This window comes from Primulina tabacum, chromosome 17 (assembly GCF_025594145.1).
Source record: "Primulina tabacum isolate GXHZ01 chromosome 17, ASM2559414v2, whole genome shotgun sequence".
Taxonomy (NCBI): Eukaryota; Viridiplantae; Streptophyta; class Magnoliopsida; order Lamiales; family Gesneriaceae; genus Primulina; species Primulina tabacum.
In genome coordinates this window covers 26134193-26205983 of record NC_134566.1, presented here as the reverse complement: position 1 = coordinate 26205983, position 71791 = coordinate 26134193, and the positions used below count along the sequence as shown (strand labels likewise).

Sequence of the window (71791 nt, the reverse complement as noted above, 5' to 3'; positions counted from 1 at the left end):
AGTCAATTTTCTCTTTCTGTCGAGTTTGCATGTCTCCGTGTATAGCTTTTATGATTTAAGATGAGAGATGATTCTTCTGTATTTTGCTGAGAATATTTGTTCCTTCATTGTTCATAAAATCATCATTTTGTGGTTCCTCCTAGGATTTTGTCGAACTCTAACGTCGTGTTGTGCTAGGTGTTACAATATCGGGTACTAAACATACACTATCCAATGACATTGACAGATATAACAAATCATCTACAACATCCTCGATCGTCTTTCCTTTGATATCTTCAAAATCATCAAATATAATATTAATGGATTCCATAATCGTCCTAGTTCTTAAATTAAACATTCGATATGCACGACTATTTGTAGAGTATCCAAGTAACAAACAATTATCGCTCTTGGAATCAAACTTGGATAGCTGAGCCCTATCATTTAAAACATAGCATATGCATATAAAGACGTGAACCATTTCTCAAATATATGTGATTAAAAATATGGCGTGCACTATTTATATTCTCAGTCCAAAACCGTTTTGAGATATTCTTTGAATTCAGCATCACCCTAGCCATTTCTTTGAACTCAACATCACACTATTTATATCTCGAGTTTGCTTACCTTTTTGATAAGTTCCGCAAACATATGGTATCCTTGATGATAAATTGGACATACCTCATACAACATCATACTGAATAAGGTTCTTCAGTGTCTTGAAGTTTGTATGCCTCAACTTTTGATACCATAGATCAAGTTCACTCACTTTTGTATTTTCGCAGGTAAGTTCTTCTCCTAATTGATAGAAATTATCTGCATATCTTTTACCTGTCATGAAAAAAGTGTTAGCCTCATCAAAAACTTCACAAGTATTTTTATTAAACTTAACATGCAAGTCATCATCACACAATTGACTAATGATTATTATGTTTGAATTAAGTCCATCGACATGAAGAACATTAGAAACTTGGGGAGTCCTTCAACATTCATTGTTCTTTTTCCAACTATCACTCCTTTTGCACCATCTTCATAGGTCACTCTTCCACTCTTTTGTTCAACATAATTTGTGAGATATTCTATTGAACCTGTCATATGGCATGAGTTTCCACTATCAAAGTCTCAGAGACCTACAATGGTAGCTCTCAAAGAAGTACAAATAACATGACAATTAATTTTAGCCTTATCTTCACTGACGATCGTTTGTTAGAGGTGTTGCGGTAGGTGTAGTGGAACACTTTGTGCAACCTCCGATTGGCTTCCCAATATATGTAGTCTTGTCATAGCTTAAAACAAAATGATTTGATATGACCAGGTTTGTGTCAATAATGAAAAACAAAGTGGTGTTTCCTTTGCTTTGGCTTTTAAGCGGTGACTTGATTCTTTGGTAGGAAAACTTTGGCAGTAATAGCAATTGTATGTGTACTTGATGTGTTACTATTTTCTCTTACAAATACAGTTGGTTTTGAGGCTTAACCAACTTCAAACATACTTTTGTTGAAACCTAAACCAGCCTTACCATCATTTCCCATCATCAGTATAGAGTCAAGCTTGGTTGTGCTTGTGTTGAACTTAACAATAGTTTGAGTTGCTGTTTCAAGTTCGCCATTGATCTTGCACAATTCCAAATATTTCTTGCTAATAATTATTTCAAGTTTGGCCACTACACCCTTTAGCTCTGTATTTTTCTTTAGAGAGTTGTATTCAATTTAATTCTAATGATCGAATTAGCATACAACTATTCATATAATTTATGTACGTTTTCTAGGATGATTTCTCCATCACCACCTTCCAGATCTTCACGATCACTTGAATTTCCAGAAGTTGTAGCATTGAGACATACTAATTGAGTGATGTTCCAACCATCGTCTTTCTTCCAAAAGTACAGTTAGGGAAGTGTGACTTTCTTCTTGATTAAATTATTTCTATTCATCAGATTCCTCATCACTTAAGAAACATTCAGTCCTTTATTTTTGCTAATATTATCCGCATATTCATTCGCATAATTTCCTAAACGATTGCACCATCTACATTGCACAGAATCGAACTTTTTAGGATCATATTGATTCTTACCTTCATTTGTTTGCCAAAATTTTCCTTGGGCAGATGAGAACATTTGAGTTTTTTCAGGACGAGTTAGATTAGGAAATTTAGATTGTTGTCCAGCTTTTTTTGTCTATAATCTTTTTCAAATAATCTCCGAACTTTTTCGTGATTAAAGAGATGGAATCTTAATAGAGGTCCGACTCATTGACATCTTGTGACATATGAAGAAGATCGTTATAGGAGTCATTAAAAACTTGGAAAGCAATAGTCTTACATTTGTCTTTCTTTTGTAAATCTATGTCCATCTCGAATGTAGGAAGGCAACTGATCAAGTCATTTAGTGAGAGTTGAGTTGTATCTCGTGCTTCTTCAATTGCACATATCTTTATATTGAAAATCTCCGGAAGTGGTCTTAATACTTTACTAAACAATCTTTCATTTGAAATTTGATCACCAAGGCTGAACATTTCATTGGCTATCTCTCTCAAGCGACGATCATACACAGTGATTGTCTCAGTTTCTTCCATCTCTAATCTTCATGAAAACACTTGAAACAATTGACCAGACCATTCCACTAGAAAATAGGTGTAATGACAACAATAAATGGCGATACTCCAACAGTGAAGCAAGAAGACCCGACAAACCTGATATACAATCGAGTCTTAAGTTAAAATCAAAACCTACTGGACTGGATGGATTGTACATGTGGCGCCCCAAACCTCGCCACGTAATCATACAACATGTTACGTCATATGCATAAAAATTTTCTTTTCGACGACGTAATAATATAATTCATATACGACAAAATAATGCCATCACCACACTATCTACGTCAGTGTAGCAGAAACAGTACAATAAATACATACACAACAACTCAAATAAGACAATAAGCTATATTGTCTCTATCTACTATCAACTACAGGACTGTTTGACTAGACACACCTAGTCCTTCAACACTATCCTGTCTCACAGCATAGTCCTGTAACCTATCCAACAGAAACAGCCCCCAAAGGGTGAGCATATACAACAATCATCATTATAATACATAACAGTTATATTAACAACAACATAAGATATAACTGAAATGATAACAGAAATACTCCCTTTGCCGTTTCTGGACAATCAACCATCAACAACATCACACTGCAACAATAACATCGACGATACGTCGCACCCCAACTCCGACGACAGCAATATCGTCGAACGAACAACATCATCGACGATACGTCGCACCCCAACACCGGCGACAGCAATATCGTCGAACGAATAACATCAACGATACGTCGCACCCCAACTCCGGCGACAGCAATATCGTTGAACGAACAACATCAACGTGACAACATCAACGAGACGTCTCCCAACAACGATAGTCAATAATATCAACAATATAAACAACTACAAATATAATATCAAATCACCCAATTCCGATGATTTATCATCGTTCAACGCAATAGTATTCATCAATACTAAACAATAACAACATATGCTCGTACGTCAACACGTACCTGATAATCGAATATATATACAATCTGGCTATTTCTTTGATCCTGAGGCTTGTGATGTATCTAAATAATTCAACAATAATTATCAGATCATTGTCACCGTATCAACACAGTTATAACAGCCTCAATATATAACATCAAATAGCCCAACAACAATTAATTCAACAAAATATAAAACTCGATTATAAATTCGTATTGTTCAACAATTTAATAATCTGGTGTATTTAATTCACAATACTACCATCAAATACACCCTAATTAATTAACTTCAAATAATAGGCTATTTTACAACATCCGTCAAATTACGAAAACTTTATATCAACGTGTAGCCTATACTTCGTAGATTCCGAATATATAATCAGAATTAATAACAACTGACAAACAACTCTCCAATCTCAATCCAATGATTAAAAATCCTTAATTAAAACAAATTAGGAATAATTCAAAATAACACCACTATAATCTTCTCTACTTCGTTAAAATCATACACTACTCAAAAATCTTCAATTTCAGTATGATTTAACAATTTATCGGATTTATTCCAAAAATCGACGAATTTCAAACATCACCAAAAATATGAAATTTATACCTCAAATCGAAGACCTCGTGTCAACGATCCCAAAACTGAAGTCGGTTCGTCGATTGGATAAACCGATAAGTCGCACAATCGAAAAGAAAAATCGAAACTCTATTTCTCTTTCTCCCCTCACGTTTCAGTTCCTCTCTCTGTGAAATGAGATTCATCACCGTGCAAAATTTTCACATTTATCTTGTTTTTTTTTAAAATATTAATTAATATAATAATATAATATAATATAATATATAATATTTAACATTTTAACACCGGTATATCCCTTTGGACCAGTCAAACGATAAAAATTTCCAAAACTCAAAACATGAAACTTCTATATCTTTGAGTTTTCTACGTTATATCCAAATTTCAAATCATTTGGACTTCATATGACAAAAATATGTCATATTTCATTCTTTAAAAATCATTAATTATTTATTAATCTCATATTACTAAATCAACAACTTGTGATATTACTTCAGGCATTACATTTCTATCCCCTTTAAATGAATTTCGACCCCGAAATTAATCAACAACAGTAATAACATGCATAAATAAAAGATACTTCATACCATCAGAATAAGTAGGGGTAGAGCTCCCTCATATGCCGCTCTGTCTCCCAAGTGCCCTCTTCGACACCTCTATGTTCCCACTGAACCTTCACCATCGGTATAAGCTTACTACGAAGTTTTCGTTCAGATCGATCCAAAATACAAACTGGTCTCTCAACATAAGACACATCAGGATCTAACTGAACCTCAGAAATATCTAACACATGTGAAGGATCCGCTCATACTTCCGCAACATCGACACATGAAACACATCATGAATACCAGATAAAGATGGAGGTAGAGCCAATCGATAAGCCAAAGTGCCTATCCGCTGCAATATCTCATACGGGCCAACATACCTCGGTGCCAACTTTCCTTTCATGCCAAATCGCACTGTGCCATGAAAAGGAGAAACTTTAAAAAATACTCGATCGCCCTGCTGAAACTCTAAAGGTCTTCGTCTTTTATTGGCATAGACGACCTGTCTATCTTGAGCTGCTTTCAATCGTTGCTGTATCAACTTTACTTTCTGTTCCATCTCATGAATCATATCAGGACCGGTAACTGCAGCTCTATCAACATCATCCCAGTATAACGGAGATCTACAACGTCTCCCTTACAATGCCTCAAATGGAGCCATCTGAATACTACTCTGATAACTATTGTTATACGCAAACTCTACCAATGGAATAGATGACTTCCAAACAGATTTAAAATCCATAACATAAGCACGCAACATATCCTCCAGCGTCTGAATAGTACCCTCAGTCTGACCATCTGTCTGGGGATGATAAGCCGTACTCAATCTCAACTCTGTCCCCATCGCAGTCTGCAATCCTTCCCAAAAATGAGAAGTAAATCGAGGATCTCTATCAGAAATAATAGACACTGGAATCCCATGCAACCATCCAATCTCTCGTATATACAACTGTGCCATCGTCAAGTACGTACTACTCATGCTATAGGGTATAGCTGATAAACGACTCACATCCTCTGCAGTACAACTCACTTTACGGCTCAATGCATCAGCTGTAAGATTGGCTCGACCAGGATGATATTCAATCTCACAATCATAATCCTTCAGCAAATCTAACCATCGTCTCTGTCTCATATTCAACTCTGTCTGGGTAAACAAAAATCTCAAGCTCTTATGATCAGTATAAATCGTAAACGAGGTACCATATAAATAGTGTCGCCATATCTTCAAGGCAAAGATAATGGCTGCCAACTCCAAGTCATGCACATGGTACCTTGTTTCGTGTGGTTTCAGCTGTCTCGAGGCATATGCCACAACATGTCGATCCTGCATCAAAACACATCCTAAACCATGTAATGATGCATCAGTATAAACAACAAACCTCTCGTTTTCTGTAGGAAATGATAACACCGGTGCAGTCGTCAGTCGGTGCTTCAACTCCTGAAAACTCCTCTCACATGCTTCAGACCACTGAAATCGCACACCTTTCTGAGTCAATTGTGTCAAAGGCCTAGCAATCTTTGAAAATCCCTCGATAAATCAACGATAATAACCTGCTAAACCCAAGAAACTACGAATCTCAGGTACATATGTAGGTGCAGACCACTGTAACACGGCTTCGACCTTCGTTGGATCAACAGAAATCCCATCTCTCGATATAACATGACCCAAGAAGACCACTCGATCCAACCAAAACTCACACTTACTGAGTTTGGCATACAACTGTCTATCTCACAACACCTGTAACACTGAACGCAAGTGCCCTGCATGCTCAGCCTCACTCCTGGAATATATCAATATATCATCAATTAACACAATAACAAATCGATCGAGATAAGGTTGAAATACCATATTCATCAAACTCATGAACACAGCTTGAGCATTCGTCAACCCAAACGGCATAACCAAAAACTCGTAATGCCCATATCTGGTCCTGAATGCTGTCTTCTGGATATCCTCCTCTCTAACTCGTATCTGATGATATCCTGACCTCAAATCAATCTTCGAATATACCGAGGTTCCCTGCAACTGATCAAACAAATCATCAATAGGAGGGAGGGGATATTTATTCTTAATCGTTACCTTATTCAGCTGTCGATAGTCAATACAAAGCCAGCATCGTTCCATCTTTCTTTCTCACAAATAAGACTGGTGCACCCCAAGGCGATACACTAGGGCGAATGTATCCCTTGTCCAACAAGTCCTGCAACTGGGCTTTCAACTCTCTCAACTCTGCTGGTGCCATTCTGTAAGGAGTACGAGAAATAGGGGAAGTATCTGGCATCAACTCGATCCCAAACTCCACCTCACGGGCTGGTGGGAAGCCTGGAATCTCATCAGGAAATACATCGGCAAACTCAGCAACTATAGGTATCTCCTCTATTCCCACCTCCTTCTTCTTTTCTGTCACATCTACAGCATAAATAAGATAACCCTCATGCCCATGCTCCAATAACCGAGACATCCGGATGGCAGATACCAACGGAACACGGGGACGAGAACCCTTCCCATAAAATGTCCAACGCTCTTTCTCATCTGTATAAAAATATACCACCCGCTGATAACAATCAACAGTCGCACAATATCTCCTCGGCACATTAATTCCCATAATACAATCAAAATCAGTCATCTCTAGAATAATCATATCAGATCTCAGCTCATAGCCCTCATAAGAAATAATACCATCTGATATCATAGATACAACTGATATATCAACTCCAGAAGGTGTCGAAACAGAAAGAGGCATAGACAATGGAGACGAGCGCATATGATGCTCAACCACAAACCTCTTCGATATAAAAGTATGCGAGGCACCAGTATCAACAAGAATATAAGAAGGATAAGAACATAAATAACACTTACCCGCTATCATCTCCTCTCGTGCCTCCTCTGCCTGCTCTCGTGTCAAAGCATACACCTGTGCTTGAGGCGGACCAGCTCCCTGCATACGTGGCTGTCCTCCAGAAGGTCGTGGTGTAAACTGCTGAGGCTGTCGTCCTCCTCTCTCTGAGGATCTACCTCTAGCACTCCTAGGCTCTCGCTGTCCCTCACGACTAGGACACTGTCTCGCCAGATGACCAACACCGCCACACTCAAAACAGGTGATCTCGGTATGTGTACACTCTCTGATCAGATGAGGTCCCCCACAACGATAACATCTCACTGCTCTGGACTCTCCTCTCTGCCCCTGAACAGACTGAGAACTGCCTCCACGACTCTCAACACGTCGTGAATCAAATCGACGTTTCCCAGATGATGCTGAAGAAGAAGATGAACCCTTCTGATATTTAAAAGACTGTCCCTGAGGTCGCAATGACTCCCTAGTCGGCTCTGATAATCGTCCCCGAGCCCCATACTCCTGCATCACCAACTCAGCCATCTCAGCCCTCGTCACTGCATCCTCAAATGATACCGGGTTGTTTGATTGCACACGATCAAATAACTCTAACTTCAACCCTTTCAAAAAATGCCTCATCTTAGCATGAACATTCGTAGCAATATGTGGCACATATTTCAACAATACAGAATATCGAGTCTCATACTCAGCAACAGACATACTACCCTGTCTCAAATCCTCAAATTCTTTCTCTTTCTTTTGTCTGGCTGCTATAGAAAAATATTTATCAAGAAAACGAGACCGAAACACATCCCAATCAACAGTACGGCCCTGAGCTCTCAATCCGGCCTCAGTCGTCTGCCACCACAATAGTACATTCCGCGAAAGCTGAAATGTAGCCAATCGTAACCAAGCAGACCTAGCACACGGTGCAGTCACAAATATCTGCTCTATCCTCTCAATCCACTCCTCTGCTCGCTCACCGGTCTCAGAACTATCAAATCTCAGCGGAAGATAACTGCTGAACTGTGCCAAAGTCAATTCACCAGGCAATAAAGGCTGATCTGCTGGTGCCTGTCCCATAGGAGGAGGTGGCAATGGATTTATCTGTCCAAATCCACTGTAAACCTCGTCTGTTTCCTCGTGTGGATGTACATGTTCTCTAGCTGTCATCACTGGAAATCAAATTGTTAATCATAATATTTAAAAATTACAATCCAGTAATCATCATCACACCTTTCGTACGAAAGTACACGCAACTAAAGAACAATCAATCATATCGAGAAATCATCAATAACAAGTCAAATGCACAGACACACGCAGATAATATCGTCATCCAACTCCCTCATCACAAACCCAACTCCTAACCATCCCAGACATCTAACATATGCTCTGATACCACCAAATGTGGCGCCCCAAACCTCGCCACGTAATCATACAACATGTGACGTCATATGCATAAAAATTTTCTTTTCGACGACGTAATAATATAATGCATATACGACAAAATAATGTCATCACCACACTATCTACGTCAGTGTAGCAGAAACAGTACAATAAATACATACACAACAACTCAAATAAGACAATAAGCTATATTATCTCTATCTACTATCAACTACAGGACTGTTTGACTAGACACACCTAGTCCTTCACCACTATCCTGTCTCACGGCATAGTCCTGTAACATGTCCAACAGAAACAGCCCCCAAAGGGTGAGCCTATACAACAATCATCATCGTAATACATAACAGTTATATTAACAACAACATAAGATATAACTGAAATGATAACAGAAATACTCCCTTTGCCGTTTCTGGACAATCAACCATCAACAACCTCAACAACATCACACTGCAACAATAACATCGACGATACGTCGCACCCCAACTCCGACGACAGCAATATCGTCGAACGAACAACAACATCGACGATACGTCGCACCCCAACACCGGCGACAGCAATATCGTCGAACGAATAACATCAACGATACGTCGCACCCCAACTCCGGCGACAGCAATATCGTTGAACGAACAACATCAACGTGACAACATCAACGAGACGTCTCCCAACAACGATAGTCAACAATATCAACAATAATAAACAACAACAAATATAATATCAAATCACCCAATTCCGGTGATTTATCATCGTTCAACGCAATAGTATTCATCAATACTAAACAATAACAACATATGCTCGTACGTCAACACGTACCTGATAATCGAATATATATACAATCTGGCTATTTCTTTGATCCTGAGGCTTGTGATGTATCTAAATAATTCAACAATAATTATCAGATCATTGTCACCGTATCAACACAGTTATAACAGCCTCAATATATAACATCAAATAGCCCAACAACAATTAATTCAACAAAATATAAAACTCGATTATAAATTCGTATTGTTCAACAATTTAATAATCTGGTGTATTTAATTCACAATACTACCATCAAATACACCCTAATTAATTAACTTCAAATAATAGGCTATTTTACAACATCCGTCAAATTACGAAAACTTTATATCAACGTGTAGCCTATACTTCGTAGATTCCGAATATATAATCAGAATTAATAACAACTGACAAACAACTCTCCAATCTCAATCCAATGATTAAAAATCCTTAATTAAAACAAATTAGGAATAATTCAAAATAACACCACTATAATCTTCTCTACTTCGTTAAAATCATACACTACTCAAAAATCTTCAATTTCAGTATGATTTAACAATTTATCGGATTTATTCCAAAAATCGACGAATTTCAAACATCACCAAAAATATGAAATTTATACCTCAAATCGAAGACCTCGTGTCAACGATCCCAAAACTGAAGTCGGTTCGTCGATTGGATAAACCGATAAGTCGCACAATCGAAAAGAAAAATCGAAACTCTATTTCTCTTTCTCCCCTCACGTTTCAGTTCCTCTCTCTGTGAAATGAGATTCATCACCGTGCAAAATTTTCACATTTATCTTGTTTTTTTTTAAAATATTAATTAATATAATAATATAATATAATATAATATATAATATTTAACATTTTAACACCGGTATATCCCTTTGGACCAGTCAAACGATAAAAATTTCCAAAACTCAAAACATGAAACTTCTATATCTTTGAGTTTTCTACGTTATATCCAAATTTCAAATCATTTGGACTTCATATGACAAAAATATGTCATATTTCATTCTTAAAAATCATTAATTATTTAGTAATCTCATATTACTAAATCAACAACTTGTGATATTACTTCAGGCATTACAGTACAGAAGATGGAAGCCCTCGGTAGTTTTTAAATTGCCAAACCTGAAATACCGACTTGGAGAGAGGCTGAAACAGCACATTAAACAAATAATTGTACCATTAAATGAAAAAATCTTGTGGCCATGACGCATGAATCATAAACAAATTCTGCAGCCGTAGTGGTAACCAGTTTTTTGGAAATGATTCACATCAAACTTGACAAAAAAAATTTCATTACTAAGCTCCAGCCCCCAAACATGTAAAAAACTGAATTTGGGTGCCAACTTCTTTCACTAAACATCTTGGATACACTCAGTTGCCCAAAAGAGCCTGGTAGCAAGTTCGCACATCAAGATTAGGACCAGAAAAAAAGCACCAGACCACGCATCTTGGATATTACGCCTTCTTCACACTTTTAATGATATGATAAAGCTCCATTTTTGGCAAAAATACTATTTCACCATCGGTCTAAAAAAGAAGAATTTCAGGAGAGCAAAGACCTCCGGTATCAATGGCGTCCTGGTTGATAGGGCGAGCACGAGGTTTCACTAGAAAGGTACACAAATTTGCACCAGGGGTTTAGGAAATTTGTTGCACAAGCCCCAGAGAGAAAAAGTTCAGACCATAGTTGCAATGCACTGGAATTACAGAGATCTTTCCAAATCAAAATGCTTTCTGACCTTTTGATCACGAAGATCTTGTCAAGAACCTGCAAAAATTACGTAGTTCAGTCAAGTAGCATCTAGGGCAAGAATAAACAAAATAAAGTTATTGACCGAAGTAATACATATTTTAGCTGATCCCTTGAATCACGTTATAAATTGACATTTGACGAGAAGGCAAATAGTATTTGTATGTCCATTTCTGGCACCAAAAGCACTGCTCTAAAAACACGGTGTTACGTGACAAACTGAAGTATGTTTTAGAATTCCACAAGCGCCTGGCATAGTTTGCTAAAAGAAAAAGTTGAAAGAAAAGGATAGTTTAAATAACAAATAATCTCCAAAACCGTCATAGTAGATACAAATGGAGTACATACAGAAAAAGTAACGATCAATGAGAGAAATATGTAGAAATTTGGTGATTTCTTGCCTTTTTTTGGGTACAAAGTCGGAGACGATAATGTTAGGACTCCATTTCAAGGGTTGGAGTGAGTCATTTGAGAACATTTTGCGGAGGATTTCGCAGAATTTGAAAAAGGAACAACTTCGTACTGGACAATCCCACCAGCGCACAAAGAAATGTGGATAGAGAACCTCCATCCAGCAAAAATAAGCAGCATTGTAGCAATTTGGCAAGATTCAATAGAATACGCTTTCCAAAAATTAGGAGATTCCCATTCACATGGCACATCGAAAGAATATTCAACCAGTTGTCATATTCTCAAATTCCCTTGTTCTTCTATGACTAAATAGAAGTACTTTTGTGCTGCGGTGAAGATAAGAATCTAAATCATAACCCACAGATTTCATTTTGTCTAGAACTTCGAAAGAAAGCATTGCTTTATCCTTTGAACAGAGTACTTCAAGTAAATGGTCGCAGATGCGTGACATCAAAATATAATTTTTCTCCATGCTATAAAGAAAAATTTTAAGAGCTTGGTCTAGTTTTCCCTCACAACAGAGAACATGAATCACTTGACACAACCTGGGGCAGAAACAACAACCCCAAACTCCTCGAGAATTAAAAATGTACTATGAGCCTCCTCGATTCTGTTAGCCTGACATAATCCAATGAGCCAAATGTTATATGGTGCATAATCGAAATCAATCAATTTAATGTCCCTTTCAAGCAAGCGTCTTACAGCATTCTCATATTCTCCTTTCACAAAACATTCCTCAACCAATTTCAACGATTCATCTTCCCCTAAACTCCTCAAGTACTTCAACCAAAGACCATAAGCAACAGTAATCTTATTCCTCCTGGAGGACCAAGTCATGAGTGTCTTATACACAGAAAAAGACGGTACACATCCATTTTTATTCATTTGCTCAAAGATCTTAAACGCGTCTACTTCTCTATCCAAACTTTGAAGTCCATCTATGAGTGTGGCATATGTAATGGAATCTGGGGAAAGCCCCTTGAGTTGGAGCTCCTCGAAGAGCTTAAAAGCACCATTAATTTGCCCAGCTTTGCACATACCATTTATCAACGTATTGTATGTCTTGGTGAGTGGCACAGCCCCACTATCAATAAGCTGCATGAGAATCTTGTAAGCTTTAAGCATTAACCCAGAGTCAACCAACTTCTCCACCATCTTTTGTAGGCTTACACTATCAAGAACACGATCTGCACCTTGTGACAGCCGAAGAAACAATGATGGGTTTCTCCCAAGCTCTAATTTGTAATGCATAAGGCGAGCTTCCCCGAGTTTACTAGCCTTACATAGTCCATCAATCAATGCATTAAAAGTTACAACAGAGGGAAAGCAGCCAAGTTTTTCCATGTCATTAAAAATCTGTCGAGCCTCTCCAAGCAGCCCATTCCTGCACAAACCACAAATAAAAATAGTGTATGTGCAAGTATTAGGGAACTGATTTTGCTGGGAAATCTCTAGTTGGAGAGACCGAGCTTGATCCAAGAGCCCGACATCATAGAATCCTTTGATTAGCACGTTGTAACATCGAGTATCCGGCATGACCCCTTTTGCAATCATATTACTTAACAACTTAGTTGCATTCACCATCCTTCCAGCTTCACTTAACCCACGGATCATGATCGTGTACAACACCACGTCAGGGATTAAGTTCACCTCAAAATCCTTTGAAAACAACTCTTCAGCCATTCAAATCTGTTTAGTTCTTATCAAACCATCGATTAAACAACTAAACCCCTGAATCTCAACATGATAACCCTCATTTTTGAACGACTGCAAAAGCAAGAGGGCTTCATTAACCCGGCCAAACTTACAGAGCCCATGAAGCAAAGCATTGTAAGTAATAATATCAGGTCTGCATCCCTTACTTTTCATCAAATTAAGCATGCTAAGTGCATCATCTGTCCTCTTTACCTTGCACAAACCTGAAATAATAATTGTGTATGTAATCCTCTTAGGCAAGATTCATCTCCTAGTCATTTGGTCAAACATATTTAATGCATTTTCAGTCATCCCATTCTTGCACAAACCATCAATCAAAACATTAAAAGTATTCGTACCCATTTTACAATTTAACTTCACCATCTTATAATAAATCGCCAATGCCAAATTGATCACATTTTTTTGCACCAAAACATTTAAAATCACGTTATACGCAGCTAAATTGGGCTTACACTCATAATCTTTCATCTTCCCAAATGTTTCCACTACTTTTTCCGCATTCTTCAACCTCCAATATCCCAGAATCAACACAACAAAAGCATCCGCATAAACAGACGCCTTTTCATTCCTTAAACCATCAAGAACACTCCAATATAAATCAAATGAATCGTCACTCAAGAGCATCTCGACAATCAAATTATGTGAAACCCCACTACGGAACTCCTTTTTCCCAGCTGCCCAGGTGAAGAAGCGAAAGCAAATGCGAGGATCTTTCTTCAATTGCGCCTGTGATTGGAGAACTGAAACAATAATTTCGCAGTTCCAGAAAGGGAATAATTTGTTAAGGGACATTTCCATAGAATACATAGAATTGATGAGGGAGAGGACTTCATTGACAATGTTAACATTGTCCAGGGTATTGTCAGAAAGAAAAGTGAAGGTGGATAATTGAGTGAACTGATGAGGTTTGACTGAGGAAACATTGCGAGCTGGAGGAGTTTCTGCATAATTTAAGGCCCTTGGTTAGCCTCCTGCGATGATTGTCACAGAAAATCTATGGAATTAACCGATGAGTGTCAATGATTGTCACAGAAAACCTCCAGCAATTGGTTCTGGATTTGATGGGACTATCTTCGGAACTTAGAGGCTGCCCTGATTCACCACTGGATTTGCGTTTATTGAAGACAAGTTACTAACTTGCGTGGATATGAGTACGCATCCCATTTATCTTCGAAGCAATCTTGCGTCTCTCTGCAGGAACGTATCAGTCAATCAGCCTTACATATTGTGAAATTAATTTTTCAAAGTAAACCATTCATAAATTGTCAAATTGTTATGAAACAGTGAAAAGTGTAAAGACGAGAGAATGAATTGGAATATTTTATTCATCATTTGAGATCTCTATTTATAGAGCATATTTACAGAGTTTGAATAGTTGATAACATGATAGAAACAAATCTTATCTTAATAATCATCTACAATATTTTATCTATAACACTCCCCCTTAGATGATTATCGACTCAACAAATTATTTCTAAGAGATGTTGGATGCGTTTCAATTCCGTAAATTTTCAAATCCTTAAAAGATTTGAAGTTGTTGGAGTCAAAATGATTGATTACAAATCCTTCATCTCAAATCCCAAGTTCAAATCATCTTGCAAAATGCAAAAATTTTCAATCCAATCACAACTTACGTCGCATTTCCAGTAAATTATAACTTTCACAATAAAATCCCTCAACAACTTCACTCACCACACATTCTTCCACGCATTTCCTAAATGCCCAGTTTCTCTCAACCAAGACACCCTCTTCCGCCTCGAGCTGGCTTGATAAATCCAAGCCCGATGCTCTACAATACCGTGCTATTCTTGCACGGGACTTTATAGGGGATGGAATCCCATCAATGACAAAAACCTGGAAGTTTCATGCTGGACAATCCAGTAGGACAGGTCCACCATGACCATTTTGTTCCTCAGTAAATCGAAGCCCTCGAATCGGGCGTTTGAGCGAATCCCAGAAATTACTCCCGACTCCCATTGTATTTCTGGAGGGAAAGGACGGAAATTTGCTCCTATATTGAGCAGTATGAGATATGGGTGGCATAATTTGGATAAAATCGAAATAATTCATCGGACCGAAAAATTCGATTTAAATGGTTCGATTTTATCGGTTTTTAGGTCGGTTACGGTTTCAAAATTAAATAAATTCGATGTTTCGGTTCGGTTTACGGTTTTGATCCTCATAAAACCGAAATAACCGAACCGACCATATTATATTTAATTATAAGGGCTTTTTGTATGATTGGGAAATATCTTTGTTAGTTTCAGTAAGTTTACATATATTTAAGTTATGTTTCAAGATTGTGATTCATAATCACTATTGTGATGAATTTAATGTCATTTTTGTTTTTAGTTTTGCAAGACAGGATATTGGAGTTTGATAATTGGAAGTTCAAATGGTTTTTGAAGCTCATATTGTTAAATGTATTGATATTTTAGATGCAAAATCTATGTGCATTTTGGAGTTTGAGAATTGGAATTTAACGACTGTGTATCTTTTTATTGAAGATGCTATATTTTGAAATTGTATTTCAAATTGTTACTGAAGCTTAGATTGTTAATTCATAAGTGTATTGTAATTATATATGTTATACTCATCTACTGTCATTGTTTTTTTTATATGTTTTGCATCCATCAAGCATCAAGTGATGTATAATTTTATTTCTTAACAAAATATCATAAAACAGTATATAACCGACCATATAAACCGAACCTTATTACAAAAAATCGGACCGAACCGTAATAAAATGGTTTGGTTTTGGACCATATATATTTAAAATCGAAAACCGAAAAATCGAACTATTGTAGAGAAAAATCGGATCGAGCCGACCGACGCCCACCCCTATTCAGAGAGCTGTTGATCGAAGTGAATTTTAGGATTTTTCTTGTTTCCATTTATTCTATGAAGGAGACGAGCACTATGCCATGAATCTTCACTACTTTCTGGGCCTTAAAACAAAATGGACTCCTGCAAAGCCCAAACACAATCAGCTTTGGGCTCTTCAACCCATTTCTATTTACCTCGACTGTTTTTCTTTCAGAGCTAGAAGCTATTTGTTACAATGAAATCTCAAGTTTAACAGCTCTTTCTAAATTTAGAATCTTCATATCAAATAGATCATAAGTCATTGACGAGTTCTTTAGTTTATTAAATTCTTGTTTAGATCAGAGTTCTAGAAAGAACAAAAAATGGATTTAAGCTTGAAGAAAAATATTTGATTTTAGCAAAAGTGTAGAAAAAGAGGTCAAATTAAAGTTGACCATATTAAGCATGATTAAGCATGGAGTAGGTCTTTTGTGAGACGGTTTCACAGATCTTTATCTGTGAAACAGGTCAACCCTACTGATATTCACAATAAAAAGTAATACTCTTAGTATAAAAAGTAATACTTTTTCATGGACGACCCAAATAGGAGATCCGTCTCACGAAATTGATCCGTGAGACCGTCTAACAAGAGTTTTTGTGTTAAAGGATGATTATATGTGAACTTTTAAAACAAAATTTAAGTTTGGATTATTTTTTAGTTTTAAGTTAACTTTTATATCTGTTGGTGAAATTATTTAAAATTTTCAATATTAAATAATAGATACCTGAAGGTACTTTAATGGTTACTTTTAATGGTAAAATATTTATAATATTTATAAATTTATTCTTATATTTTATATGTTTATGTGTTCCTTATTGTTTTACTTGATATAACTAAATTATAGTAAAAACTAAAACTGTTTTTCATGTCTGATCTTGTACTAAATTCGTAAAATTTGATTTTTTTCCTTCGCACTTGTTAGGACCTTGATTTAAATAAAGTTATAAAAAATAAAATAAAATAAAATAAAAATTTTTATGCTGCACGTAACTTGTGGGAACAATACATGTACTTTTTATCCAACGTATGGTTGTATAAATCCGACTCCACAATCTTGCCGAGTGGTCTATGGTTTTGCCAAAATGCTCTTTATATGAATTCTTTGAAATACCAAGTATTAATTGAATCCAAGTCGATGCAAATATATTATAAAGAAAATAAAAATTGATAAGAAAATTCGAAGTTTTTTATTTCAATAATATTTTTAAGAATTTCATATCTAACAATTATATATATTCATAAAGATAGGAATGATAAAATCAAGTAGGTTTCCATATAATTAAAAAAACACAAAAAGTCTTGTGAGATCGTCTCATTGGTTAATTTTATGAGACGGATCTCCGACTCAATTCAACTCATGAAAAATATTATTTTTTATGTCAAAAATATTATATTTTTCTTGTATATATAAACTGAGTCGATCAGTGAGACCGTGAGCAACATGAAGAAGAATAAGCTCTTGATGCCTTTGTATTCGTCTAATGTATTCACTAAACAAAAAACGAAAAGAACCCTTTAAATCAAAATTCCAAAATCAACGAAGAGTAGTATATATTTGTAAAGTGGGAAATTTTAGCGATAAATTTTTAGCAAAATGGAATTCATGTGATTTGAAGGCATTTGAAGGAATTTGGCGATTAAAATGCCTTCAAATGACAAATCTTATATTAAGTTCAAAACACCCGTCGACTCAAAACACATATGGAACCAATTAATTAATCTATAATGTGAGGCCATCTTCCATATTTTTAACCAATTTTTCTGACGATAATGTACCGATCATAACTCCAAAGAAAAAAATATTAAAATAATACAAAAATTTCAGTGGAACTGTCTCACATGTCAATATTATGAGATAAATCTCCGACCTAACCTAACTCGTGAAAAAATATTTACTTTTTATGTCAAAAGTATTATTTTTCATGAATCGTATCAACTCGTCTCATAGATATACATTCATGATATCGTCTCATAAAAGACCTACGTTTCAAAATATTTAAAAGATGTGATGCATAACTAAAAAAAGATACGGAGCATATTTTATTTTTTAGAAAAATGTTTCAAAGTAAGTTTGCATCATCTCATTACTCATACACGTTACTTTGACTTTTTTTGTTCGGAAAGTAGTTTGTATAGTTGAATCTTAAAAAGTAGATTTCGTCCTAAACTTAATATTCTATGTATTTTGACTCTCTGTTTTATGCATGCAAAAGATCAATTTTAGTCATGTATATATTGATTTGTGACATATTTAGTGTTATATGTTTCGTTAAATCAAATATAGTCTTGTAACTGTATTTTTTTAAATAATAATTTTAGTTTTTTTCTTCAAAACCAAGTAACTATATGGTTAATATCATTATTAAAATGTATAATTATGTTATCAAACACACATGCATATTTCAAAAATATTTTTTAACCACGTACATATAAAAATTTAATGATAATATTGGTCATTTAATAACATTATTTTTGAAATAATGACTAAAATTTATTAAAAAACAGTGCTATAATTAATATAACTAAACATGTATAATTAAGAATATAAGATATCAATACATACAGAACTTTGCCTAACTCTTGTTTCCCAAGTGGTGTGTTCAAAGGGTTGAAATCAGGTGGCTTTTAAAAAAGGCATCATGGGCTTGTACTTGATGGAGTAATATGTGTACCTAACTGTCTCCTCTGTCGCCATTTTTGAAAAAAGCATAATGGACCATTTCCCCTATTTCGATTTTTTATAAAAAAAAAAACATATAGAGAGTAAGAAGATATTAAAGCAAACGAATATTTACCATTTTATTAAAAAATACATATAAAATATCATATATTATCTCCGTGAAAATTAATTTTTTTAATTATTCTTTTTATTAAAATAACATATAAAGAGTAAGAAGATATTACAAGATCAGGGGCGTAAACCAGGGAAAATATCATTTATTATCTTCTGTGGAAATTAAAAAAAAAACATAAAACATCATATAAAAAATAAATTATCAAATACAACCATGTGTTTTTAAAATTTAAGCAAAAAGATCCTCCCTTTTTTGTTTATTCTTAATAATTTAAGCAAACATATAATGTTACTACTAAATAAAAATTAAATTATTTCTTTTCGTATCATTTACTAGATTAATTTTAACAAAACGAAGAATAATAATAAATAATTAAAAATAATTTTTTTGAATTTTTTATTGAGTTAATTTAAAAATAAATAATATTTTTATTTGTTGATGATTCAGTTTTTAGAATAAAATTTGGAAAGGAGCGTTCATATGTCGTTTCGATTCGATTTTATGCAATTTATTTTATTTTTTCGGTTTTGAGAATATATAATTCGATATCCGAACCGTTTTCATTCAATTCAGTTTTCCAATAAAATGGTTCTATTGTTTCAATTTTGTTTACTCGGTTTTTGTCAATTATTAAAATTTATAATTAAAGTATATTTTAAAATATAATATATTAGCTCTTTAGTTGTTCTTTAACGAAATCTTTAAATATAAAGTCTAAATATATTAAATAATATTTTAATAAAATATATAATCTAAATAAAAGTATTAATCTAAATAAATTTTGTTTTTCGATATGTTCGGTTTTTACATATATAATCTGAAACCGAACTATATAAACTTCAGATTTAATGTTTATATCCAAATAAAAAAAATTATGTTTCCGTTTCAATTCGATTTTTGTTTCCTTCGATTCGGATTTACGGTTTTTCGATTTAAACCAAAATTTGCACACCTTTATAAAATGCAAAACAAGAAAATAATGGGTTTTTTGCTTAGATTTAAAAAACACAGTTTTGTATGATCATTTATTTTTCTATATCAGATTTTATGCTCTTTTTGGTTTTCATAGTGGCGACAAATAATACATTCTCGTGTAAATAATACATTTTCAAGCAAACTCAATCTCAAATAATTATTTCGTAGTTCATTAATAATAATTACTTTGCACACGCATCGCGTGTGTGTACAGTCTTTTTTATCATTATCGATGAACTAAAGTGAAATTTGACAAATTATAAAGGGACTAAATTGATATTTAAATTATTGAAATAAAAAAATAAAAATAAAAGTGCGTGTTGAAATTTAAAAAAAAAAAAAACAAAAGTATAATATTATTATCATATAAGGGTAAAATTGGAAAAAAATTGATGTCTTTATTAGAAGATCACTATCATGTCTTCATCTTTAATAAAATATAAAATAGATAATATATTAATTTATTAAATTATATATTTCGAACAGCTTCCAAAAGCCTAACAACGTGCTCAAATTTAGGTTTCATTTTTTTTCTTGCAGAATCTTTCGTTGTCCCCATAGACGTGATGCATCGATCCACGATATTCCACCCGATTAGCCTTCGATTTCTCCCACCTCTCCCCCCCCACGAGCCGAGCCGCTTGTTTTTGTCGTTTTTCTTTCTTCAAAGTTCAATCCATATATACAATACACAAATGAGACAAGAAATACGGCACACCGGGGCTTAAAATAGTATAAGAAGCATCCATATTTGTGTAAATTCTTGTGTGTTGACATAGTGAAGCCGATACGCTATCATTAAACTCGCCTGTCCATTTTTTCTTACGCCTCCCCTTCCTACGAGCCCGGAAGTCAACATGCAACAACCATCGAAATCATCTCCCATAAAAACTCACTCTTGAAGCAAATTAGAGGAGAGATTCTTTTGGCAGAGGAAAGTTTTTGTTTTTTTTTGTTTTTTTGTTAGTGGAGACCAAGGGAGATGAAGAACGAGGAGCAATCGCGTTCTTTGTTCGGGATTTCACTCACGGACCGGCCGAGATGGCAGCAGTTCATCATCTGTTCTTCTGGGTTTTTCTTCGGGTATCTTGTTAATGGAGTCTGTGAGGTTTGTTCAAATTACGTACCCTTTTCTTTCTATAAATGGATAAAAAGATTGACACTTTATTTATTTTAAACATCTAAAATCACTTCTTCTTTTGCTTTTTGAAGCAAGATGAAGTTTGAAATGGTTTTCATTTGACTGTGACTGGATTGCTTAGCCCACTGGTAGTGACACTTCTTCTTTTTCTTTGAAAGGAAAAATCAATTTGTGCCCATGGTTATAGTCCATCCGGGTATTAAGGTCGCGGAACTATGTGTGAGTTCGAGACATAACTGTAACAATACTCTGACCAGCTAAAAAAATCAATTTGTGTGAAGTGAAAATTTATGAATTTGTATATGTTGTATGCACATATGTTATATTGTATAATACAAGTTCATGAAATGGTAAGCTTTTCTACTCTTTCATTAATGAAGTAATCGACCCGTTGAATTTCCAGCTCTCCTCTCCCTGCCAGTTGTTCTCGGGCTGATTGATTATGACAAGAGAGATTGAAAAGTTATTTATGTATATCTGTGTCTGTGTAGAATATATATAAAGGGTAAGCTTTTATTTATTAAGTCGACCAGTTGAATTTTCTCATATTCTTGTATGTGACATGTGTTCTAATTTTGTGTTATTTGATTATAAAAAGTGATTAAAAATAAGCTATTCTGATACAATAATTGAGTTTTTTTTCTTAATTGGTTTTGAGTGAAAATGGTGTTTTTGTTTGCTAGTTTGAATTCTTGGTCACCCGTGTCATTTTCATGCTATATTTATATGCATTTTGAACATTTCACTCAACTGTCACTTTATGGAAAAAATATGATTTTGAGGACATATTTGCGATTTAATTTTACATCCATTAACCTGCTGTCATTTTGATTCTTACCCTATAATAAATATATGTGTCATGTCTATCTCACATATTAAAAAAGAAAGATTTTGTGTAATTTTCATAGCCGAATGTAGTCAAATCATCCCCAGTTAGAGATTTTTCGTTTGCCTCCGCCGAGATGATCTAGATGCTTTGACTTCAACTATGGAAATACTTTACATAGCATGGACTCATTGTAATCTTTGTTTCACACTATGCTACACCAAGATAAGATCTCTACATGTATGTATTAGCCTTTAGATAGGGTGAGAACACATGTTTTCCCCACCTCTGAACGGATGGGTCTCGACTCATCCACACGGTGGGACTACATTGAGAGATCTTCGTCTTGTGTAGCATAGTCCAAACTCTTGTGTTTTTCGTCATCTATCATGTATAGATACAAACTACAGCAAGTTTTAAAAAATTGGAGTATTATATATGGCTGTTGAAGTATATATAGATACATACTCTTAAATAATTGCAAGCTATTCATTCCATGTTACCAAATGATTCAAATGTAATATTTACATTTAGTATGCATGAATTTTCATTTTCTATAATTTTTTATTTATTGTTTTCGACAAAAATAAGGCAACAAAATATCTCCGCCATGTCAGAGACTGTTAAGAGATTATTTTTGGCTATTATGAATATGGTTAAATATGTTGGTTTGGCATGTCCAGTACGACGTTCACATTTTCTCTGTCGATACTTGTATCGAAATTCCATAGAGATATCCGAGGTATATCAACCAATAGTCTGCCCTGTCCAGAAAGTATGTGACTGTGTAAGACCAGATAGGAGTATCTGTGCACCATAAATTAGCACATGTGATCCCTTTCAATCAGACAAGCTTGTTTAGATGGTTGGTCATAAGAGAACACAATGGTCTCACTTAGACTAACAAATGGAGGCTTCACTAAAGGTGAAATGCTCGTGTCATCTTTTGTTGTTCGATGGCTCATATCGAAAGTTAAAAAAAAAAACTATTATGAGCACATCTTCTTGTAGCTGAAAGTGATCACACTTTCAGAGCACACCTAGTGATGGGGCAAACATGTTTTGTGACCTAGTGATCGTGGACCGACTTCATGTGTTTCTAAAATTAGTAAGATTTGTTTGAAACACGTGAAGACACTCATGGAGTAGGATTTGTGCCTCTGCAATTTGGCACTTGTGCTTTGTGAATCACATCAGACTAGTTCATGTAATATTTGGTAATGGACTGTTGGGATTTCAAAAATTATTTCATTTCTTGAAACCTCGATGAAGGTATGTATGGTTTGTTATTTACAACATCCTCAGCCTTTTCCTAAGTTACAAATATTGACTTGGTTTTCATCCATTTTTCAGGAATATGTATACAATAGACTTCAATTCAGGTCAGATTTGGTTCTCTTGAATGTATTGAAATTTTTGTTCGATCTTGAAGTTTATCGACAAGGCTGACCAATAGGGGGCTAGCGGGGGACACCTTCCATGTTAAAAAATAATTTTCTAAAAATATAGATTAAGTCGTCTCTCATCATCTAAATTCCTGGCTCTGCCACTGTTTTTTGGAAATGTTGTTCTGATGATTTCTGTAATTTGTTTGAATGCAGTTATGGATGGTACTTCACTTTTGTTCAAGGATGGGTATATATCCTGCTGATATATTTACAAGGATTCTCAACCAAGCAAATGGTGAATCCCTGGAAGACTTATATTAAGCTATCAGCTGTGCTAATGGGTTCGAGTGGACTTACCAAAAGTTCTCTGGCTTTTCTCAATTATCCAGCACAACTCATGTTCAAATCGACCAAGGTAAAAAGAAGGGGTGGGGTGTCCTATTCTTAAACTCAACTTCCTTTTCTTGGCTCATGAGTTGGCCATTGATGATTTTCGTCTCAGGTTTTACCAGTGATGATAATGGGGGCCTTTATTCCAGGTTTGAGACGTAAATATCCACCACACGAATACGTATCGGCCATACTTTTGATCATGGGACTGATTCTTTTTACCTTAGCTGATGCTCAGACTTCGCCCAACTTCAGTATGATCGGTGTCATCATGGTATCTGGTGCATTAATCTTAGACTCGCTTCTTGGAAATCTCCAAGAAGTTATCTTCACCATGATTCCCGAAACGACGCAGGTCAGATATATATTTACTCGTAAAATCATGGATCTTGTTGTTTGTTTGTTTGTTTGTTTTTTTTACATCTGATGCTTTGGCAGACTGAGATGCTCTTCTGCTCGACCCTTGTCGGCATGCCTCTCTTGATTCCACCTATGCTTTTCACCGGAGAGTTATTTAAGGCATGGACTTCTTGTTCACAGGTATACATTATAAGTATCGTGACGTTATTATTTACTGAATCATTTTAATGACCGTGAAAAATTTAGAAGTTAAATCTGAATTTTTATGCAGCATCTTTATGTATATGGAGTTCTTGTTTTTGAAGCCATGGCGACCTTCATCGGACAAGTCTCGGTCCTCTCCCTCGTCACTCTATTCGGTGCTGCCAACACAGCTATGGTACCTTCCCAATCTTGTGTCATTTCTTGATCATTTTTGCATCACAATTCATTCTGATGATACCAACTTTTCCTTGGGTCCGGTCTGGTGAGCTTGAGCTTCAGATCAACAATGTTTGAACCGGAGCGGAGGGAGCACCACCGGTTTATACAGACTAATGGGTACTGGAAGGTGTCGAAAACTTTTCCGACACGATCACTTCGACCTTTTGATCGGATTTAGGAACAGAGAAATGGGAAGATGTGATAGGTGGAAGTTAATATCTTGATCCCCTTCACCATGAAACATATATGAGTATTTATAGTGGTTGAGAGAACTTCTTCCCATACCGTGCCGAAGTTTATTTTAGGTAAATTTCCTTATAAAATTAAATTCTTCTCCCATCACTGCCAGTCCGGGCCAGATTCCTCGTCGCATCTAATCATACGGCGAGATTATAGCCTATTTAAAGATTATTCACGTTTTTGACATGTGACAAAGTTCTTAGGATAGGAACAAGTCGGGCCTGAGATTCATGTCACAAGCATCTGTGCTTGACAGAACCCTGCTCTGAACGCTGATTGGGCTCGGATACGTGTGATTCGGCTACCCGGGCTCGGACGAGCGCAAGGGCTCGGCCGGGCACCAGGGCTCGGCCACAGGGGCTTGGCCGAGACCTACCCTGGTGCCCGGCCACTAGTGCTCGGCCACTAGTGCTCGGCCGAGCACCAGGGCTCGGCCTCTAGTGCTCGACCGAGCACTAGGGCTCGGCCGAGCACTACACTGGTGCTCGGCCACTAGTGCTCGGCCGACCGAGCCCTACACTGGTGACAGAGCTCGACCGAGCATCAAGGCTCGGTCTTCAGGGGTGTGGCTGGGCTTGGTGCTCGACCGATGTGTTCAAGAAGAAACGGCTGAGCTCGTTTATAGATGGTATCGAATTCGGACAAGTCGTGCTCGACGGGTTACGTTTAAGGTCCTCGGGATGAAAACTCAAGCGCGGTGGAATATTTTGGGGGCATCAGTAGTAACCCCCCTTGCGGTCTAAAAGAAGTATTGAATTTTAGACCAGTGAATTGCTATGATTGATCTTGAAGCCCTTGAGTTCAACCTTGGTTGCGAGAAGATCTAAACCGTTCAAGTCATTTGCAAGATTTTGTTTGGCTAGGATCAGACGATGGTGCGGATCCCGAGGCATTTGAACAGGCATGATCATAGCCGTCTATTCTTGATTTAATCGGACGGCTCTCCTTCGTCTGACCTTCTTATAAATAGGGCCTTCATTTCATTCTAAAATCTCACCATTCTCTCATTTTCTCTCCAAGTTACAAAGCGTATTCGGCCCTTTCGACGTTCTCGGTTCGGCCGACTGTCTTGAGTTCGGTAAACTCTCGCTCCCAACTCTGTTCTTCTTGACCACTTTGGTAAGTTCTCCTTCCTGTGTTAATTGCAATACTTTGGTTAAGGCATGGATGAAGCTATAGGCACTCCTTCCCCCTCCCCTTCGAAGACTTTGGTGGAGCTTCCTTGGTACGAAATTAAGGCTTCGGTCCTAGGGTATGATGATGTCCCTAGGATTAGAGAGTTATCGGGATTACCTTCGGATATTGATATTCATATCCCCGCGATTACAGATAGGGCTCATCTCCCTCCCGACGGATATTGCACATTTTACTTGGACCAACTGGAGATGGGTCTTCGGTTTCCTATCCCCAGGATAGTTCAGTGCCTTTGTGATCACTATCTTATATGCCCTAGTCAACTAGCTCCCAATTCCTTTAGCACGCTTCTGGATTTAGGAATATTGCTTAGGTATTTTGATATACCCCTCTCCGTAGCCCTCTTAGATCGCTTCGTGAAAATCAAAAGAAAAGAATTTGGTCGGTTTTACCTATCACCCCAGCCCGGGTGTGATTTTCTGGGCGGGAACCCTTCATCCCACAAAGGTTGGATGAACAGATATTTTTATGTAGAGTCTGAGCCTCTTCCTTGGCACTGCGATATGGCTTGGGCCGAGCAGTTAACCCTTAGAGATCCTCCCGTACCTAGGCGTGCCATCGACCTGACCCGCTTCCTCGCTAGTATCTCGGGAAGGTGTTTTGACGTCAAGAGCCTGGTCCAAGATGATCTTCTTTGTGAATTTAGGTTCTGCAGAAAATGAGTCGAAGTGGAGGGGGACATAGGTATATTTTCCTCAGCCTTTCCACTTTTCCATTGAAAACCAATATTATGCTGACTCCATGTTTCTTTTGCTTTTTATGTCTCCCCTTCCCCAACATCTTCATTTTCCTCTCTCTCTTTTTTTTTTTTTTTTTTTAAACAGACGAAAGGATCATGAAGTCGGAAATGCTTCAGAACATGAAGAGGAGAAAAGCTGAGATAGGAGCCTCTTCAAAATCCTCCACTGCTGAGGCCAAAGGGAAACAAAAAAAGGTGTCCATGGAGTCTGATAGCCAGCCGATGAAGAAGATTCTCATGACCACTGCTTCGTTCCCGACCCACCAAGGCTCTGGGAAGAGGACACACAGTCCTTCCCCTGTTCATGACCACCATGATTCCGAAGAGGTTAAGCTGGAGGCACCCCCCGACTATGGGACTTCTTTCATAGCCCATCCTTCCGGACCGGAAGCCCTAAATTTTGTTCGGCATTTGGTCTCCTCTGAAGATCTTGCCCTCGTGAAGGCTGCCACCGACCTTCAAGCCATAGAGGCTATGTCCCTTAACTTTATGCAGGTAACTAGTTTTGTTTCTTTCGCATCAATAGTGTTTTTTTTTTGTTTTTTTTTTTTTACATGTGCCTTCGCTTCGCAGGCTCTGGTTTGGGGAGGCGAAGTCAGTGGTCGGATATGTGGAGCTCGGGAGATGGCTAGTTCCTCCCAAAAATCAATGAATGACGTCCTCAGTCGACATGGGGAACTTATGAGGAGGATGGAGGACCTTCACACGAAAAGTGAGGCAAAGAAGGTGGCTTTCCTAGCCGAAATCGAAGCTGTCCGAGCCCATGCACAGGTCTTGGAGGACAAAGCGTGCTTGGGCTGAGCAGAGGGCACTTCAATTCGAAGAACAATTGCAGAAAAAAGACCATGAAGCCGGGGCCATGTGGCTTCAGAAGAAGGAAGAGTTCATCCACTCTTCAGAATTTGATTCGCTGTGCTCGGACAAAGCAACTTCTTACTTCGAGTATGGGTTTAATGGAGGTATCGCTCAAATACGGGCCAACGGGTATTCCGAAGCCGAACACCCTTTTTCCTTCCTTGATGTGTTTAAAGCCTTGGAAGACATGCCCGAGGAGGAAGGGATGGGCAACAGAGAATGAAGGCACAAGCATCCAGGAGGAAGTGAGGGGGTCCGCCGAACAACGCCTTTTATTTTTCACGCTTTACTCGCTCAATACATTTGTATTTCTCGCGTTCTATGTCTTTTTCGTAAGGTTTCTCAATATTTGAAACTATGTCTTTGATTTCAAGTGACTAAGTACTTGTTTCGGTTTCCTTTATATCTCACTATCAAATGCGGTATCGAATTTTTCTCTTGTTTTCGAGCTCGGAGCCGAGCTTTAAATCGTGCCGAGCACGAGATCGGACTTTCGTCCTATTATTGAGCTCGAGGTTGGGTTTTTAATCGTGCCGAATGTGAGGTCGGACGTTCTTGTTATTGCCGAGCGCGAGGTCGGACTTTTATTCGTGCCGAACGCGAGGTCAGACGTTTTTTTATTGCCGAGCGCGAGGTCGGACTTTTTTTTTTTATTATTTTTTTTTTGCCGAGCGCGAGTCGGACTTTTATTCGTGCCGAACGCGAGGTCGGACTTTTATTCGTGCCGAACGCGAGGTCGGACGTTCTTTTTATTGCCGAGCACGGGGTCGAACTTTTATAGGTTTATTTCGATTAAGAAAGATGATATATCAACGCCCAATCTTATTCATGTTTTTGAAAATGAAGACATAATTTCATAACATAAAGATAAAACTAACATGATGGGTTGAGACTATGACTAAACATAATATTTCTTCAAGTGTTGGACGTTCCACGGGCGCTTGGTTTTCTTTCCCTCAGCATCTTCTAACTAGTAAGCTGCAATTCCTGCTTTCCCCACAACTTTGTAGGGTCCCTCATATTTCGGGTCTAATTTTCCTCTCTCTCCCTGAAACTGGATTCTCTTCATGACCAGATCCCCTGTTTCGAACGAGCGGGGCCGCACCCTTTTGTTGTATGCTCGAGCCATCCTCTTCTGGTAAGCAGCCATCCGAACAGCTGCTCGATTTCTCTTTTCCTCTATTAGATCCAAATCCATGGCCCTCCATTCATCGTTATTTGGTCCATATCCTATCACCCGAGCACTTTCTTGTCCGATTTCTGCTGGCAGGACAGCCTCAGTACCATACACTAAGTTATACGGTGTTTCTCCAGTTCCGATCCGAGCTGTTGTTCGGTAAGCCCATAATACACTAGGTAGTTCCTCAACCCATTTCCCCTTAGCAGAGTCAAGACGTGTTTTAAGAGCGTGCACAATGGATCTATTAGTGACCTCGACCTGTCCATTGCTCTGGGGATAAGCCACCGATGTAAATATCTGCTCTATCTTCATCTCCTTACACCATTCCCGAACTTTAGAGCCACAAAATTGTCTCCCATTGTCAGATATAAGCCTCCTTGGTATCCCAAAGCGACATACCAGGTTCTTCCATAAAAATTTTAAGATCTCCCCTTCAGTGATTTTAGCCAATGGTTCGGCTTCCGCCCATTTAGAGAAATAATCTACTGCCACTAATAAGAATTTCCTTTGACCTATGCTTATGGGAAATGGTCCCACAATGTCTATGCCCCATTGATCGAAAGGGCAAGGAGAGACAACTGACCTCATAAGTTCAGCTGGTTGCCATTGTAAATTAGCATGCTTTTGACAATTATAACAGGATCTTACCATCATTAGCGCATCTTTTTTCATGGTTGGCCAGAAGAAGCCTGCCATCAAAGCCTTCCGAGCCAAAGCTACACTCCCGAGGTGATTACCACAACATCCTTCATGGATCTCTCGAAGGACGTAACCAGCTTCTTCTGGACCCAAACACTTCAAGAGAGGTCTGGAAAAAGATCTCTTATACAGTATTCCATCCAGGAGCGAGAAGCGGAGTGCCCTCCTCTTGACTTCTCGAGCTCTTTTTTGATTCAGTCGGGACTTTTCCATGACATAAGTATTGCTGAATCTCGTATCTCCAATCTTCTTCCAACATATCTACTTTCTCAGCTTGGAGATGATCAATTTGCGAGACAAGCTCTTGTCCGACTAGCTCTGGTTCCGGGGGATGATCAAGAGAACTGGCCATTTTGGCCAGCCTATCTGCCGCTTCGTTCTCAGCTCGAGAGATTTGTTTCATGATTAATTCTGAGAAGTCCTCTTTAGCTTTTTCCATAGCTTGGGCGTATCTGACCATTCTCTCATTTTTCACCTCGAACTTACCCTTACTTTGCTGTATTACCAATTGAGAATCAGAATAGAGGACGGCCCGAGTAATACCCATGCTTCGAGCAGCCCTTAGCCCGATCAAAAGTGCTTCGTACTCGGCCTCGTTATTGGAGGCTCGGAAGTTCAGCCTCACCGCAACCTTGGTCTCTTCCCCCCAAGGAGATATCATCACAATTCCGACCCCACTTCCTGTTTGACAAGAGGAACCATCCACGAAGATCTTCCATTGTTCTTCCTCCGCTACTTGAACAGTCTCCGCCAGAAAGTCAGCTAAAGCCTGGGCTTTAATAGCAGTTCTGGGCTCGAACTTGATATCGTATTCACTGAGCTTGGTAACCCACTTAATCAATCTTCCCGAGGTATCTGGATGTGAGACAATCTTCCCCAGGACGCTATTAGTGAGGATCGTGATAGGATGTGATAAGAAATAAGGCCTCAATTTTCTGGCCATGATGACGAGGGCCAAGGCCAACTTTTCCTGAGTAGTATAATTGTGCTCTGCCCCCTTTAAAGCGTGACTCACAAAATAGACTGGCTGATGAACTGCATCATCTCTTCTTACTAGAACTGAACTCGCAGCCTGAGGAGTGACTGCCAAGTACACGAAGAGCTCCTCTCCCGGGACGGGTTTGTTCAGGATAGGGAGTTCCCTAAGATAAGTTTTCAGCTCCTGTAATGCTTTCTCACTCTGATCATTCCATTCAAAATTTTTAGTTTTCCGAAGTACCTTAAAGAATGGGAAACTTCGATCTGCGGATCGAGATATGAATCGGGCTAGAGCGGCGATCCTTCCTGTCAATCGCTGCACTTCTTGGATGTTTCGAGGAGAACCCATAGAGGATAGTGCTTGCACTTTTTCTGGATTAGCCTCAATGCCTCTGCGAGTCACCATGTACCCCAAAAACTTCCCCGTCTGAACCCCGAACACACACTTGCTAGGGTTCAGCTTCAACCTGTATTCCCGCAGAGTCTGAAAAGTTTCGTCTAGATCCATCACAAACTGGTCGACGACCTTGGACTTGATCAATATATCATCCACATAGACTTCAACGTTCCTCCCAATCTGCTTTTTGAAGACCTTATCCATAAGCCTCTGATACGTAGCGCCGGCATTCTTTAGCCCAAACGGCATTACTACATAACAGAATGTCCCATCGGATGTGATAAAACTGACCTTGCTTCTGTCCTTTTCCGCCAAGGGAATTTGGTGATATCCTTGATATGCATCGAGGAAACAAAGGAGCTCATGCCCTGCCGTGGAATCGACCAATTGATCTATCCTCGGGAGAGGATAACAGTCTTTAGGGCATGCCCGGTTCAAGTCGCGGAAGTCCACACACATCCGCCATTTTCCAGCCGACTTAGGAACCAAGACCACATTAGATAACCATGTCGGGAAATAGATTTCTTGAATGTGCCCCGCTCTTAATAAATCTTGCACTTGTTCCTTGATGATAGCGTCTTTCTCGGGACCGAAATGTCTCTTCTTTTGTATCACAGGTCGGCATTCGTTCGAGACATTCAACTTATGCTCCATCACCTCCCTCCTAACCCCTTGGAGTTCGACCGGACACCAAGCAAATACATCTTTATTTTTCTCCAAACACTGGACCAATTGTTCTTTCAAGGGCTCTTCCAAGGTCCGAGCTATCTTCACGACTCCGAATGGGGGATTTAGGATAAGCTCTTCACACACGTCTTCCGAAATAACCTCCCCTGCTTCTTCGATTAGATGTAGTTGATCGAGTCCCCTAGATTCAGGTCGACTTGGATGTTCAATTTTAACCGATTTCTGCTCAACCCTTACTTCTTCCACATAACATTTTCGAGAAGTCTTCTGATCTCCCTTAACCTCTCCTACCGCTTCTTCGACAGGGAACTTGATTTTTTGGTGCAGTGCCGAGGCAATTGCCATGAAGGCGGCCATGGCTGGTCTCCCCATAATAACATTGTACGATGAAGGGGCATCAACTATCACAAAGTTGATAATTCGGGTCTTTCTAGTATCCCCACTTCCCAAAGAGAGAGGGAGATTGACGACTCCAAGGGGGTGTATTGCATGCCCCGTGAATCCAAACAAAGCCGTAGAGATAGGCTCTACCGTGTATTCGCCCAAGTCCATCTGATCCATTGCTTCTTTAAACAGAACGTTGACAGAACTTCCGGAGTCCACAAAGATACGAGCGACCTCGTAATTGGCGATCATAGCTCGGATAACAATGGCATCATTATGTGGGTCGGCCACCCCCTTCATGTCCTCGGGTCCAAAAGTGATCATTGGTCCTGAGCGTGTTCTAGTGCTGCTAATCTCCATGTTCTCCAATCTTCTGCTGCTAGCTTTCCTGGCCCGGTTGGAGTCTCCGTCTGTAGGCCCACCCGATATCATATTAATTACCCCTCGCGGGAGTGGTTGTTCCTGAGGCTCTGCCCTCCGCATATTTGGGTTAGCATTTTGAAAGTTTTCCCTTTGATTCGGAACCATTCTCCTTTCAGGATGACTTTTCTCTTGAGTTCTCTTAGGGGGTCGGTGCCCATCACTTGGACTGGCTAGAATCGCTTTCATTTCTGGATCTCTCTGGATGATCCATTCTATTTCTTGATTCAAATGATGACATTCATCGGTAGTATGACCATAATCCTTGTGAAATCCGCAATACTTTTCTGACCTGGGGTTACGAGGTCCTCTGTCACTACTCCGAGGTCTTCGAATGAGTTGTCGTTCATCACATAGTTCCAATGCTCGGGCTTTGTTGACTTTCAAAGGTGTGTAAGAGGCGAATTGTCCAAGCAACGTGGGTGGTTCGAAACGTTCGACCCTTGGCGTGAGGTCGGTGGATCGGACGTCTCGCGTAGCTTTGGCCGAGATCTTTGGTTCACTCTTCCTAGCCATTTGTACTTCTTCCACGTTCATATACTTCTCTGCCCTCGCCAAGAGTTCTTTGAAAGTAGCCGGGGGCTTTTTTACTAACGACTTGAAGAAATCACCACCTCTTAGCCCTTGTGTAAAGGCACTAATCAGTATATCCGGGGTAGTCGAGGGAACATCGATGACCATCTTGTTGAACCTCTTAACAAAATCTCGTAGGCTCTCTTGTTCTTGTTGTTTAACATTGAATAAACTCAGAGCCGTCAAGGGATGCTTCTTGCTGCTTGCAAACTGGTGGAGAAAAGCTCTTCCGAAGTCTTGAAAAGTTTTGATGGTCCCTGGCCTAAGCAAATTGAACCACTGTTGGGATGATCTGACCAAAGTGGTTAGGAAGACCCTACACTTGATCGGCTTTGAGTACTGGTGCAGTAACGCCGCGTTCTCAAATCGGGATAGATGCTCTTCCGGATCCCCCGAGCCGTCATATTCTCCGACATTAGGGAATCTGAAATTTTGAGGCAATTCGGCAGCCAATATCTCGGTCGAGAAAGGGATCCCCGGAGCTAGAAGGGGTGGAGGAGGGGGTGCATTCCTCTCTTCTCTAAGACGTTCCATCTCCTCCCTTAATCTTTGTATCTCTTGTCTCTGAGCTTCACGATCCTCTCCTGGAGGAGGATTGTTGTCTTGTCTTTGGGCCAAGACCTGTTCGACAGTCGTTGTGATCAGTCGGACGAGTTCTGCCATGTTGGATGTTGGTTGATTGTCCTCTCCCGATCGACTCCTGGTACTTGCCATCTTATCTCTCTTTCAACTTTCCCACAGACGGCGCCAATTGATGATACCAACTTTTCCCTGGGTCCGGTCTGGTGAGCTTGAGCTTCAGATCAACAATGTTTGAACCGGAGCGGAGGGAGCACCACCGGTTTATACAGACTAATGGGTACTGGAAGGTGTCGAAAACTTTTCCGACACGACCACTTCGACCTTTTGATCGGATTTAGGAACAGAGAAATGGGAAGATGTGATAGGTGGAAGTTAATATCTTGATCCCCTTCACCATGAAACATATATGAGTATTTATAGTGGTTGAGAGAACTTCTTCCCATACCGTGCCGAAGTTTATTTTAGGTAAATTTCCTTATAAAATTAAATTCTTCTCCCATCACTGCCAGTCCGGGCCGGATTCCTCGTCGCATCTAATCATACGGCGAGATTCTAGCCTATTTAAAGATTATTCACGTTTTTGACATGTGACAAAGTTCTTAGGATAGGAACAAGTCGGGCCTGAGATTCATGTCACAAGCATCTGTGCTTGACAGAACCCTGCTCTGAACGCTGATTGGGCTCGGATACGTGTGATTCGGCTACCCGGGCTCGGACGAGCGCTAGGGCTCGGCCGGGCACCAGGGCTCGGCCACAGGGGCTTGGCCGAGACCTACCCTGGTGCCCGGCCACTAGTGCTCGGCCACCAGTGCTCGACCGAGCACTAGGGCTCGGCCGAGCACTACACTGGTGCTCGACCGAGCAATAGTGCTCGCCCACTAGGGATCGGCCGAGCCCTACACTGGTGACAGAGCTCGACCGAGCATCAAGGCTCGGTCCTCAGGGGTGTGGCTGGGCTTGGTGCTCGACCGATGTGTTCAAGAAGAAACGGCTGAGCTCGTTTATAGATGGTATCGAATTTGGACAAGTCGTGCTCGACGGGTTACGTTTAAGGTCCTCGGGATGAAAACTCAAGCGCGGTGGTCATGGTGGTCATGAACGGGGGAAGGACTGTGTGTCCTCTTCCCAGAGCCTTGGTGGGTCGGGAACGAAGCAGTGGTCATGATAATCTTCTTCATCGGCTGGCTATCAGACTCCATGGACACCTTTTTTTGAAGAGGCTCCTATCTCAGCTTTTCTCCTCTTCATGTTCTGAAGCATTTCCGACTTCATGATCCTTTCGTCTGTTAAAAAAAAAAAAAAAAAAAAAAAAAGAGAGAGGAAAATGAAGATGTTGGGGAAGGGGAGACATAAAAAGCAAAAGAAACATGGAGTCAGCATAATATTGGTTTTCAATGGAAAAGTAGAAAGGCTGAGGAAAATATACCTATGTCCCCCTCCACTTCGACTCCTTTTCTGCAGAACCTAAATTCACAAAGAAGATCATCTTGGACCAGGCTCTTGACGTCAAAACACCTTCCCGAGATACTAGCGAGGAAGCGGGTCAGGTCGATGGCACGCCTAGGTACGGGAGGTTCTCTAAGGGTTAACTGCTCGGCCCAAGCCATATCGCAGTGCCAAGGAAGAGGCTCAGACTCTACATAAAAATATCTGTTCATCCAACCTTTGTGGGATGAAGGGTTCCCTCCCAGAAAATCACACCCGGGCTGGGGTGATAGGTAAAACCGACCAAATTCTTTTCTTTTGATTTTCACGAAGCGATCTAAGAGGGCTACGGAGAGGGGTATATCAAAATACCTAAGCAATATTCCTAAAGCCAGAAGCGTGCTAAAGGAATTGGGAGCTAGTTGACTAGGGCATATAAGATAGTGATCACAAAGGCACTGAACTATCCTGGGGATAGGAAACCGAAGACCCATCTCCAGTTGGTCCAAGTAAATTGTGCAATATCCGTCGGGAGGGAGATGAGCCCTATCTGTAATCGCGGGGATATGAATATCAATATCCGAAGGTAATCCCGATAACTCTAATCCTAGGGACATCATCATACCCTAGGACCGAAGCCTTAATTTCGTACCAAGGAAGCTCCACCAAAGTCTTCGAAGGGGAGGGGGAAGGAGTGCCTATAGCTTCATCCATGCCTTAACCAAAGTATTGCAATTAACACAGGAAGGAGAACTTACCAAAGTGGTCAAGAAGAACAGAGTTGGGAGCGAGAGTTTACCGAACTCAAGACAGTCGGCCGAACCGAGAACGTCGAAAGGGCCGAAGACGCTTTGTAACTTGGAGAGAAAATGAGAGAACGGTGAGATTTTAGAATGAAATGAAGGCCCTATTTATAAGAAGGTCAGACGAAGGAGAGCTGTCCGATTAAATCAAGAATAGACGGCTATGATCATGCCTGTTCAAATGCCTCGGGATCCGCACCATCGTCTGATCCTAGCCAAACAAAATCTTGCAAATGACTTGAACGGTTTAGATCTTCTCGCAACCAAGGTTGAACTCAAGGGCTTCAAGATCAATCATAGCAATTCACTGGTCTAAAATTCAATACTTCTTTTAGACCGCAAGGGGGGGTTACTACTGATGCCCCCAAAATATTCCACCGCGCTTGAGTTTTCATCCCGAGGACCTTAAACGTAACCCGTCGAGCACGACTTGTCCGAATTCGATACCATCTATAAACGAGCTCAGGCGTTTCTTCTTGAACACATCGATCGAGCACCAAGCCCAGCCACACCCCTGAGGACCGAGCCTTGATGCTCGGTCGAGCTCTGTCACCAGTGTAGGGCTCGGCCAAGCCCTAGTGCTCGGCCGAGCACTAGTGGCCGAGCACTAGTGCTCGGCCGAGCACCAGTGTAGTGCTCGGCCGAGCCCTAGTGCTCGGTCGAGCACTAGAGGCCGAGCCCTAGTGCTCGGCCGAGCACTAGTGGCCGGGCACCAGGGTAGGTCTCGGCCAAGCCCCTGTGGCCGAGCCCTGGTGCCCGGCCGAGCCCTAGCGCTCGTCCGAGCCCGGGTAGCCGAATCACACGTATCCGAGCCCAATCAGCGTTCAGAGCATGGTTCTGTCAAGCACAGATGCTTGTGACATGAATCTCAGGCCCGACTTGTTCCTATCCTAAGAACTTTGTCACATGTCAAAAACGTGAATAATCTTTAAATAGGCTAGAATCTCGCCGTATGATTAGATGCGACGAGGAATCCGGCCTGGACTGGCAGTGATGGGAGAAGAATTTAATTTTATAAGGAAATTTACCTAAAATAAACTTCGGCACGGTATGGGAAGAAGTTCTCTCAACCACTATAAATACTCATATATGTTTCATGGTGAAGGGGATCAAGATATTAACTTCCACCTATCACATCTTCCCATTTCTCTGTTCCTAAATCCGATCAAAAGGTCGAAGTGGTCGTGTCGGAAAAGTTTTCGACACCTTCCAGTACCCATTAGTCTGTATAAACCGGTGGTGCTCCCTCCGCTCCGGTTCAAACATTGTTGATCTGAAGCTCAAGCTCACCAAACCGGACCCAGGGAAAAGTTGGTATCATCACATTCAAAATGAGTTGAATTTCAAATTATTTGCTACATTAGAACGAAAATGATGATACTAGAGAAGATATTGGAGAAGAGAGATTTATTGGCCAACTCCAATGTAACAGGTAACCACAGCAAGAAAGGCGGTCACGTTACTGCTTTCATACATGATCTTCACGAAGCCTTTAACCGAACAACATGGGACCGGGCTGTTATTGATAGCGATGGGGATCGTACTGAAGATGTTACCCGAAAACAAGCCGCCCCAGAAAAGGGCGAATTCTCAGCGCAACGTGGAAAATGTGCCACGGACGGAAGACAGTTCAGACGACAGATTTCAAGTTGGAAGTGAGAAAAAGGAGGAAAGGAAATCTTTGGTTTGAGTCTCTTTGCCATGGTTTCATATTCTGTAAGCTAACTTTAAAAGTTACTAATGGATCGTGGCTTATTTAAAAGAGATGGAATGTTACCAAAGAAAAATCCATTTAAGAAATTTCGGACTCAAAAAATATGAGACAATTTTTTTTTTTAAATGGTAATTATTATAGTTTAATATCAATTGAAAGAATCTACTCCCTATATTTTGTTTCTGTATATTCAATGATATGTATAAAATAATGTCTTTTTGAAATTAAAAAAGCATTTAAAATGTATAAGTTAACATATTAAATACTTAAACAAACATTTAAAATTTCGACAATAAAATAAACAATAATTAAGGAATTAAATTAGTTTCTAGAGAGTTTGATTATCAATTCAAACTTTAATGTAACTATAATTAATAGTTTGAACTTATGTTTTTACTAAATAATCATTCAATTAATAAATTATTTTAAATATATTTATTGACCTTATATCAAGATTACAATCAAAATTCGATTTTTTTTAAATAAATGAAACCAACATAAAAAATTTCTTGTAATAAATTAATATATAGTAAACTCACAAAGAAATTTGAAAAATAAAAAAATAAGCAATACAGATTACAATAGGCCCTTTTCGAGATTTGTGTATGCGCGCGCGCACGTGTGTGTAGTGGGGGTTCGTTATTTTTAAAATTACTAGTACTTAAAAAATAAATTTTCATAGAATGAGATCAAATTAATTAAAGGAAAAATTTCAAAAAAATCTTCAAACCCTATTTTCATTTAGACTTTACTCTTTTACTCATCAAAAGTTAGTTTAAGCTCTCTATTTTATTTAAAAAAATTCAAAATATTTTTTGAGCCTTTTTTTTTTTAATATGTGGCGTTATTAAACCCATCGAACATTTCCAAAGATATAAGGTTACACAAGATTTTCAGCATACATATATACATACATATAGTCTAACAACACAGTCACAATAGATGGTTCTTGACGTAGATCTCTTCAACATCACTTCACACAACTCTGTATCATTGCCTACCTCATGTTGTATAGTAAATAAGTTTATTATTAAAACTAATACATGAGAGAGGCAATAAACATTGATTCTTTTATTCAAACATATAAGATATCATTACATAGTATCCTCCTGTAGAGGATGAGAAACTTGTTTAGCTACTTATCATAGCTGGAATTACAACACACATAAGAGGGGCAGTAGGCATTGGTTCTTATATTCAAACATACAAGATATTATTACATAACAACATCCTGTAGAGGAGGAGATACTTGTTTAGATACTTATCGTAGTTGGAATTACAACATACATAAACTGAAAATGTTACAAATTTTATTTTGAAAGTAGGTTGAATGAGGTCTTCATCTTCATTTTTTCCCGACATACATAGAAGTCTTGGTGGATTTGAAATTCGGACTTCAAACTTGTGAATTGCTTTGTCAGTTGTGGCTGACATCTTTTAGTTGGTGTACCACTAGTTAGTGGTTTGTCATGTCATGCTGGTTGAGAAGTTCATCCTTCATTAATGGGGTAGTTGGAAATATGTCTTCTTTATCTTTTCCGTTGAATCTCTTTTACTTTTGTATGATCCCTGGGGAAAACTTGACTTGGGTGGATCTTCACCACTTGGACTTGTCTCCGCATTATATTTTCGGTCAGATCTGGGCAGAAAAACTTTCCCGAATCCTGGCTCTTTCTAGTTTGGACATTCTGGGCAGATTTTTTCTAACCATCTTCCCACATGAGCCATATTGCAGAATTTCTGATGAGTTTCTTTACTCCGCGGCAGGTTGTTGTTCAACAAAAGAATTCTTTTCTTTTCAAATATTTCATCTGCAAAACTTGTAATTTTTCCTATCATGTTATTCAACATAAAAAATCCATTTATAGAATTTTGATAAAACTTACATAGAAACTTGACTTTGTCCATACCTGTTAGACATACTCATAATTCACATGCTTGTCTAGTAGAGATGTCGTCTTCAATGAGTGATGAAACAAGAGATGTTTCATTCTCCGAAGGATCCTTGATGAACTTATGAATGTTAATATATGGTCTTCTCAACACTTTATGAAGTGAAAGACTTTATACAGCCTTTCCCTTCTGGTTCTGGTACTGCACTAACAAATTAAAGCTTCAGAATATCTCAGCTTGACAAATAATCATTATTTTCCCAAGTTTCATGAGCATCTTCCTTGATCCATTTCGGTTGAGATTTCTGAGAAGCTGGGTGATATATCATAAACTGAGGCAAGAGCCCCAAATCGTATCTTGCTCATTGGGATTGGAATTTTGTTTCATCAATATCCTAAGATACTTTCATGTTATATCAACTCTGATTGTGACTGAGTTGATACATATTTTTATTTTCGATTTCTCTCAATTCTATTGATATATCTGAAATGGAGAAACTATAAGCTCTTTAGTACCAACCTTAGATTTTCCTTTGTCAGTTTGATGTCTAAGGTTGATCTCTCCCTCTTCAATCCCTGAAGTGAAGGGTTAACTTGAAGGCTCGAGATAAGGATCCAAATCTTCAATTTTTGCTTTGACCGACTCATCTAAAATGATCCCGACTTAGCACTTGTGCTAAGGGTACTTGAATTCCCTGCTCCCAAGTATAGAGCCTTGTACTTGAAAAGTTCCATTTGGCCAGTGGGTTCTCAATAGTCTAGAGGATCAGCTTTTGCAATACAGACCATAGCTGAGTATAAGCCTATAAAAAACATGTTATTTGATCAGAGACAATACTCTTATCAACTTGTTGTAGCCTTCCTGTAATTTCTGCATTTAGGACAAGCTTATTGAACTCGGTTTAAAGCGAGAATACTTTCATGGGATTTAATAATAACAATATCAAAATATAATTTTGACACAAAGTCTGCATTCTCAATAATCTATATTTCTCTGATTTAGATTCAATTCTCTTTTTCAAGAAATCTTTTACACGTGTATTATCAACATTTAAGATAAATTTTTTTGCAAGTAAAAATAATGGACATTTTTCAAAAGATCTTTTTATTGCATATAATTCTTTTTCATTGATATGTCTTCTTACGGCTTCTGCATATGATAATAGTCTACTACAATACCTACATGGTTGTTCTCGTTTTGGTATGTGCTTTGTAAGAACCGCTGCCCATAAATGATCACTGACATTTGTATATAATATCAAATCATCTTTATCCAGAAGAATAGCCATTTTCGAGAGATTTTGCAAATATCTTTTAATTGGCTTAGTCTTTTTGTGTGTTGTTATGTCCATAGGAATCTTGCATTCTTTTTTATTAATGGACTGGACACTTTATTTTGTTTTGCTAGATTTTTTTTATGAACATTCTTACAAAGTTAACAACTCTTAAAAAAATTTGAAGTTGTTTCTTGTCTTTGAGTTTTTTTTGTTGAAAAATTATGCGTATTTTCCACAATGTGTTCTTGCAGATTATTCCCGACTCATCAATTTCCATTCCAAGAAATTCAATTTTCGTGTTGCGATGACTGCCTTCTTTTTCGATAAGACTGATAATTCTTTTTTACACACCTTGAGAAAATCTACAAATATTTAATATATTCATCCATATTTTTAGATGCTATTAAAATATCATCAATATAAACAAGCATAAATTTAAAATAATCTTTAAAAAGATTATAAATCTTTCTTTGAAATATCTAGAGTGAATTAGTCAATCACATTGGTAATACTTCCCAAATATAGTGACTTTGTGATGTCGAGAAAATTGTGAATTTCTTGATTTCTTTTTTAATCCGAATATAATAGAATTCGGACTTATAATCGAATTTAGAGATTTTTTTTTTGCGTATACAACTGATTAAATATTCTATAATGTATATAAAATACTCATAAAACTCCAGAATTTTATTAATTTCTTGATAATTAATTACTAATTTGGATTTGTTTCTTTTTATTTCACCATTATTTCTTATCAGTAAACTTGGACTGCTATATGCTGATATTCTCACTTTGATTAAACCAATGTTTAAATGTTCTTTGATGATAATCTGCATATCTTTTTGATCTACTATGTTCATTGGTATAGACTTACATCTGACAAACTCATATTCCTCACTTTCCTTAATTTTAAAGTTGTCTTGGAGTTGGTCAATGTCACACCATGCCAAAGGATCTTTATTGTCGTTTTCTTTGATCATTTTCTTGACATATTCTCGGGATACTTTAGATTCAAACTTTACATATTTCTGATGTAAAGCTATTTTGAGGGATTCTATTTCTTCTGGTTGGAGGTTTTTATATACTCTTGATTGAAGCGTCGTTCTCCAAATCATCCAGAATCATTCATTTTTGGGTTCAGAAGTTTTCCTTCATCACCAAGATTGCTGCGAAATTTGATTGGCAATTTTCTGTAAAATGTCTTTCTTGGTCTCTGGACTATGACTTTGTGATCACATGATGTCTTGAACACTATTTTTCTAGTTTCATTTTCTTGTGTATAATATTTAAACGTTTGCAATAAATTATTTCTTGATAGAATGTCTGCTCATGTATCAAGCAAATAAATCATTGGTATTTTCACCTTATACCAAAGTATTTTTCCAGCACCTCCGATTAATATTTCCGGTATCTTAATCCATTTACGTAAGATTAAGATTAACTTGGAGAAATCTCGTACAACAATCTGAGGTAATTCTTCTAACAATTATTTTGGAAAACTCATCTTTTTGATGTACATATTCCAGCTCCAGAATCAATATAAACAACAAAATATCATGTCTTATATTATTTAAATAACATTTTTACTGGGATGTATATCAATAATGAGCACTTGGTAATTGGATTTTCCACATTCTATCATCTGCTATGAATTACATTCCATTCATTAGACGTTTACAAGGTTTGTGTTCCTTGAGAAACTATAGCACAAGAACCAATTGATCTGGTTATTTTCCTGAGTTTCCTTTGATGTGAACTTCCAATTCACCAATATTGATCATTCTTTGGTAAGTTCTTATCACAAGTTGTTCAAATAGTATATAGTATTATAAAGAAATTGATTTTTTTGTCTTATAATATCAAATACTATTTCAAATTCTCTCCATCCTTCTGGACATCTGAACTTTCTTATTGTTGAAAATTTTTTAGTACTTGTTGGGCTTCCTAGAAAGGTATTTTCCCCACACATGACTTATTATTCTATCTTCTTGAAAAGATAGTCTTTTTGTTTCTAGTATAAGACTTTGATTCATTTATAGAATCGATTTGTCTTCAACCTGGATATCTGTTTGCTGTATTAAAGGAAACTCGAATATTTTTGAATAAATTTTCTGATCAAATTTTTTTCTAAATATTTTCAATAAATAAAATTATAATAAATAATGCTGAGTGATGTATATTAGACAGAATATATAAAATTTGATATGTAATAGAATATGATATATTATCATATTTTATCAACTTCTTTTCTTTGAAATTTTGATGAAACATTAAAGTTCGACTGAAATCTCAATCTTTCAAGTTGTATATAATTATTAGGTAAATTATTCCTACAATTTTTCATGTACATAGATTTCCTAATATTGTTCCAAGTAGTCAATCTTGAAGATTACTTATTTGTTTATTGTATATAACTATATATCAATGTCAATAGGTGAATCTATTCCTTCATTAAAAGTAGCTTTTATCATAATCTGGATTGATTTGATATAAACCCAGGACATGGTATGCGTTACTTCTATCTTGAATTTTTGCAATTCATCCTTAATTTCTTCATAAAGAATTAATTGCATCTCCATCCGATTTCCCATAAATTCCATCAGTATTGTCATTTCCATTCTGGAAACTTTATAGATTATATGATACTTTCTGTTTCTTAGGTAAAGATTTCCTAATAACTTTTCTACATGTCCTATAAAGAATCATTGATATCTCTGTAGGCTAAAATTTTCTCTCATGATCTTTTGGACCATGTTATGAGATTTGTTGCCTGACTAAATAAAGTAGAGAAGTCTATATGTGTTTCGTATCGAAACACCTCGTCTTCAGTAATATTCTGATTATGTTTCATTAGATTTTTTCTGACCCAATATTTCTTTTTCACATATACTCTCGGCCGAAGAAATATCTTCAATTTTCATACTTGAACTAGATCTTGGCAATAAGATTCTTCTTCAATATCCAGAGTTGGTTCGAAACGTTTTATTCCCTTTCTGTCATTTTCTGGACTGTTGGTTGAAATATGATATCCTGTTCCACATGTCCAGCAATTACAATCTTTAAAACTTTATCTAGATTGGGTTTGTGCTCTTCTGAAAGTTTCCTTTTTTGTGTACATCTCGTGCTTCGAGCTGAGTTCGATGCTTGGGATGACGTCATACTTCATGATGATCCACTTTTTTGCCTATATTTATAAGATCTGGTTTTTTTTTTTGTCTAGACCATAATATTCTTGGTTTCCAAGAACTACTTCCACTACTCCCCCTTCTAGCATAAGGATGAGATTTAAAATTCTTCATTTTTTGACTTGTGGCTTATTTCCGATGAATGTTGGATGACCGTTTAGTTTACAACATAAAAGAGTACGTTTATTAATACATCTTAATCGTTTGTAATCTTAGTATCCAATCTGGTCTTTTAGTTAATGTTGTGCATTCAACTTATTAGCCCTAATGTAAAACACAAGGGGAGAGTCAATGTTGGCACAGTAGAAAATATAGCTCCAAGTAAAACATCATATTTGAGACATGGTGATTTTCATGTTTATGTTATGCTGACAAGTACGAGTTGATAAGGGAAGCAAATATTTTATACAAGCATGAACATATTTAACTTTTTTGGTTAGGAACTGAATTAATTAATACATAAAAAGATACTATCATTTACGTATATGTTTCTGTAACAGGTTAAAGTTATAAAACTTATATATTTTATGTTTTAAAATAAAAATCTCAGATATTTCTTCTATAAATGTGTTTATTTCTATCATAGCCTTAAAATGCTGCAAGTTTGTAAGATCAGGTTGCACAAACTCCAAGGAGTGTTTGTATCTTCTGCTGACCTATACTTTCCAGCTTCCACTGCCACGAAGCAGCTTTAGTAGTAAATATTTTGGGTTTGAAATGTTACCTCTACATAGATGTGTGTTTGTCTGAGTGCACTCTATGTGTGAGGGCGGTTGAGGGTGGGGAAAGGAATATATGTGTTGGAAATTTGAATCAAATTTAGAGTTTGAATAAAAATTATGTCTCATGAATGTGGGAGTGTCTTTTGGCTCTCCACATTGAAGGATCGTTTGCTGAGCATCTTTCGGATGCCTCAAACATAATATTCTCCAATGAGCTACAATAGTTCGTGTTCTAAGAATGTTAACACCGATGAATTAAATCGACTTTTGTTTTAAGACCAAGTGGAAAATATTCGAAATAATCCTTCGTGAAGAAACCTGTTATATTTGAAAACGATTTAACTTAGGTAAACTGAATAACTGAAAAAGGATAGATCAGTTTTTGCATTCATCAGTTCAGTTATGGTGACAACTGAACTGACGGATACTCTTGCTGATCCAAACAGTTTGAAAAGAACAGTTAATCAGTTAAATACACAAGATATGTTTATGGATGTTCGGAAACTTCAATTGCTCCAAGTTCACACACACTGAGGGAAATAAGCGTCTAATCTAAGTTGATAACACGTTGAAGTGTCCATCTTGGCTGATTTCTTCTTGTAAGCTAATATGCAATATGTGAGGCCTTTTCTCTTTGTGTCTTCACTCGCTCTGTTTTGGTATTCACTGATCTTCTATTTATAGGCGGGAAACTGATCGTACAGTGAGACTCAATTATTGTATCCGTTGCATCTTGAATTCATTTCTTGGACTGTGTGTCTCGAATTTTCGACTGCCCTTCTGAAACGTTTGTCTATAATGCTCTGATGCAACGTTCATTACCTTTGACTGGACAATTGCTTGTACCTTTGTGTATATCTGGAATCCACTGAATGAATTTGTCTTCATCTACAATTGAAAGATTCTTAACTGACGCTCCGAACTAGTCATTTGAACTGATCTTCAGTTGGGCTAGTGAAATCAATTGACTCGTCAGTTGAACTGATTTCACTCTCTTTCAGTTAAACTAGTCAGCTGGGCTCTTCATCAGTTGAACACTCCTTCGGCTGGCCAGGCTTCTGAGGTTCTCCTGCTGAACCACCTATCAACTGGAGAATTAGCTTAACTGCTCAATTGACGTAACAGTTAGACTAATTTAGTTTGTGCGATCAGTTGGTTCTTCAGTTTGCGATGTAAACAGCTCGTAACTGATCCTAGCTTCTGCACACGAAGGTAGATTATTAGTAATACAAAACAAATTTTGTTAACATCAAAATCAAGATTGAGAACTTGAAAAGTTCCAACAATCTCACCCTTTTTGATGATCACAAAACTTGAGCAGTTAAGCACAATATATTCAATTCAAGGGTTAGTACATTCAAACATCGTTAAAAGCTTCCCCTCAAGAACTGGATTAAAGAAGTTTTGAAAAACATTTAAAGATAGAGGATAAAAGAAAAACTCTCCCTCCAAAACTGAATAAAAGACGGTTTGAAAAATACTTAAAAAGATAGAGGGTAAAAGAAAAAATCTCCCTCCAAAACTGAATTGAAAACCCCTTTGAAAAAAAGAAATATATATGCTCAATTGGCAAATTTCAATCATTCAAATAATGTAGGCAAGAAGTCTGAATATAACAATTAAGTCACACTGAAACTCAACTGGATGAACATGATATTTATTTATTCACATAAAATGAGTTTTACATTTCAATACATCTGTTGAAAAGAAAATTCCTACTTCAATAGCTTTTTTAATAACATCGGTTATTAGTCAGTTTGTGTATGATACAACTGGATACTTCAGCAACTGGTTGCCTTTATCATTTGAACAGCTTCCTGGTTGTGAGTTCAATTTGCTAGAAACACGTTAAACTGCCTTGAACTGGACTTCTTTGCAGGCTAACTGGTCAACCAGAATCAAATTAACTCAACTGATGCTGAACCGCATTGATATGATATATCAATGAAGCTGAGAAATATTGTTGATGATTAACCTCCACTTTAATCATCTAACATCCCAGCATGGCTAAGCTTCCTTTGTATGTCAGCTGAACTGGTTGGCTCGCAACTGAAATCTTGTTCACTGAAAAATTTAGTTGTGCATCTTGGCAGATAAAGCTCAATACCCTGCAGGTTGATTAAAACCCCAAAGCTAAGAGTCTAGAGAAGTGGAGACATTGTTAGTTGTAGTGTCAATCCTCTCAACTCTTTACTAAAGAGAGATATATAAATATTTTCAAATAGTTTTGAAAATAGAATCAAATACTTTTAAATAGCATTTAAAACTATTTTAAAAACAAGATAATTTAAAACACAGTTTTCTTGAAATGTTCTTTTTAGAACAGCTAGCTCTGACACCAATTGAGAGATCGTTTGGTGAGCATCTTTCGGATGCTTCAAACATAATATTCTCCAATGAGCTGCAATAGATCCTGTTCTAAGAATGTTAACATCGACGAATTAAATCGAGTTTGGATTTAAGACCAAGCGGAAAATACTCTAAGCAATCCTTCGTGAAGAAACCTGTTATATTTGAAAACGATTTAACTTATGTAAACTGAATAACTGAAAAATGGTAGATCGATTTTTGCATTCATCAGTTCAGTTATGGTGACAACTGAACTGACAGATACTCTTGTTGATCCAAACAGCTTGAAAACAACAGTTAATCAGTTAAATACATAAGATATGTTTATGGATGTTCGGAGACTTCAACTGCTCCTACGTCACCCCTTCTAGCACCTCGGGTAGGATTCACTAGAAGAATTTGATTTATATAACTACTTGTACAAACCCACTCAGCTTAGGAATTACCTACTGCCTAACTGAATTCCTAGCCTAGACTGAAGGCAGCACCTTCCAGCCAACACTTCTTTAACGTCTATATGTCAAAGACTACATACACAATTCTTTGTGCAAGACTGTATTTAGGTGGTGGTGAGAGTGTTTGTGTGTGTGAAAACTGAACAGGGATGTTCTCACACACTGAGGGAAATAAGCTTCTAATCTAAGCTGATAACACGTTGAAGTGTCCCTCTGGGCTAATTGCTTCTTGTAAACTAATATGCAATATGTGAGGCCTTTTCTCTTTGTATCTTCACTCGCTCTGTTTTGGTATTCACTGATCTTCTATTTATAGACGGGAAACTGATCGTACAGTGAGACTCGATTATTGTATCTGTTGCATCTTGAATTCGTTTCTTGGACTTTGTGTCTCGACTTTTCGACTGCCCTTTTGAAACGTTTGTCTTTAATGCTCTGATACAACGTTCATTATTGTCCTTTGACTGGAAAATTGCTTTGTACCTTTGTGTATAGCTGGAATCCACTGAATGAGTTTGTCTTCATCTACAACTGAAAGATTCTTAACTGACTCTCCAAACTAGTCAATTGAACTGATCTTCAGTTGGGCTAGTGAAATCAGTTGACTAGTCAGTTGAACCGATTTCACTCTCGTTCAGTTGTTCATTCCGGCTATCGCATCTAATAGGCATAGTACGCTGTGGTATATCCATTCCGTAGAAAGCCTAGTCTCCTAGAAAAGATGTATTGGGTATAATACCTGTCTTTTCTCTGAATTGGATGTCTGACAAACTGGTCAGCTGGGCTCTTAATCAGTTGAACACTCCTTCGGGTGGCTTGGCTTCTGAGGTTCTCATGCTGAACCACCTATCAACTGGACAATCAGCTGAAGTGCTCAATTGACATAACAGTTAGACTGATTTTGTTTGTGCGATCAGTTGGGTCTTCAGTTTGCGATGTAAACAGCTCGTAATTGATCATAGCTTCTGCAAACTAATGTAAATTATTAGTAACACAAAATAACAAGTTTTGTTAACATTAAAATCAAGATTGCGACTTTGAAAAGTTCCAACACACATTATTGAGTTAATTGAACAGTTTTGGCTCTTCATATTCTTGAGTTAATGGGAAGATTAATTGAGTTAATTAATGTTGCATGACTCTTGGTGTGCATTATGGGCTTATAAATAGTGTGTTCGTTTTCTCATTTCAAACATATGAAAATCTTATCTCATTCAAGTATTCTTTTGCATTTCATATTGTTAGCTTTTCATTTGGCCTCCGTTAAATCTCGTTGATAAATTAAAGGTACGTTTTCAGTTCGCCGTAGTAGTGTCTCGTGCTAAGTCACTGCTGGTTGTTCCGTTGTATCCTGGGAAACAGACGTCCAAGACGATCCTCGAAGCACATACAAGAGGGGACGAATCTGTTTAAGGACATTGTACTTCGTAAAGGCCTCGGTTTAGTTTACTTAAAGCTTTGCTATACTATGTTTTTTCACCATTTAATTAATTGATTTTTAGGAAAGTGACCGTACTTTATCGTTCGATATGTTTTGCAACAAACTTAAAACAGATTTACTCATTACGTGATTTGTTTCAGATATGGCTACTGAAACCAGCATGCAAAGGGAAACTGGTCATGTTCTCCCTACTATGCCGACTCAAGTTGTCCCTCATGTTACCCCACGTGCTGCTGCGGTTGCTATCCCAGCCAGTTACGGTGAAAAACCTGAATGCTACAACTGTGGTGGTATGGGTCACAAGGCCTCTGAATGTAAGAAGCCGAAGAGAAACTGAGAGGCGAATGTGGTAGAGAAACATTTCTCAAGAGGTTTCGAACATGAATCTCTTTGCTGTAATATCATAAATTAATCTGATGGGTTTGAACCCAAGGGAGTGGTGGATCGACACTGGTGCCACTCGCCATGTTTGCTCGGACAAGGAGATGTTTGCTACTCCTGAGGAATATGAGAATGGGGAAAAACTATTCATGGGTAATTCCACTACTTCTGAAATCAAGGGTCAAGGGAAAATTGTTCTAAAGATGACATCTGGAAAAGAACTGACTCTGAACAATATGTTGTATGTACCTGACATCCGCAAGAACTTGGTGTCTGGGTTGTTTCTTAACAAGCATGGTTTCCGCATTGTCTTTGAGTCAGACAAGGTTGTTTTGTGGAAAAGTGGAGCGTTTGTTGGCAAATGTTATGTTTGTAATGGGTTATTCAAACTCAATGTAATGGTTATTAATCCCGTGATGAATAAAGTTGATATTTTTTCTTACGTTCTTGAGTCTTCTTGTTTGTGGCATGGTAGACTTGGACATGTTAATTATGATACAATTCGTAGACTAATTAACAGGAAAAGCATTCCTGCATTCCAAATTGATAAACAACACAAATGTGAAACTTGTGTTGAGGCAAAACTAACGAGATCATCTTTTTGAACAATTGAAAGAAATAATGAACCGCTTGATCTAATTCACAGTGATATATGTGATTTAAAAGGTGTACAAACTCGTGGTGGAAATAAATACTTCATTACTTATGTTGACAATAGCACAAAATATTGTTATGTGTATCTTCATAAAAGTAAGGATGAAGCTATTGACAAATTTGTCCAATATAAGAGTGAAGTTGAAAACCAACTTAGCAAGAAAAGTAAGGTATTAAGAAGTGATCTAAAAGTGAATATGAATCACTATTTGCTGAGTTTTGTGCTCAACATAGTATCAAACATGAAAGAACTACACCTTATTCTCCTCAGCAAAATGACATTGCAGAGAGAAAGAATCGCAACTTGAAAAAAAAGATGAATGCATTGTTATTAAGTTCTGGTTTACCACAGAACATGTGGGGGGAAGCTGTTCTAACAGCAAATGACCTTTTAAATAAGCTGCCTCGAAAAAAGCAAGATAAAATTCCATACGAGTTATGGAAAGGTACAAGTCCTTCCTACCAATACTTGCAAGTGTGAGGGTGTCTTGCCAAGATAGTAGTACCCACTCCAAAGAAAGTAAAGACATGACCAAAAACTTTTGATTGCATTTTCATTGGATATGCTCAAAAAAGTAGCGCATATCGTTTTCTTGTACATAAATCTCAAATACCTGATATTCACAAGAATAAGATAATGGAATCAAGAAATGCTTCGTTCTTTGAACACATATTTCCATACAAATCTAAGGAAGAACCAAGTTCATCCAAAAGATTATATGAGACAATTGATAAAGAATAAGAGCTTGATCAAGATATTGAACCTAGACGTAGCAAGAGAGCTAGGAATGAGAAATCCTTTGGTTCGGATTTCATCACTTTCATGGTGGAAAGTGAACCTCAAAGCTTCAAGAAAGCAATGAGTTCTTCCGAGAGACTTCTATGGAAAGAGGCTATCAATTTCGAAATAGAATCCATTTTACAGAATCATACGTGGGAAATAGTAAATCTTCCTCTAAGAAGCAAACCACTAGGGTGTAAATGGGTTTTGAAAAGGAAAATGAAATCTGATGGAACCATAGATAAGTATAAAGCCAGATTGGTAATCAAAGGTTAGCATCAACGTAAAGAGCTTGATTACTTTGACATATATTCTCCTGTATCGAGAATAACCTCTATTCGTGTGATACTCGCAATTGCCGCCTTGCGAAATCTTGAATTACAACAAATGAACATAAAGACAGCTTTTTTAAATGGAGATTTAGAAGAGGAAATTTACATGGAACAACCTGAAGGATTTTCTGCGATTGGGCAAGAAAACAAGGTTTGTAAACTGGTGAAGTCTATATATGGCTTAAAACAAGCACCAAAGCAATGTCACGAAAAATTTGATAAAACCATGATAGAAAGTGGATTTAAATTCAGTAAATGTGACAAATGTGTATACATAAAAATCACTGAAAATGGATGTCATTTTATGTCTTTACATAGATGACATACTTATCATTGGTAATAATGATAAGATGATCAAATCCACCAAGAAGTTATTGAACTCAAGATTTGACATGAAAGATTTGGGCTTAGCTGATGTAATCCTTGGAATTAAAATTCATAGAACATCAGAAGGGCTAATTCTAAGTCAGTCACATTATGTTAACAAAATACTTGAGAATTTCAATAAAGATGACTCTGCATTGGCTAGAATCTCGATAGATACCAGTCAACATCTATCAAAGAATCGAGGTAAGAGTATGTTTCAATTAGAATACTCTCGAGTCATTGGAAGTTTGACGTTTTTAATAAGATGTACAAGACCAGACATAGCATATGCAGTAAGAAAATTGAGTAGATTCACGAGTAATCCAAGAGTTGAACACTGGAAAGCAATAATCAGATTACTAAGATACTTAAGGTCTACTCGTGATCACGGGCTGCACTATACCAGATACCCTACTGTTATTGAAGGATACAGTGATGCAAATTGGATATCTGATATGAAAGACTCAAAATCTACAATTGGATTTGTATTCAGTTTAGGAGGTGTAGCCATTGTGTGGAAATCTTCTAAACAAACTGTAATAGCCAGATCCATGACGGAATCTAAGTTTATAGCTCTTGACAAGTGTGCTGAAGTGGCTGAATGACTGCATCACTTCTTAGAAGATGTTCCAGGATGGGAAAAACCAGTGCCGACTATATGCATCCATTGTGATAGCCAATCTCCGATTGGAAGGGCACAAAATAATATGTATAATGGTAAGTATAGGCATATACGTAGTAGATATAATACCATTAGACAACTACTCTCAATTGGAGTTATCTCTGTTGACCATGTAAAGTCAAAGGATAATATAGCGGATCCGCTAACCAAAGGATTAAACAGAGAGTTAGTTGTGAAATTGTCAAGGGGAATGAGGCTGAAGCTTATAGAATAAATTAGTGTAAAGGAAATCCCAACCTACGATGACTGGAGATCCCAATAAATAAGTTCAATGCGACAACCTAATCGCACTAATTTGTTATATCACTGTGGGGGGTTATCCTTAGTGTTTGAGTAGGTGCCCGGTAAGCCAACTTGTGGCTCCGGTTTTATTGACTCTGATGTAAAAAAATATTTATTTTAATAATATTTTACGATTTTATTCGATTATGACATTATACTTTATCTGTATATCCATGCAAGCTGCATAGATAAAGTCCTTGAATGTACAATAGGTACCATGAGGTCTGCGTCCCAATGTAAGATCATGAAACTCATTAGGAAGCGTACTGTATATTCTAAATAAGTTCCTAGTCGATTGAGCCGCCTAAAACAAGGATAAAGGTCGCTCGAGGTCGAGACTAGCATCTGTGGAGTAAACACCATGTTTCATTGGTAAGGGCATAGAGATGTCCATTCACATAGATGGGTGATCATATGATGATGCACTGAACAACCCTCCCTCGAACTGTCCAAGTGGTTCTCACTTATCGAGTGGAATAGTCCACATTTATGGTCGTACACCATTAGTCCTTTGACCTGGGACAATGTAAAGGCTATACGTACTAGCATGCACTTTGATCCGTTTACCGACTCCATCGAGGGTCATCAGGTGGCGAGGTTGGGTGTAGTTTCGAAATATGTAGGAGCAAATACATTGTAGTCGGGAATTCACCATTTACCTACGGGTAAAGATATCATATGTGGTCTGATGAATCAATAGTATAAGGAATCTCTGGCCAGAGTAAGACATGTGCATTTTGGAAAGGTGTTTCCTTAGTTGCACATACCATGACCCTATTACTCAAAGATAAATCACATCGCTATCGAATTCATATGCAACTCTCGATATACCAATAGTTGCAGATTTGATCAGGATATATGTATTGAAGGGACCGTACTGTACGCTAACCATGACTAAAGGTTCTTGCAGGCACTATCATTGATACCTAGGGGATCATAGGGCGATGCTACTAGACGCTCTTACCATGATCCGATGGGTCCAATCAGAAATGAATTATGACATTCTTGATCAATGTGTTGATGAAAGAATGGGACTAACTAGGGTAAGCCCAAATAAGAATAAATGTTATTCTGAATCACATGGAGATGTGAACCCACGGCTAGCTGTATCCCTGAACCATTGAGGGTCACACAAGTATCGGATTCTGTGTTCTTGTTGAGATAGTCAAATTTCAAGGAGTTGGAATTTGACGACTATAGTTTGATGGAGATCAAACAAGAAGCTTATAAAAGAATTTATGAGCTGATTCCATGGGATGGAAGAAATGGAATTTGGCAGCATGATTGCTAGATAAGGAAGAAGAGTGTAACTGCCTGTTTTGTGAAGGAGTTCACTAAAACTGGCAGCTGCTAAATATGGTAACTGCCATATATGGTAAGTTCCAAATTTGGTAAATAAAAATTTTGATCTTCGAAATTTTCAATTTTCATTATATGAACAAGATTTGTATCTTTGGTACATCGGCGCTTTCGGATCGTCAGGGTTATAATGAGTTCAGAATCATTTATTTATGAATTGAGAATTTACTAATTAAATGATTGTGCTAGTAGTAGTGACTACTAACATGCATAAATTCCCATAAATATTCTAGAAGAGTCTAGAATTAAATTAACAAATGAGTTAGTTTATAAATTAAATAATAGTTATTTAATTTAATATACATATACACGTATATATTTTATATGGTGATATAAAATATGTGTATATGATATTATTATGTCATGTATTATTAAAGGTTAATAAATACATCGTATATAAATATATGGGAGTTTAAATATAATAAAATTATTATAGTCCTTGTGGATTAAGAGTCTCATTCTATATATACACCACTAGGACTCATAATAAACCTAACCTAGTTTTTGCACACAAAAGAAAAAAAAAATCTCTCCTCCCAAGAAACAAACTCTCGGCCACCAAGAAAAAAATAAAATAAAATTGTTGGCCTTTTTGTTTTTCTTCCAATTGCCTCACCTTCTCTGTCTTTTGGAAATTCGGAGATTACAATCTCAACGCAAGAATTGTTTGGAATTTCTAGTGCAATCCAAACAAGGAATTCATTATCTGATCGTGGACCCAATTTGACGATCCAAGGAGAAGAGCCGTTCGTAGGAATTTAAAAGGAGGACTATCTCCGCGTAAAAATCGGAATAGTTTGGAGTTAAAGCGTTAAGGACGCAAAGGTATAAATTCTAAACACCCTATGAATGATTTGAACACACGACACCTAAGAACAAAATTTTTAAACTTCTGCTGCGTCTTGGGTGCGAGAATACGATGTCCCAACACCTAGCCCATTCCTATTATGAAAAAGTGAATGCTGAGGATAATCGTACCGCTTTTAATGATTCTGATGAGAATAATATAGAATCACCTATGTGAGAGAGAAGTGGAGCCGCTTCGAAGGATTTGTAATGCTCAATTCTATACCCTCTCGCAGAACTCATGAGAACTGAATAGTACCAGGGAGAGTCTTGTGTGAAGTATATCTTAATTTACATAAACGACATAACAGTTCAATGACATTATGTCTACTGGTCAGCTAGTAAAGCAAATATATTTCATGAGGGAAGGTTCAAAGGGTAATATTTACCTATCCTGTGCAGGATTCAACTGTAGAACTTTGTCACCAAGATTTGTATCAATTTTCATTCATGTGAGGGATTGCTGGAAATTTGAATCAAATTTAGAGTTTGAATAAAAATTATGTCTCATGAATGTGGGAGTGTCTTTTGGCTCTCCACATTCTTGAGTTAATTGTAGAGTTTTGGTTCTTCATATTCTTGAGTTAATGGGAAGATTAATTGAGTTAATTAATCTTGCATGACTTTTGGTGTGCATTTTGGGCTTATAAATAGTGTGTTCATTTCCTCATTTCAAACATATGAAAATCTTATTTCATTCAAGTATTCTCTTGCATTTCATATTGTTAGCTTTTCATTTGGCCTCCGTTAAATCTCGGTAATAAAGTAAAGGTACGTTTTCAGTTCACCGTAGTAATGTCTCGTGTTAAGCCACTGCTGATTGTTCCGTTGTATTCTGGGAAACAGACGTCCAAGACGATCCTCGAAGCACATACAAGAAGGGACGAATCTGTTTAAGGACACTGTACTTCGTAAAGGCCTCGGTTTAGTTTACTTTAAGCTTTGCTATACTGTGTTTTTCCACCATTTAATTCATTGATTTTTACGAAAGTTACTGTACTTTATCGTTCGATATGTTTTGCAACAATATGAAGCAAAATAAATTTATCAGATGTTGATGCTATATCATGCTGAAGTGTTTGATGAAGTCCCAATCGTAATGAAATATGATAAGTGTGGTCTTTATTCACCACTCGTAAATTTTGTTGATTTCCAAATCTTTATTAACTCGATTACGAACTCTTCTTTGCTAATTTATTTTTTTAAAATTTTGTTTGCTTCAGCAGAACTCAGGAAGTGTGCAAAATAGGCTGGAAATTCACAAGAAGAACAATTAACACAAATTCACTTGATGGTTTAATGAAATAATTCAATCAAGCTTACTAAAGAAGGAGAGAAGCACTTAATAGAAGTCACGACTCAAAGGGGTTGACACCTCAGAGCACACAGGTTTCGAACTATAACAAGAAAAACGTGAGTTGGAATCCTCTTGACGGAAAACAATACACAATGGTTGGGCTAGGTTGAAAACTGGGATTGTCTCGATTCTCGACGAAAATCGCTGCAAATGCACAATAGCAACTTAGTTCAAACAATAATCACTCAAATCGATATACAAATGACAATAATCAAATCTGGTTTATGTTGGGTTGAGGTCCAATGTTCTTTGAAAGTGAGAAATCGCGAGAAATCGGAAGGAGACGTCGTGAAGGGTTGGAATGTTGGACCCTGGGCGTGGGGGTGTGGATGAGAATATATTGAGAAATGAGAATTGAGTGGTTAGGTTAGATATTTTGGTTATTTTTTCTCATTTGTAAAATAATATTATTATTTTCGGGATGGGTTTGTCCCCATACCCGCCCCTCCCCGAAACCGAAACCGAACTGTGTCAAGCCCTATTGGTCCCTTCTTGCCAACACCTTATTTTATTATCCCTACAGCTACTCAGAAACTTGTCTGCAGGAGAAACTAAAAACCATAACTTATTTGTTGAAGTAAACGGTGTTGAGATTCTTTCAACTGTTTTTACTTTTCTGCTGCAAGCTCCTGGTTCTGATATGCATGCACCGCGTGTATTGTTGCAAGTTTTAGGAAATGTTACATTAGCTGGAGAAATATCATCAGGATGTTGTTTGGAATCGATTCTGCAAGGGAACATGCGATGTTTTGTGCATGGTCATCTCTACATTTTCTGAACACCACTACGGTCGATTTGGTGATCTGTTTACTTATGAATGGTTGAATATCGTTAACAAAATGAACGTACCCAAATCTTATGAAGGGTTGAATACTTTTTCATGATGACCCAAATAAGATACTCGTCTCACAAAATACGACTCATGCCCTAATTAAATCGAATATTATTTCAGATCCAATGAACCTATAAATATGGCATGATAAAATTAGTATCATTGCATACATATCTATATCCCTGGAATTCTATAATAATTGCAACATTATACCTGCACAGCTTGCCTCCAAGCCAAGCCCTTGTCTTTGCAAGAACCAACATTCAATAACTGATCCACCTCAAGCTTCTTACTAACAAAAATAACACATAAATATATACTATCAATAAAGTAACACTGAACATCAAACAATTAATCCATGCAATTGTTCTCAAAGACCATGAAGTTTCGGTTTTAATTTACAATTAATCATGACAATTCTATAAAACTTCTCTCCAACCAAGATGTAAGAAGGGGGGAAGAGGCGAAGATTGATGCACACCAAGAAGAGGAGAAGAATAGATGGAATGGGAGAAACAATCGAGTGAGATGAAAGCAAACTAGCCATCGTGAAAAAGATAGAAAGAAAAGAATACAATTGTGGCCCTCCAAACCTCGCCACGTAATCATGCAACATGTGACGTCATATGCATAAAATTTTTTCTTTTCGACGACGTAATAATATAATGCATATACGACAAAATAATGCCATCACCACACCATCTACGTCAGTGTAGCAGAAACAGTTCAATAAATACATACAAAACAACTCAAATAAGACAATAAGCTATATTGTCTCTATCTACTATCAACTACAGGACTCTTTGACTAGACACACCTAGTCCTTCACCACTATCATGTCTCACGCATAGTCCTGTAACCTGCCCAACAGAAACAGCACTCAAAGGGTGAGCATATACAACAATCATCAACGTAATACATAACAGTTATATTAACAACATAAAATATAACTGAAATCATAATAGAAATACCCCCTTTACCGTTTCTGGACAATCAGCCAACAACAATCTCAACAACATCACAATGCAACAACATCGACGATACGTCGCACCCCAACACCGGCGACAGCAATATCGTCGAACGAACAACAACATCGACGATACGTCGCACCCCAACACCGGCGACAGCAATATCGTCGAACGAACAACAACATCGACGATACGTCGCACCCCAACACCGGCGACAGCAATATCGTCGAACGAATAACAACATCAACGATACGTCGCACCCCAACTCCGGCGACAGCAATATCGTTGAACGAACAACATCAACGTGACAACATCAACGAGACGTCTCCCAACAACGATAACCAACAACATCAACAATAATAAACAACAAATATAATATCAAATCACCCAATTCCGGTGATTTATCATTGTTCAACGCAATAGTATTCATCAATACTAAACAATAACAACATATGCTCGTACGTCAACACGTACCTGATAATCGAGTATATATACAATCTGGCTATTTCTTTGATCCTGAGGCATGTGATGTATCTAAATAATTCAACAACAATTATCAGATCATTGTCACCGTATCAACAAAGTTATAACAGCCTCAATATATAACATCAAATAGCCCAACAACAATTAATTCAACAAAATATAAAACTCGATTATAAATTTGTATTGTTCAACAATTTAATATTCTGGTGTATTTAATTCACAATACTACCATCAAATACACCATAATTAATTTAACATCAAATAATAGGCTATTTTACAACATCCGTCAAATTGTGAAAACTTTATATCAACGTGTAGCCTATACTTCGTAGACTCCGAATATACAATCAGATTTAATAACAACTAACAAACAACTCTCCAATCTCAATTCAACGATTAAAATCCCTAATTATAATAAATTAGGAATAATTCAAAACAACAACACAATAATCTTTTCTACTTCGTTAAAATCATACACTACTCAACAATCTTCAATTTCTGTATGATTTCACAATTTATCGGATTTATTCCAGAAATCGACGAATTTCAAATACCACCAAAACTATAAAATTTATACCTCAAATCGAAGATCTCGTGTCAACGATTCCAGAACTGAAGTCGGTTCGTCGATTGGATAAACCGATAAGTCACAAGATCGAAAAGAAAATCTCAAAACCCTCTGTTATTATTTCTCTCGCTTCGTTGCTATCTATGTTCCTTTATTTGGAACAGTTCGGTGGAATTCATATTGAATTCCACCGATTCAATGTTTTTTTTTTTAATTTTTTTTTAAAATATTATATTATATTATATTATATTATAATATTTAACATTTTAACACTGGTATATCTCTTTGGACCAGTCAAATGATCAAATTTTCCAAAACTCAAAACATGAAACTTCTATATCTTTGAGTTCTCTACATTATATCCAAATTCAAATCATTTGGACTTCATATGACCAAAATATGTCATAATTTATTCTTTAAAAATCATTAATTATTTAGTAATCTCACATTACTAAATCAACAAAATGTGATATTTATTTCAGGCATTACATTTCTACCCCCCCTTAAATGAATTTCGACCCCGAAATTAATCAACAACAGTAATAACATGCATAAATAAAAGATACGCCATACCATCAGAATAAGTAGGGGTAGAGCTCTCTCATATGCCGCTCTGTCTCCCAAGTGGCCTCTTCGACACCTCTATGTTCCCACTGAACCTTCACCATCGGTATAAGCTTACTACGAACCTTCCGTTCAGATCGATCCAAAATACAAACTGGTCTCTCAACATAAGACACGTCAGGATCTAACTGAACCTCAGAAATATCCAACACATGTGAAGGATCTGGCTCATACTTCCGCAACATCGATACATGAAACACATCATGAATACCAGATAGAGATGGATGTAGAGCCAATCGGTAAGCCAAAGTGCCTATCCGCTGCAATATCTCATACGGGCCAACATATCTCGGTGCTAACTTTCCTTTCATACCAAATCACACTGTGCCACGAAAAGGAGAAACTTTCAAAAATACTCGATCGCCCTGCTGAAACTCTAAAGGTCTTCGTCTTTTATTGGCATAGGCGGCCTGTCTATCTTGAGCTGCTTTCAATCGTTGCTGTATCAACTTTACTTTCTGTTCCATCTCATGAATCATATCAGGACCGATAATTGCAGCTCGATCAACATCATCCCAGTATAACGGAGATCTACAACGTCTCCCATACAATGCTTCAAATGGAGCCATCTGAATACTACTCTGATAACTATTGTTATATGCAAACTCCACTAAAGGAATAGATGACTGCCAAACAGATTTAAAATCCATAACATAAGCACGCAACATATCCTCCAGTGTCTGAATAGTACGCTCAGTCTGACCATCTGTCTGGGGATGATAAGCCGTACTCAATCTCAACTCTGTCCCCATCGCAGTCTGCAATCCTTCCCAAAAATGAGAAGTAAATCGAGGATCTCTATCAAAAATAATAGACACTGGAATCCCATGCAACCGTACAATCTCTCGTATATACAACTGTGCCATCGTCAAGTACGTACTACTCATGCTATAGGGTATAAAATGTGCAACTTTCGTCAATCGATCAACAATCACCCAAATAGCATCAATAGTTCCAGTGCTTCTTGGCAAATGAGTCACAAAATCCATCGATATGTGCTCCCATTTCCAAGTCGGCACTTCTAAACTCTTCAATTCACCTCCCGGCCTTCTCCTCTCAGCTTTGATCTGTTGACAATTAAGACATCGACGTACAAAATCAATCACATCACGTTTCATTCCCTTCCACCAAAACTGAGAGCGTAGATCCTTATACATCTTCTTGCCACCAGGGTGGATAGAATATCGACTACAATGTGCACGCCGCAACAGGCCCTGGCGCAACTCAGATATATCAGGAACTACCCATCTATCATTCATCCTCAAACTGCCATCATCAGCCACTCTAAAACGAGTATCTTGTTTCTGAGAAACTAACTCCCTCCATCGCTGAACTCTCTCGTCTGTCATCTGTGCATCACGAATACAACCATATATATCAGGTTCAGCTAATAAGGTAGATACCTGGATAGGAGTCGTCGAGATATCAAAATCATATCCCAAGGAACAACAAGACATCATCATAGCTGATAAACGACTCACATCCTCTGCAGTACAACTCACTTTACGGCTCAATGCATCAGCTGTAAGATTGGCTCGACCAGGATGATATTCAATCTCACAATCATAATCCTTCAGCAAATCTAACCATCGTCTCTGTCTCATATTCAACTCTGTCTGGGTAAACAAAATCTCAAGCTCTTATGATCAGTATAAATCGTAAACGAGGTACCATATAAATAGTGTCGCCATATCTTCAAGGCAAAGATAATGGCTGCCAACTCCAAGTCATGCACAGGGTACCTTGTTTCGTGTGGTTTCAGCTGTCTCGAGGCATATGCCACAACATGTCAATCCTGCATCAAAACACATCCCAAACCATGTAATGATGCATCAGTATAAACTACAAACCTCTCATTTTCTGTAGGAATTGATAACACCGGTGCAGTCGTCAGTCGGTGCTTCAACTCCTGAAAACTCCTCTCACATGCTTCAGACCACTGAAATCGCACACCTTTCTGAGTCAACTGTGTCAAAGGCCTAGCAATCTTTGAAAATCCCTCGATAAATCGACGATAATAACCTGCTAAACCCAAGAAACTACGAATCTCAGGTACAGATGTAGGTGCAGACCACTGTAACACGGCTTCGACCTTCGTTGGATCAACAGAAATCCCATCTCTCGATATAACATGACCCAAGAAGACCACTCGATCCAACCAAAACTCACACTTACTGAGTTTGGCATACAACTGTCTATCTCGCAACACCTGTAACACTGAACGCAAGTGCCCTGCATGCTCAGCCTCACTCCTGGAATATATCAATATATCATCAATAAACACAATAACAAATCGATCGAGATAAGGCTGAAATACCCTATTCATCAAACTCATGAACACAGCTGGAGCATTCGTCAATCCAAACGGCATAACTAAAAACTCGTAATGCCCATATCTGGTCCTGAATGCTGTCTTCTGAATATCCTCCTCTCTAACTCGTATCTGATGATATCCTGACCTCAAATCAATCTTCGAATATACTGAGGTTCCCTGTAACTGATCAAACAAATCATCAATACGAGGGAGGGGATATTTATTCTTAATCGTTACCTTATTCAGCTGTCGATAGTCGATACAAAGCCGCATAGTTCCATCTTTCTTTCTCACAAATAAGACTGGTGCACCCCAAGGCGATACACTAGGGCGAATGTATCCCTTGTCCAGCAAGTCCTGCAACTGGGCTTTCAACTCTCTCAACTCTGCTGGTGTCATTCTGTAAGGAGTACTAGAAATAGGGGAAGTACCTGGCATCAACTCAATCCCAAACTCCACCTCACGAACTGGTGGGAAGCCTGGAATCTCATCAGGAAATACATCGGCAAACTCAGCAACTATAGGTATCTCCTTTATTCCCACCTCCTTCTTCTTCTCTGTCACATCTACAGCATAAATAAGATAACCCTCATGCCCATGCTCCAATAACCGAGACATCCGGATGGCAGATACCAACGGAACACGGGGACGAGAACCCTTCCCATAAAATGTCCAACGCTCTTTCTCATCTGTATAAAAATATACTACCCGCTGATAACAATCAACTGTCGCACAATATCTCCTCAGCACATTAATTCCCACAATACAATCAAAATCAGTCATCTCTAGAATAATCATATCAGATCTCAGCTCATAGCCCTCATAATAAATAATACCATCTGATATCATAGATACAACTGATATATCAACTCCAGAAGGTGTCGAAACAGAAAGAGGCATAGACAATGGAGACGAGCGCATATGATGCTCAACCACAAACCTCTTCGATATAAAAGTATGCGAGGCACCAGTATCAACAAGAATATAAGCAGGATAAGAACATAAATAACACTTACCCGCTATCATCTCCTCTCGTGCCTCCTCTGCCTGCTCTCGTGTCAAAGCATACACCTGTGCCTGAGGCGGACCAGCTCCCTGCATACGTGGCTGTCCTCCAGAAGGTCGTGGTGTAAACTGCTGAGGCTGTCGTCCTCCTCTCTCTGAGGATCTACCTCTAGAACTCCTAGGTTCTCGCTGTCCCTCACGACTAGGACACTGTCTCGCCAGATGACCAACACCGCCACACTCAAAACAGGTGATCTCGGTCTGTGTACACTCTCTGATCAGATGAGGTCCCCCACAACGATAACATCTCACTGCTCTGGACTCTCCTCTCTGCCCCTGAACAGACTGAGAACTGCCCCCACGACTCTCGACACGTCTTGAATCAAATCGACGCTTCCCAAAAGATGCTGAAGAAGAAGATGAACCCTTCTGATATTTAAAAGACTGTCCCTGAGGTCGCAATGACTCCCTAGTCGGCTCTGATAATCGTCCCTGAGCCCCATACTCATGCATAACTAACTCAGCCATCTCAGCCCTCGTCACTGCATCCTCAAATGATACCGGGTTGTTTGATTGCACACGATCAAATAACTCTAACTTCAACCCTTTCAAAAAATGCCTCATCTTAGCATGAACATTCGTAGCAATATGTGGCACATATTTCAACAATGCAGAATATCGAGTCTCATACTCAGCAACAGACATACTACCCTGTTTCAAATCCTCAAATTCTTTCTCTTTTTTTTGTCTGGCTGCTATAGAAAAATATTTATCAAGAAAACGAGACCGAAACACATCCCAATCAACAGTACGGCCCTGAGCTCTCAATCCGGCCTCAGTCGTTTGCCACCACAATAGTACATTCCGCGAAAGCTGAAATGTAGCCAATCGTAACCAAGCAGATCTAGCACACGGTGCAGTCACAAATATATGCTCTATCCTCTCAATCCACTCCTCTGCTCGCTCACCGGTCTCAGAACTATCAAATCTCGGCGGAAGATAATTGCTGAACTGTGCCAGAGTCAACTCACCAGGCAATAAAGGCTATCTGCTGGTGCCTGTCCTATAGGAGGAGGTGGCAATGGATTTATCTGTACAAATCCACTGTCAACCTCGTCTGTTTCCTCGTGTGGATGTACTTGTTCTCTAGCTGCCATCACTGGAAATCAAATTGTTAATCATAACATTTAACAATTACAATCCAGTAATCATCATCACATCTTTCGCACGAAAGTACACGCAACTAAAGAACAATCAATCATATCGAGAAATCATCAATAACAAGTCAAATGCACAGACACATGCAGATAATATCGTCATCCAACTCCCTCATCACAAACCCAACTCTTAACCATCCCAGACATCTAACATATGCTCTGATACCACCAAATGTGGCGCCCCAAACCTCGCCACGTAATCATGCAACATGTGACGTCATATGCATAAAATTTTTTCTTTTCGACGACGTAATAATATAATGCATATACGACAAAATAATGCCATCACCACACCATCTACGTCAGTGTAGCAGAAACAGTACAATAAATACATACACAACAACTCAAATAAGACAATAAGCTATATTGTCTCTATCTACTATCAACTACAGGACTGTTTGACTAGACACACCTAGTCCTTCACCACTATCATGTCTCACGCATAGTCCTGTAACCTGCCCAACAGAAACAGCACTCAAAGGGTGAGCATATACAACAATCATCAACGTAATACATAACAGTTATATTAACAACATAAAATATAACTGAAATCATAATAGAAATACCCCCTTTTCCGTTTCTGGACAATCAGCCAACAACAATCTCAACAACATCACAATGCAACAACATCGACGATACGTCGCACCCCAACACCGGCGACAGCAATATCGTCGAACGAACAACAACATCGACGATACGTCGCACCCCAACACCGGCGACAGCAATATCGTCGAACGAACAACAACATCGACGATACGTCGCACCCCAACACCGGCGACAGCAATATCGTCGAACGAATAACAACATCCACGATACGTCGCACCCCAACTCCTGCGACAGCAATATCGTTGAACGAACAACATCAACGTGACAACATCAACGAGACGTCTCCCAACAACGATAACCAACAACATCAACAATAATAAACAACAAATATAATATCAAATCACCCAATTCCGGTGATTTATCATTGTTCAACGCAATAGTATTCATCAATACTAAACAATAACAACATATGCTCGTACGTCAACACGTACCTGATAATCGAGTATATATACAATCTAGCTATTTCTTTGATCCTGAGGCGTGTGATGTATCTAAATAATTCAACAACAATTATCAGATCATTGTCACCGTATCAACAAAGTTATAACAGCCTCAATATATAACATCAAATAGCCCAACAACAATTAATTCAACAAAATATAAAACTCGATTATAAATTTGTATTGTTCAACAATTTAATATTCTGGTGTATTTAATTCACAATACTACCATCAAATACACCCTAATTAATTTAACATCAAATAATAGGCTATTTTACAACATCCGTCAAATTGTGAAAACTTTATATCAACGTGTAGCCTATACTTCGTAGACTCCGAATATACAATCAGATTTAATAACAACTAACAAACAACTCTCCAATCTCAATTCAACGATTAAAATCCCTAATTATAATAAATTAGGAATAATTCAACACAACAACACAATAATCTTTTCTACTTCGTTAAAATCATACACTACTCAACAATCTTCAATTTCTGTATGATTTCACAATTTATCGGATTTATTCCAGAAATCGACGAATTTCAAATACCACCAAAACTATAAAATTTATACCTCAAATCGAAGACCTCGTGTCAACGATTCCAGAACTGAAGTCGGTTCGTCGATTGGATAAACCGATAAGTCACAAGATCGAAAAAAAAATCTCAAAACCCTCTTTTATTATTTCTCTCGCTTCGTTGCTATCTATGTTCCTTTATTTGGAACAGCCGATTCAATGTTTTCTTTTTTTTTAATTTTTTTTAAAATATTATATTATATTATATTAATAATATAATATAATATAATATAATATAATATATAATATTTAACATTTTAATACTGGTATATCTCTTTGGACCAGTCAAATGATCGAATTTTTCAAAACTCAAAACATGAAACTTCTATATCTTTGAGTTCTCTACATTATATCCAAATTCAAATCATTTGGACTTCATATGACCAAAATATGTCATAATTTATTCTTTAAAAATCATTAATTATTTAGTAATCTTACATTACTAAATCAACAAAATGTGATATTTATTTCAGGCATTACAACAATTGAGGATGACATTTTCTTAAAAAATTAGTCGATCAAAGTTAAAAAAAAAAAATACCGCAAGAAAAAACCGCGTACGATTAAGTGTTTGTGAGAAGATTAATGATATGTTGTATTTATTATTTAAATAAGGGCAAATATGAAATATGCCACATGAGACCTATTTGCCCAAATCTTCCGCCAACCTGAACCATTTTACCCAACCCGGTTGCGTAACGGTCTATTTTCTACATCGCGAGTAGTTAATTCAAAATCCCCCATTTCCCCCATTCACAATCCAGGTTCTGAATCGCAACATTGCCCTAAATTCCTCGATTTCCCGACTGCTCATCGCAAATGGCTGCTCATCCCCCGAAACCCGCCAAACTACCTCCCAAAACTCCCAAAAAGCAATGGTCAATCGACGATTTTGAAATTGGGAAACCCCTGGGCAAAGGGAAATTCGGCCGAGTTTACCTTGCTCGTGAAATCAAGGTAGGTGATCGCATTCGTAGTATATTGATTAACTGTTTCGAGATTTGTATCTTTTGGGATTCATTTTTTATGCTCTTTGGGGTGTTAGAGTAAGTATATAGTGGCGTTGAAGGTGATATTTAAGGTACAAATCGACAAGTACAGATTGTTCCATCAGCTGAGAAGAGAAATGGAGATCCAAACAAGCCTCCGCCACCCGAACGTTCTGAGGCTCTACGGATGGTTTCATGATGACGAACGGATTTTCTTGATCCTGGAGTACGCTCATGGTGGCGAGCTGTACAAACAACTGCGGAAATCACAGCACCTTCCCGAGAGACAAGCGGCCACTGTAATCATGAATACCTTCTCGTTTTATGTTTGTGCCTGTGCTTCTGTATTTTTAATGGAGAAAATTTAGAATTTAACATTTGATCGACCGGGATTGTGGTATATAAGGGGGAATTTTCAAATTTGATGGCACACGTAAATGATATGGTACTTGAAGTATCTAAATTTATTGTGCGATTGAAGTGAAAAGGAGCTGTAGATTTCTAATGTTATGGAATGATTTAGTCAAAAGTTTATTAAAAACTGGGAATTTGAAATCCATAGAAATCTTGGGAGGGTTTTACTAGAAATATTGAAACCATCTCTTAAATACAATTTGTTTTTCTTTTATAAGGTTTGAATGGTATAAATACATTTTTGGTTTATGCATTTATGTGTTGTGTATACTTTGTTTTCCATTTATGTCAAATCTAGATTTTACTGATATCCTTTTATCTTACGAATTGATCATTAAGATCTCTCTTATAATGAAGAACATACGTTATGAATAGCATGGAAAATAAGAAATTCGGATACAGCTATTGTTTAATCCATCCAAGCATTTCTGAACTTGGGTTCTTCAGTTTCTCTTTAATTTCTAATACTGTACTATGTCATATCTACAACATGATTTTTTAACATTCAAATTGCCTTTTGACACTGGATGTTTTATTTGAAAAACAGTACATAGCAAGTCTCACCCAAGCTTTGGCATACTGTCATGAAAAGCATGTGATTCACAGGGATATCAAACCAGAAAATTTGTTGCTTGATCATGAGGTAACGCCCTTTGTCAACTAGTAATCTCCGAGCTTTATTTTCCAGAACAATTGCAACCACTTAGTTGGACAAAATGTCGTGCACACATAAATTGGGTGCAGTGGTAATAATTTAAATTACATAGTTTATAGACCGTGAATCAGGATGTATGTCATAAATATCAAATTTATGAACAGGAAGGTAGTGCATATCGGTTGTAAGGCAAAATAAAGTAGTGGAATTGTGGGACCATGGACTAATTCTGAATTTCCCCCTTTTATTTCGCCACAAAGTGAGAAATTTTAGAATCTCCCAATATTTGTTAACTTTGTGAATCACTCATAGGGTCGGCTCAAGATTGCCGACTTTGGTTGGTCAGTACAATCCAGTAGCAAAAGACACACCATGTGTGGAACTCTAGACTATTTAGCACCAGAAATGGTTGAGAACAAGGCCCATGACTATTCAGTGGATAATTGGACATTAGGCGTTCTTTGCTATGAATTTTTATATGGTGTGCCTCCATTCGAAGCTGAAAGTCAGTCAGACACATTTCGAAGGTATGAAATAAGCTCTTTTTTTATTTACCTATTCGTTTCACAAATCTGCCATTGGATCGGAAGCTTATAATGATTTTTTGGGACCTATATAGGATAATGAAAGTTGACCTTAGCTTTCCTTCGACACCTGAAGTGTCTGCAGAAGCCAAAAATCTCATTAGCCAGGTAAATTAATGGCATTGATTAACTGTCACTTTCACGAAGAGAGAATGACAATGTTAAGATTTTCTCAATCCTGACTGCTTTGACTGGGCTTAAACTTGTGCAGCTTCTTGTAAAGGACTCATCAAAACGTCTTTCTCTTAAAAAGATTATGGAACACCCGTGGATAGTTATGACTGTCGACCCCATGGGAATCTGCCCGAACTAACACAGAACACCCTTTTCTATCTTTAAAATCCGGACTTTAAGAATCGACACGAAGAATCCTAGGTTGAAGGTATGAACTTCGCAAGAAAATGCGACATTCTTTTCATGCCAACTTTGCAGCATCGTGTTTGTGTATTAGATGTAAAGATGTTTTGTAGGAGGTAGAATTAATGTCATGTGATGTATTTGTAGCCACACTGTATGGTAGATTAATTTTGACAGTATTGTGTAAGCTGCAAATGCCCAGTTTCATTTATCTCGTATCATATCATATTTTAAATAAAAGATGACAATATTTAGCCAAAAAGTAATAATGATTATAATTTTATTATAATATGTGATATCAAATGTAATTTTCATTTTTTTTAGACCTATGTTCAATTGAATATCTACTCCAGAAATTAAGCGAAAGATAATCATGCCTACCAATCTGTTGTAATCGCCGAACGCTTTTGAATGGTTATCTTATGAGTTATGCCTCTTTAAAAAAATAAATAAATCATATTCTCTTTGTTATAAATTTAATAGTAGAAGAAGCGAGAATTAAGTTGCATCTTATTTCAACTAAACACCTTTATTTATAGGATAAGGGGATCGATATACAAAATGAAGAGTACAATCAAATCAATTATCTAAATATTATATACATGCAACACTCTTTCATAGATAATTGATAGAGAATCCAATATTGCCTCAATAAAACATTATCAGTAAAATCCAGTGAGAAAAATCTGAATGAAAGAAAAATAGTACAACATTAAATACTTACTCTAATTTCAATCATCGAAAATCCTTTAATTGATGCATCTCTATCTTATGCACTAATTTCTTGAATATCAATATTGATAATGTTTTTGTGAATAAATCAGCTACATTATCGCTAGAGCGGGACATCAATATCACCTTTATCTTGGAGTTCATGCGTGTAGAAAAACTTTGACGAAATATGTTTTGTTCTATCCCCTTTAATAAATTATCCTTTCAGTTGTGCAATACAAGCAGCATTATCTTCGAATATAGTAGTCGGACAATGTTTAATTGTCGGTAGTCCACATGAGTCTTGATTATATTGCGTCATGGATTTCAACCATATACATTCTCGACTTACTTCATGTATTGCAATGATTTCAGAACGATTTGATGATGTTGCAGTTAAACCTTGTTTCGTTGATTCCATGATATAGCATTGTCTCCTCGTGAAAACACGTAACTTGTTTGAGATTTGGTTTGTGTACATCTAAAAGATTGCCAGCATTTGCATATCCTACTAAAGATGAATTTGATTTTGATGAATAAAATAATCCCATGTATGTTGTACTATGAAGGTATCTAAATATATGTTTTACACCATCCCATTGTCTTCGACTTGGAGAAGAGTTATATCTTGCTAGAAGGTTAAATGAAAACTTATATATGGTAAGTGCAATTTGCGAGATATGATAATGCATCAATTACACTAAGACAAAAATGTTCAATTTTCAATCCAAGACAAAAAAATTTCTTTCCCGACTCTTTCATCTCAAATTTACCTTTTAAATAATTAGCATTTTTTGTAAGCTCTTCTCGAATCTCTATAAGATTTAGTTATCTACATGCACTGCCACAATTGTAAAACCATCATTTTTTTTTTTGTAAAAATGGATGGACACATAGCATCATTTGTATAACCTTCTAGTAGTAAATATTAAATAAGACGATTGTATCACATGCGCTGGCATTGTTTTAATACATATAATGACTTTTGCAACTTTATTGAGAAGATGGTTCTGGGGGTTGCGTCATTTGCTCCTGGTGGTTTAATGTTTCAGGGATTTTCATTTATATGTCATTATCAAGTGAACCATATAAATATACAGTGACCACATCCATAAGTTGCATGTCTAATTTTTGATACAACTAAGCTAATCAAGAATTGAGTAGTTTCATCCATCACATGTGAATACGTTTTTTTGTAGTCGATTCTATGTCTCTGAGAGAAATCTTTAGCTACAAGTCTGGCTTTGTATCTTACAAATTTGCTATTTTCATTTATTTTTCCTACAAACACCTATTTATATCCTACATGGATAACATCTTTAAGTTTTCGAACTACGGGTCCAAACACTCTATGTTTTTCTAAAGAATCTAATTCGGTATGTATAGTCTCCTTCCATTTTGTCCAATCATGCTATATTGTGGTTCAGGATCTTCATTACCTTGCATGATATCAAGGGCCACATTAAGGGCGAAAACATCGTCAATTGTTGTATTACTTCAATATCATATTTTGTGAGACATCGAATAATTTGTTGAAATCTCGATATTTTCGTGTGATTGTGATTCTTCAGGAACCACATTATCCATATTTGATTCATCTATTTCTTTTATTGTATCATGTAAAATTGGGAGATTTAAATTCTTCTGTCTCTTGCACCTTTCTTTTCTGAGGTACGGTATCCTTCAAACCAATTGGTCGACCATGATTTTGGCGTATTTTAGATTCATTTGTAGGTAGAGTAATATATGGTCTTGTAGGGACATCAATTTTTAATGGAGTAATCTCTATTTTTATATGTGATTTTATCACATTTTTTGTATTAACAAAAGCATCAGGGAATGGATTTGCAATTTTTTGTAAGTGAATTATTATTTCAACTTCTTGCTCATATTGATTATTTCGGGAATCATAATGAGGTAATGTTTTCTTATCCCAACAAATTTTTCGTTGTTCTTCAATATACAAATTTGCTCCCCCTAGTCTTTAAAATTTTGTTTCATCAAAGTGGCAATATGAAAATATTGCAGTAAATAAGTCACCTGTTAAAGGCTATAAATATCTAATAATTGATGGCAAATCATATCTCACATAAATTCAAGTCTACTTTGTGGAAGTTTTGGTTCATAGTGTAGGTGGGATGGGTACTTGTACTGCACAACCAAATATTCGAAAGTGGAAAACTTCAGGTTCTCTACTATATACTAGTTGCAAATGTGAGTATTGGTGATAATTAGTTGGTCTTACACAAATTAATGATACAACACGTATTATGGCATGACCCTAAGCATAAGATGGTAGTTTTATTTTCATGAGTAGTGGTCTAGCAATTAATTGCAACTATTTAATAAATGCTTCGGCAAGTCCATTCTGTGTATGGGCATAGGCAACTAAATTCTCCACTGAATCCCGATTGACATAAAATAGTCATCAAATGCTTGTAATTTGAATTCAACAACATTATCAATACAAATTGTCTTGATTGAATAATCCGAAAATTAAGCTCCTAATTTAAT

At 37.4% G+C, this 71791-nt stretch overlaps 2 protein-coding genes and 1 pseudogene across 4 annotated transcripts; 2 read left to right on the top strand and 1 right to left on the bottom strand.

Moving 5' to 3' along the window:
* Positions 1-12080: 12080 nt before the first annotated feature.
* Positions 12081-14716, bottom strand: LOC142531970 (pentatricopeptide repeat-containing protein At1g79540-like; annotated as a pseudogene).
* A 6025-nt stretch (positions 14717-20741) lies between these two features.
* On the top strand, positions 20742-37687 carry LOC142531791 (UDP-galactose/UDP-glucose transporter 2-like). Of its 2 annotated transcripts, XM_075638050.1 has the most exons (8): positions 20742-21278; positions 23491-23519; positions 23739-23940; positions 24028-24064; positions 24143-24270; positions 24354-24455; positions 24547-24654; positions 37287-37687. In XM_075638050.1, exons 1-8 carry the CDS (start codon positions 21153-21155, stop codon positions 37542-37544), a joined length of 990 nt encoding a protein of 329 aa, XP_075494165.1. In that variant the 5' UTR covers positions 20742-21152; the 3' UTR covers positions 37545-37687. The 2 variants fall into 2 exon arrangements, with proteins under 2 accessions (XP_075494165.1, XP_075494164.1); XM_075638049.1 differs by having other exon boundaries at positions 20745-21278; positions 24028-24270.
* A 28555-nt stretch (positions 37688-66242) lies between these two features.
* On the top strand, positions 66243-68776 carry LOC142531100 (serine/threonine-protein kinase Aurora-3-like). Of its 2 annotated transcripts, none has more exons than XM_075637130.1 (6): positions 66243-66524; positions 66637-66855; positions 67518-67613; positions 67938-68152; positions 68245-68317; positions 68421-68776. In XM_075637130.1, the coding sequence occupies exons 1-6, from the start codon at positions 66387-66389 to the stop codon at positions 68520-68522; spliced, it is 843 nt and encodes a 280-aa protein (XP_075493245.1). In that variant the 5' UTR covers positions 66243-66386; the 3' UTR covers positions 68523-68776. The 2 variants fall into 2 exon arrangements, with proteins under 2 accessions (XP_075493245.1, XP_075493244.1); XM_075637129.1 differs by having other exon boundaries at positions 66245-66524; positions 66613-66855.
* Positions 68777-71791: the final 3015 nt, after the last annotated feature.

Coding starts and splice junctions, on each gene's coding strand:
- LOC142531791 (XM_075638049.1), top strand. CDS start 21,153: ATGAAGAACGAGGAGCAATCGCGTTCTTTGTTCGGGATTTCACTCACG. Junction 24,456..24,546: donor CATGGACTTCTTGTTCACAG/GTATACATTATA, acceptor ATTTTTATGCAG/CATCTTTATGTATATGGAGT. Junction 24,655..37,286: donor GTGCTGCCAACACAGCTATG/GTACCTTCCCAA, acceptor CCAATGTAACAG/GTAACCACAGCAAGAAAGGC.
- LOC142531100 (XM_075637129.1), top strand. CDS start 66,387: ATGGCTGCTCATCCCCCGAAACCCGCCAAACTACCTCCCAAAACTCCC. Junction 66,856..67,517: donor CCGAGAGACAAGCGGCCACT/GTAATCATGAAT, acceptor TTTGAAAAACAG/TACATAGCAAGTCTCACCCA. Junction 67,614..67,937: donor ATTTGTTGCTTGATCATGAG/GTAACGCCCTTT, acceptor AATCACTCATAG/GGTCGGCTCAAGATTGCCGA.